This window comes from Pseudopodoces humilis, chromosome 19, assembly GCF_049639895.1.
Source record: "Pseudopodoces humilis isolate 2021_Gansu_Grassland_sample_001 chromosome 19, ASM4963989v1, whole genome shotgun sequence".
Lineage (NCBI taxonomy): Eukaryota > Metazoa > Chordata > Aves > Passeriformes > Paridae > Pseudopodoces > Pseudopodoces humilis.
The window spans coordinates 14,356,852-14,426,930 of NC_142218.1; the positions used below are offsets into that span (position 1 = coordinate 14,356,852).

The 70,079-nt window shown below is 49.9% G+C and overlaps 3 protein-coding genes across 4 annotated transcripts in view; 2 read left to right on the top strand and 1 right to left on the bottom strand.

Annotated features, from left to right (window-relative positions):
* The first annotated feature begins 14,489 nt into the window (after positions 1-14,489).
* LOC102111765 (opsin-5-like) lies at positions 14,490-19,751 on the top strand. Its single transcript, XM_088064737.1, has 5 exons — positions 14,490-14,577; positions 15,903-16,065; positions 16,293-16,420; positions 17,869-18,197; positions 19,200-19,751. The coding sequence occupies exons 1-5, from the start codon at positions 14,490-14,492 to the stop codon at positions 19,749-19,751; spliced, it is 1,260 nt and encodes a 419-aa protein (XP_087920863.1).
* Positions 19,752-21,825: 2,074 nt separating this feature from the next.
* Positions 21,826-41,630, bottom strand: SLC9A8 (solute carrier family 9 member A8). Its single transcript, XM_005524969.3, has 16 exons — positions 41,562-41,630; positions 40,961-41,139; positions 40,570-40,650; positions 36,513-36,571; positions 34,026-34,109; positions 32,997-33,098; positions 32,158-32,192; positions 31,426-31,569; positions 30,051-30,189; positions 28,775-28,880; positions 28,501-28,617; positions 27,691-27,773; positions 26,384-26,495; positions 25,750-25,970; positions 24,528-24,674; positions 21,826-23,324 (listed from the first exon to the last, which is right to left on the bottom strand). The coding sequence occupies exons 1-16, from the start codon at positions 41,567-41,569 to the stop codon at positions 23,193-23,195; spliced, it is 1,749 nt and encodes a 582-aa protein (XP_005525026.1). The 5' UTR covers positions 41,570-41,630; the 3' UTR covers positions 21,826-23,192.
* A 19,370-nt stretch (positions 41,631-61,000) lies between these two features.
* Positions 61,001-70,079, top strand: part of B4GALT5 (beta-1,4-galactosyltransferase 5) — a 32,615-nt gene continuing 23,536 nt past the window's right edge. The window contains exon 1 of one of the 2 annotated variants that reach the window (XM_005524970.3): positions 61,001-61,112. The gene's annotated coding sequence lies outside the window, so the exon portion shown is untranslated. Of the gene's footprint in view, positions 61,113-66,436; positions 66,494-70,079 lie in introns of those variants that run through there. The other variant, XM_088064668.1, reaches the window with a different exon arrangement.

Below are 70,079 nucleotides of genomic sequence, written 5' to 3' on the forward strand. Positions count from 1 at the left end.
CAGCAGGCTGGGGTGGGGTGGCAGCAGCTCTGGGGCTGTGTGGAGCTCCCTCCATGGATCCCAGCCCCGGCTCTCCGTGGCGCTTGCCTGACGAGCTTCCTGAGGGAAGCTGCAGCTCCCAGAAGATGTGTGATGCTGCTGAGGTACATTTTGGCACTTGAATTAGGCCTTCTGGCTCCCTTTACATCCTGCTAGCTCCAGAGCAGGATAATTCCTCAAGTTCCAAACTAGATCAGTCTTTTTGTTTGTTCCTTGTGTTAAAAAGCATGTCGGGTGAATGCTGAAGTGCCTTTTCCACGAGCGTGTTATGATCTGTTGTGGTTACTGGGAGTGCCAGGGACGATTATAAAAATCAGGCTCCAGGTAACTAAAATACTCTTGCAGGAAATCTTGCCTCACTGAGGGCAGTGAGGATTCACTGATTGATTCCTGAGCTGATGGATTTCTGGTGCATATAAAACAAGCCCATGAACTGTGTTACTGTCTGGCATCTCTGACTGCAGACCTCTGAGCTTGTTAGCTGCATCTTTGGCTTTCAACAGAAGCTTAAAGGTTCCATACACAGTAAGTAGTTTAGATTTGATGATTTGAACTGACAGCTCCTTAAAGTTATTTTCTGGAAGATGACTCTGGGTTACAAGCATTTAGTGCACATTGCTAACTATGCTGTAGAATGTTTTCAGGGGAAGAGATTCACCTTTCCAGTATTTGTTTGGAAACAGGAGCTAATCTGAGCTCGGTGATAATTGGTACACTGCCAGAGAGACTGGGAGAAAAGCAGAAGGTGTTCTCTTGATGTACCTGGTTTGGCTGTGAAATCAGAGTGAATTAGGCCTTTTAGTGTGATCATTACCGTGGTATCTCAGCAGCAGCTGGGCTGGGCTGCTGATGTCCCTGTTTATTTGTGAAGGGTGTTGGTGATTCCTTCTGAAAATCACGGAATGTTGTTGTGTTTCTCCAAGATTGTAAGTACTTTTCTTTTTTACACTTGATCATATTCCCCTGGAAAAGGTTTTCTGTAGCTGGTCTTGCCAGTCTGGAAATGCAGGGGCAGGGGATCAGTGAGTGAGTAGGTTTGTGTTTTCCTGCTCCTGCTCTGGAAAACCAACTCGGGGCAGGTGAAAAGGAACAGGGCACAGCACACCTGACAGTGCCGGGGGAAGGCAAAGGGTTAAAGCCCCTGAGAGGGCAGCAGCTCCTTTTCACCCAAATCCTGCAGCACTGCCAAGGAATTGAAGCTCCTGCATGTGAGGAGAACGTGCTGGATGCCCTGCACGCAGGGAGCAGCTGCTGCAGCCCTGGCACCGAGCACACCCTGGGGAGATCCGCGTTTGTTCTGGGGATTTACAGCCCCTGGCTGTTCTGCAGTGTGGGTACCCTGTGAGCAGGGATTTACAGCCCCTGGCTGTTCTGCAGTGTGGGTACCCTGTGAGCAGGGATTTACAGCCCCTGGCTGTTCTGCAGTGTGGGTACCCTGTGAGCAGGGATTTACAGCCCCTGGCTGTTCTGCAGTGTGGGTACCCTGTGAGCAGGGATTTACAGCCCCTGGCTGTTCTGCAGTGTGGGTACCCTGTGAGCAGGGATTTACAGCCCCTGGCTGTTCTGCAGTGTGGGTACCCTGTGAGCAGGGATTTACAGCCCCTGGCTGTTCTGCAGTGTGGGTACCCTGTGAGCAGGGATTTACAGCACACAGCAGTGCCCAGGATGGGACAGTCGTTCCTGATTGTTCCCCTCCTGCTGCTTTCTCAGTGAAACAGGCTCTGGGAGCTGGGGCATTGCCAGGAGCTGTTGCTTTTTTGGCACCAGCTGCTCTGCTGCCCCGACCTCTGGAGAAGGAAGGATCTGCTCCCCTTTGGAGTTTCTGAAGAAGGGCAGCACAGCCTTGCTCAGGCCAGGGGTGCTGCCCGTTGGTTCCCAGACCGCAGGGCAGAGCTGCCCAGGCGTTTTCAGATGCAGGCAGGAGGATTCTGTCCTCTGGCCGTGCTGCCACAGAGGCCCCACAGAGCTTGGGTTGTGTTTCCCCTCCTGGGAACTCGGGGCTGTGGTCGCTGCTGTCGGTGCCTGCTCCCCGTCCTGTCCCTCCTGAGCAGAGGGGCTGCCAAGGTCATCTCGACACCCAGCAGCTTCCTGTGAATGTGGAAAGGCTTTGTGCAGACAAAAGGTGGACAGGTGGAAATGTTCCAGATTAAAATTAAACAACCTGCTCTGAATTTTCTTTCCTTGGCATCAAGAAGAAATTTCTCTTCCAGCATCCAGAGTCTGGGAGGCCCTGAAGTAATTTTGCAGGGACCTTTAGGTTAGAGATTGTTTTAATTATTAATGTTTCTTCTTGATGAGTTCTTTTCTGAGTGCTGCAGATCCTGAGTGTGAGTGATGGCGATTCTGGAGCTTCTGCTCAGGCTGGGCTTTATCATACACAGTTCCTGCTTTGGGAAGAGGATGTGAAACACCTTCTGACTTGGGTAGTAGCTCCCATTTGTTTTTTCTGTCTTATCTGGGCTTCAGATTAATTCTTCACTGTGCAGGTGTCTGCACTGAGACAGTGTCAGGGTTCCTATGGCTGGAAGTGGCGCAGGAGCAGCCCTGGCAACTTGTGTGTGGCAGCTGCTTGTGCTGTTGTGGGTGTGGGGCTGTCATGCTTCCTGCTTTAGAAATCATTCTCATGATAGTCATACTGTTCTGAGATTTTTCATCATCAACCTGCTTTAAAAAAGGAAAAGAAAAATCTACCCACAACTGCTCATCAATTCCTTAGAGAAAAATGCTGCTTTCTCCCAAAGTAAGTAAAATCTGCTCTGTAGCTTTGTGTCAAGATGCCTGAATGTAACTGTCTTACCTGGAATTTTCACAGGCACTCTTCTAAAGCATGGCCAGCTGTGGTGAGCTGCCTTTGCCGAGGGAGCAGTCTCTGTGTAACTCCATCACTGCCCATGTGCAAACCCCAGACACATAAATAAATGAGCTGGTAATGAGAGGACAGAAGAAAAGGAGCAGCCTGTTTACACCTCAGTGCACTTATGGTGACTGGTACATCCCTGGTGACCCTTCCCCCAGGGCAGACTGGGACACAGAGGAGGCCTCCTCTTCCTCCTCTTCCTCTTCTTCCTCCTCTCCCTCCTCCTCCTCCTCCCCTTCCTCCCCTTCCTCCCCTTCCTCCCCTTCCTCCCCTTCCTCCCCTTCCTCGCCTTCCTCCCCTTCCTCCCCTTCCTCCCCTTCCTCCCCTTCCTCCCCTTCCTCCCCTTCCTCCTCTTCCTCCTCTTCCTCCTCTTCCTCCTCTTCCTCCTCTTCCTCCTCTTCCTCCTCTTCCTCCTCTTCCTCCTCTTCCTCCTCTTCCTCCTCTTCCTCCTCCTCCTCCTCCTCCTCCTCCTCCTCCTCCTCTTCCTCCTCCTCCTCCTCCTCCTCCTCCTCCCCTTCCTCCTCCTCCTCCCCTTCCTCCTCCTCCTCCTCCTCCTCCTCCTCCTCCTCCTCCTCCTCCTCTGCTGTGTGCCACCGGGAGCCCATGCAGGAGGGGCTGCACGGATTTGGATGGGCTGGCTCAGTGGCAGAAGCAAAAGGGGACAAGGACAGCACCTGCCCCATCTCCTGTTCCAAGTCTGTGTCTCAGCTCAGGGTCAGCCTCTGTGTCTTGAGGGCTCAGCTCTGTGGAACACCTCCCCAGGATCTCAGCTCCCCTTGGGAAGTGCTGCTGAAGGCTCATTTATGGGTCCTGGGATGTGCACTGAGGGGACAATGTCATTTCCAGCTCTTTTTGCTTTATTCCTGGCCCTAAAACTGCAAATGTCTGTAGCATTGTTTCCCATGGTATTAATTGAGATGTGCTCTCAGAGCTGTTCCCAGGCTGCTTTATATGCTGGCTTTGGGCCACCTCAGCAGAAATCAGTGGGCTGTGTGCATATGTTCTGCTTCTCCTTTTTGGGGGAGAGTGGGGGAGAGGGGCTTCGTTCCCCATGATCTGCCTCTCACTCCTGGAGAAGTAAAACCCCTCTTAGAGCAGCTACTCTTGCCTTTTCTGCTGTGACCAAACTCTCTCACTCTTCAGACCCCAGTGAGGGACGGTTCTGACAGCAGGAACGAGGAGTGTGCCTGGTTTGTGCTCTGCTCTGAGTCCTGTGCAGCAGCCAGGGGTGGCACCCTGGGGCTGGGCACTGTCTGTGGCTGCTTGCTGCAGGGGGACAGAGCACAGTGACACTGGCGCCCACTCCTTGGTGTCCAGTGGAGAATTTCAGCCTGAGAACACAAAAGCTCTTCACGTAAATCAGTGACAGAATTGAGACTCAGAATGGGTGGCTGCTGGAGGCTCCAAGAGCATGTTTGGTCTGTGTGTGGTCCTTGTCCTACCAGGGAGAGCTTTGCATCTTCAGAGATCAAACTTGAAAGGCTCAGTCTCAGAAATCCCTCTTTTTCCTTTCTTTCCTCCTGCATTTCAGTATTCAGGTAGAGAAGCACTGAGTCATCTGAAATGTGTTCTCTCCTCTGTGGATCGTGGCTGGGCTCTGGGAAGAGTCTTCCAAACCTCCCTTCACTTGGACTCTTCTGGGACTTCTGCTTCCTTCAGGAATCAAAGTCTGATTCACTTTCCATTGTGACTTGTAAAGTCTTGGACTACTTAGAGGCATATCAAAAATTAAAATAATCTCTTTTGACAGCATCGAAGCCTGTGGTGTTTGAATCTTTGATAGGAAGATTTCTCCTGGAGAATAGCTCATTTTTAATGCTGTGAAATAGAGCATGATAACTGTGCTGCTGTCTGTACTACAGTGAGCATTATGTGCTGCTTAATAAAATGATGCTCCTGTCCAGGAGCTTTCTTTCCTAATGAAAGAAGGTGCAGTATTCAGATGATGGTAACTCACACCAAAAACTTTTTGCACAAATTCGTCTTTAGTGTAGATTTTCTTCCTGCAGCTGGAGTTAAATTCTGTCTCCCTGGTTTCTCTCCTGGTCTCTTAAAATACAACCTGTTAAATGTTGCAATGGTCCCAGATACCTCTGGGACCTGTCTGTCCTTGCTCTGCAGGGAGTGTGCAGTACGAGAAGCTGAGGAAGAATTGTTGAGATGCACTGAAACACTGTGAGGTCTATAAACAAGATTTGAGGGAAAGAAAGATGGGAGACCCTGGGAAGCAACACCCATCTGCGAAGTGCAAAACAGAATTTTGCCTCCAAGACCTCTGTCTGCTAGGCAGGACCAAACAGATGTTCCTGCTGTAGTACAAACCCAGGTGTAATCCCTGTATTTGCCTCCTGGCTGCTCCTGGATCTCAGGGCAGGTTGCAGGCATCTTCTGGTACGTTTCAGTGCATGATGTAAAAATAATTTTTCCCCCTTCATTGCATTTCCTGCTTTTCAACAGGCTCAAAGCCTGTTGGCAAAATGACTTTTACTGAGCACAAGCAGGATGCTCACATGTCTTTGGAGTGAATGTGGATTTGACACTGATTTGATTCTGCTTTTCCTGCCTGAAGCTTATCACTCAGGCTCTCGAGTGAAGGACATTATTTTCCTCAGTGGAATATTTTCCATATGACTAAATAATGGCCAGGGGCTGTGATTTTTGTGTCAGTGCTTGGCACTGTGGGTTTCTGCTCAGAAATCAGATGGACATGTGAGAAGTAGTCCTAAAAACAAGCACTGCGTTGTTCAGAGTGACAGGGCAAAATGAACTGATGGGGTATTTTTATTTCCACGGCACTTAGAATTTGTCTTTTTTTCCCCAACAAAGCTTGAAGTCACAAGCCCTTTCAGGCCGTGGGGCTGAGCAGGGCTGACGTTGCCTGCAGAGGATCCTGGAAGTTAAGGGTTAAACTCCGGCCAGCTGGACTTCAGGATCCAGGCAGCATTCAAAGCAGAGCGGACAGGTGGGATGTGAGAAGCCAGATATGCAGGCACTGGGAATTGTGGGTGGCACTGAAACGCCAAATACACGAACAGAAATACGTGTATTTAATACATATCTCCATTACAGTCACAAGCACAAATTGTGAGGGGGGAAGTGCATCTCCAGAGCAACATATGTGTTACCCCATGCCTCCAGCTAAGTATACAAGCATGGGAATAGTGTCTATTTAACATAAAGCTGAAAGTTTGGTGTACAGATGGTAGGAAGTTGGGTAACAGCATGTGTAGCTTGGATCTGTCCTATGGGAATGCCACCACCCAGCATTGTTCCTCACTAAATGTCACCCTTCAGATCTGTCCCTGACCCACTTGCAAAGATGCTGAGCTCTTCAGTGCAGGAGTGCTCAGGAAATTATGTGTGTGTGACCTCAGCTGGGCTAGGTGAGAATCTAGTGACGATGAAATCAGATGAGAACACAAAGCAGTGGGAGGAAAATAGGTTGATAGAAGCAGCCTAAATCTTGTCAGACAAATGTGGGGTTTCTCCCCTCCCTCTAAGGTCAGGCACAGGAAGCGATGGACGCAGGCACTGTGAGTCACTTGAGAGTGAGGCACAACAGACTGATGGGCTGGATTAGCAGGTACAAAATGTGCCTGGGAGCTACTAAAGGAGGAAATGTGACTGCTGTGCCCAAAAACTCACTGTGTGCAGATTTCAGAGCTGTGCACAGACAGGTAATGAGCAGAACCTCCTACCACACTGTGTGAAATAAATACTATTAATGCTGTTTGCAGGTGGGGAACAGAGGCCTGGGGAGGTTCATGATTCACAAAAAGCAAGTGCAATAGAACTGAAGTAATGCTTTCCAGATTAGTTTCATTAGGGTGATGTGCTGTGACTGCTTTGGTGCCCCCTGCTCCAGCCAAATAACCAGAGGGTTATTTGTGTGAGGGGAGCAGAAGGAGTTACAGACAACCTCACTCTGCACCCAGGCAATTTTTTTCAGAATCTTCCTCTGTGCCTATTTATGGTGATCATTTTTGTCTTAATGAATTTGACCAAGTCCATCTTTCAATCTGCTGTGATTGAGGTCAAATGTCAGGAGCATGCTTTTAGGGAAATATTTTTACCTTCATTGATTGTGTTGAGCTCTGTCTGTTCTAAAGCTTAGGACACTGTCTGCTTTATGAATGCAGTTGAAATCCGAGCTTCGAGCCTTTGCTGTCTGTTTGCTGTCTAGAATTAAATGTTGTTTGTGGTCTGAGTGGAAGCCAAGAGTGGTACTGTGCTGCTTTATCTGCAGCTGCCTGGCTTGGAGACCTCTCAAACTGATCTTCACAATTTTTCTGCCAATGGGGACAATAAGACTTTGCTAAGATGCCCTGCTCAGGCAGGCAGTGGAGCTGGGAAGTGCCTGACAGAGTCTCTGCTGTGTTTAGCCCCTTGGGCACACCCCAGCCACGTGAGCAGGGTCCAAAGCCCCCCTTCAGTTGCACTCTGTGTTTGCTCAGCACAGACCTTGACTTGGGCTGCAGCACAGGAACAGTCTGTGAGCAGGTGGGTGATAGTTTAGGATGGCTTGTTTGGTCTCACACGGCCTTTTCTGCCCATACAAAGTGTGACAGAGGAGAGAATCCTCCCAGGGCTCCCACCTCAAGTCTCTCCATCAGTGCTGAGGGGCTTGGGCTGCAGCTGTGCTGTCAGCCATGCGCAAAGAATATCAAACAAGGCAGAAGTGAATCCTTACAAAGATGCTGGGCAGGATTCCCCCCTTGGTTCTGACTCTGGAATGACTGGCCAAGTGAGTGAGCACATCAGACCTTCCTGGCCCACATGTGGCTGTTTGGTGCTGCCCCTCTTGCTCAAAGCAGAGCTGTCTGGGAGGGCTGTCCCCTCCCCACACTCTGGAGACAGCGTTTGCGTGTGGCACTGTGCCTCTTGCTGCCTGCACATCTGCTCAGGGCTGGGCACAGCTGTTTGGACACTTCTCTGGGTCATCAATCCAGATGAGGATGGAGGCAGCTTCCTCCCAGTGGTGTCTGTGCTCCCTTGTCCCAGGGACTAATGTTCCATTTGGCTGAAGGATGAGGCTCCTTTCAGCCCCTGGGCAAGGCTGGATGCAGCAGCACAGCTGCTCTGAGCTCCTGTGCCCTCCCTGTGCTGGCAGAGGGACCCTGCCGTGGGGCTGGGCTGTCTCTGGTCACCCTCACAGTCACTATTGTGTCCCCTTTTGTGCAGGGCTGTGGATTTCCATCTCCTGCTGATGTGCTGGAGTGTCCTGCCAGGTGCTTGCTCTGGCTCCTCGTGCTGCTCCTCCTGTTCCCAGCTCCAATTCCTCCTCTCCAATTCCTCTGCTGCTCACCTGCTTGGGGGATGATGGAAGGGACACAGGTCTGAAACACCTTGAAGGGCAAGGCTGCCCCAGAGTCTCCACCTTCCCTGGCCAGCACAAAGCGATTATTCCAGCCTTTCTCTTTCATGAATTGTTTTGATAATGTGATTTTTTGAGCACAATATCCTTAGAGATGTTTTGCCCTGGATCCCTGCCCCCTGTCACTTTAGTTTTGCCTCTCCTAGCTTGATTATTGAGGGCATGGCAATGGTACTGCAATTGATTATTGCAGTGCATGGTGCTTTATTCCTCAGGAACAAACCAGGGATGCAAGAGAGAGAAGTATTCCCATCCTCTTTGTGGGAAGGAGACTGAGCACCGTGCTTCCAAATCCCTTCTTTGCCCACGTGTGCTGTCACAGATTGGTGTCACACAGATGACCGTGGTCCCTCAGGCTGCAGCTGAGCTCCCTGCCCGAGCAGGAGCAGTTCTCACGCTGTGTCTGTCCCTGCTCCTCAATGCAGAGCTCAACAGCTCTGCTCTTGCAGTGTCTAGAATGGCTCCATTTCCATTTGTGTGCTGCTGGCTGATTTTGTGGTTAGACTATGATAAATGAAAATTAAGCATTCAGAACAGATCTCTAGCTAGTGATGTTAACATGTTTTGGAAATTTGAGTTATGCCTCATAACACTGGTGCACTTACAAATTCCTGTGATTGGCACCTTCCTGCACAGGGGCAGAGCCACAGGGCAGGAGCTCCAAACCCAGCCAGACTTCAGTGCTTCTCAAAGCCTCCTCTTCTCTCTGGCCCTGCCAGAGTTTGCTGCCAGCATTTCAGTGGGGTGCCCCCAGGAAAGGGTCCTGTGTCTGGTGAGCTGGTGGCTTCTCAAAGGCAGAGGGATATGAGTTTCAGGTTTCTCCCACCATCTGGAGTTCAGAAATTCTAAACCAAGGCTGGGCAAGGACACCACAGGGCACCTCTGACAGGAGCAGCTGGGCTGCACTGCCCCTTCCTCACCTGCTGCACGAGTGATACCAATCCCCAGAGCAGCTAGGGAGCAGGAGAGGCAGCCCAGGCAGAGCAGGAAGGTCTGGCACGTTCACACCTGGGTCTGCATGTGCATCTCATCCCCCTGCCAGCTTCCCCTGGCTGAGGAAAAGTCCAGATACAGTTTTTGAAGAGCCACAGAAATAAACATTTTGTTTATTTCCATTTTCAAGTTCCTTGTAAGGTAAAGAGTCCATATGCTTCATTTCAGAGGTGGAATTTGGAATGCTTGCTCCTAGATCTGGAAGCTGGCATTGTTAAAGAGGATGTTCCAAATGCTGGAAGGAAGGGAGAGCCAAGAAAACAAAATTAGATGCTAGAGGTAACAGACTACACCAGCATCTCTAGGATTCACAGCAAAGGATTGCACTTCAGGTCAGTTTGGTTTCTAGCAGAGAATCTGTTGGCTCATTCCCAGGTCAAAAGGATTCCTTTGAAGACTCTCTGTGCCATAAAAAGCAATGTAGAAAGTGTGGTGGGCCTGGGCTTGAGCACAGCTCTCCATGTGCTTAGGCTTAAGAAGAAAAAGCTGTCCCATGGACTGCCAAGCATGTGGAGTCTGGTTTCCTGCAGATTTCCTGTCCCGTCACCTCCATAACCCCTGGCTCCTCCACGTCTTCTGAGAAAACTCTTGCAGACAAGAAGGGAAAGAGCAAACTGGGGTCTGTCTTCTCCATAGCATCTGCACTCAGCTTCCTCACCTTGTCAGACAGCTCTCCTGTGTCATTCCCCGCTGCACAAACCCAGCAGGAACCAAATCATCTCAAAGAATTCAGTGCCTCCTCCAAAGCTGGGTGAGAATGGCTAATGAAGGAAGCGCTGCTGGGGAGGAGCTGTTGGGAAAACACACACTGAGATGGAGGTTGGTTTCCCAAGGACAACTATGCTAAAGGAATCGTGCAGTGGTGCAAGTGTTCCCACAGAGTTCAGTACCTGTTGGCAGTGCAGGGTGCAGTGGAAAGTGCTGGTGCTCCTGTAGAGCCTGTGACCCCGCTGAGAGCCCCCTGTCCCCTGGGGTGTTACTGGACATCCTCCCTCACATCCCTCCAGGTGAAAGGGAGAAAATGGGACACATTCCCTGGGACATGTTGGGATCTTGGGGTTAACTCTGGCCACGTGGAGAGGCTGCACAATGGGACCTCAGACTTGGCTGAGGCTTTTGCAGTTCTGGAACATGAACAACAATTAACTTTCAGTTTATAGCAATCTCAGTATGTATCTATTTACATAGCTGGTGAGTCCATAAATTATTCTCATGAAGCCTCTTTCACACACGTAGATATATAAGGCTGTTGCTGTGTATTTCTCCGGCTTTGGGTTTCCTTTCTGAAGCAAATTTAGGCACCTGGATCCAAGCTGAGCAGCAGTCCTGGCAGAATTTGGAGCTCTGAAAATTAATATCAGGATTTTTGATATAATTCCCATTTCTTACTGGCAACCAGGGGAAAGCTCTTGGTGTGGAGGATATGAACAAAATTAAGTGATGGCTGTGACTCTTGTTTTGCCAAGTAGAGACAGGTCAAATGCTTTGGGTGGAAAACAAACCCAGCTCTGAGTGGCACCAGACTCTGTGACGATCCTCATGTCCTCGTGTCCAGTGTCACTCTGAGTGTGTCCTTGGAGCAGCTCCGAGCTGGCCACAGCCCTGCCCAGGGCCAGCCGGGTCTGCAGGGCCGGGGGAGCGAGTGACCAGCCCGGGGCACAGGAGAGGGGTGGCCAAGCAGAGCTGAAAGCGAGCCCGGCCATGCTGAGGCTGCGGAGTGCTCAGAGAGCGGCTTTAAAATCCCCTCTCGGTGCCTCTTGATTTCTCTTGCTGTAAAAATCGCGTCTCCAAGGTCGGTTTGTGGGGTGCTGGGTGTGGTGACCGAGCTGAGGGACAGAGAGGGGGGCGGTGGAGGAGGTGTCCCTCGGGCTGGGCAGAGCCCCGGGCAGGGCGGGACAGGGTGAGGGAGGGACCGGGAGGTGAGGGAGGGACAAGGAGGTGCGGACAGGAGAGGGCACCGTGCGGCACGGACAGAGCGGTGCCCAGCGGATGCGACAGGGACAGGACAGGACACGACAGGACAGGACAGGACAGGACAGGACACGACAGGACACGACAGGACAGGACACGACAGGACAGGACAGGACACGACAGGACAGGACAGGACAGGACACGACAGGACAGGACAGGACACGACAGGACAGGACACGACAGGACAGGACAGGACAGGACAGGACAGGACAGGACACGACAGGACAGGACAGGACACGACAGGACAGGACACGACAGGACAGGACACGACACGACACGACAGGACAGGACAGGACAGGACAGGACACGACAGGACAGGACAGGACACGACAGGACAGGACAGGACAGGACAGGACAGGACAGGACAGGACAGGACAGGACAGGACAGGACACGACAGGACAGGACAGGACAGGACACGACAGGACAGGACAGGACACGACACGACACGACACGACAGGACAGGACAGGACAGGACAGGACACGACAGGACAGGACAGGACAGGACAGGACACGACAGGACAGGACAGGACACGACACGACACGACACGACAGGACAGGACAGGACAGAGCCCGTGCGGCGCTGCCAGCTCCGGTCCCTGGCAGGAGCTGTCCGTGCGGGCGGTGCTGAGCCAGGCCCGGAGCGCGGAGCCCGCCCAGCCCCGGTGAGTTCCTGCGGCCGGGAGAGGAGCGGGCGGCGCCGGGGGCTCCTCCGGGAAGGGTGAGGAGCTGCCCGTGGGGGGACACGGTGCCCCGGGTACCCCCGAGCCCGGGTGTGGGCAGGACACGGGTCCCCGCGGGTGTCCCCGGGTGCAGCAGGGCTGGCAGCCCCGAGGGAGGCCCGGGGCTGGGGGGACACTCCCGGGGGCTCGGGGGGCTCGGGGAGGTCCGGGGCTGCCCCGGGCAGCGGCGGGGAGTGTGAGAGGGTGGGGATGTGCTTTGGGGTGCCGGTGGAGTTGAACCCCTCTAAAGGGGGTTTGTGGCAGTCCCGGGTGGGTAACTGAGGCAGAAAGCAGATTTTACTGTCTGCAGCCGGCGGGGATGGGCAGCCCCGCACAGGAGAACTCTGTGATTTCGGGTAGGGGTCCAAGGGCTGCCCATCCTCACAATTCTGTCCGTCTTTCAGATCCTGAACGCTTCTCAGCCCTGTGCTTTTGCTGTTCTGTGACTTTCTAAAGCCTGCACTATTTGCTAGGTAGGCAACAGTGTCTGAGCTTCCCCTGGGCTGGGAATTGCAGAAATTGATTCCTGCCGTTGATTATTGAAAGAGTCTGGAGGTCAGGAGAGTTTCCAGGCTCATCAGGTTTCTTCCTCCTCCCCAAGGCACACTCTGGCTTTGTGGCACGTTTGCTGAAGAAAAGCAGCTGTTCAGGTCTGCAGGAGAAAAGGGCAAAACTGACAATCACAGAAAATGAAATGTATGGTTTTTCATGTAGACAGAGCACGGGTGATCAGGGCAGTCCAGCCAGTGTCCTCCCAGGTGCCAGACACAGACATGGGATGTAGGTTTGGGTTTAGGTTTGATTCTTCCTGTGAGCACAGGAATAAGGGCTGGGATGCAGAATACAAGGGTTTCCTCCTAATGTACCTGTGGCAGCAGCTGCTTGGAAAACTTCATCCCATTTTGAAGTCTGATTAAATTGAGGAGAAAGGAGCTTTCACAGTCTGTCTCTTCTCAGAACAGTGTCTGAGCAATGGAGCTGAAATCAAATTCAGCAGCTCTGTGTGCCCAGAGACTACGTGGCTGAGCAGTTTGATGCTGAAGGCTGCGCTGTGCTGGCTGTACCCCCGAGGACAGTCTGGGCTGAATCCCTCCCAGAGGAGTCACAGATTTAGTCTTGATTGAGCACAGTCATGTGTTTGGAATATTTCTGAGTTGGAAGAAAACTCTTGTAGCTGTTTCTGTCAGAAAAGATTGTGGATGTGTTTGGTGCCTGCACTGATATTTCTGCAGTTTGTGACTCTTCACTAAAGGTGACAGCAGAGAGGAGACCTGTGCAGGCTTCCCCATCACATGCTCACCTGAGGGAGCACCCTGATGGGAGGATCCAACTTATAACTTACTTTTGGACACAAAAGGGATAGCTCTCCATATTTCTATAAAACTGATTTATCACCTGTGTGTCAGTGACATCAGCACAGTGATCAGTGCAAGAGATGCATTTTCATCAGTTCTCTATTAGAATGAGAGATGTGTCCTTTGCAGGCAGCTCAAGCACAATCATAAAAATAGGGTTTGTCCTAAGTAATATGTCAGAAATAGAAATTCTTCTCCTGTGATTATTGGTCCTTTTTGCCAGCTTTGCCAGATCTCACAGGACACTTGCAGCTCCCCTGATGTATTGCAGGATGGAGACCTGCCAGGGATCTGAAGGAAATCAAATCCCACAGGTTTTGCCAGTTCTCTCCTTTGCTGCATGTGTGCTGAGGTGCAGGAACAATTCCTTCCAGACTGTTTATGCTGGGCCTTGCCCTTTCCCATCACCAGTGCAGCTGTGTGACCACAGTCCCTTCTTCTTCCCTGTGCTCTGAATACACAGATGCTTTGCTAGAACCTCTTGGAGAGGTGATGTACATGTGCTATGTTCAGCTTGGTCACTTCCAAGGGCTCCTCAGGAAGGTCAAATATGGACTAGGGGAGAACTGTGCATTATGAGAAATACAGGAATGATTCTCTCAGCTCTAAATGAAGGTTGTTTCAAATTAGTTTAATGAAGAACATTGTTCTCATGTCCAGAGTCACTTGGTCTGTACAGGAAGATATAAATCACTCATCCCTGAACACAGACACTCTGAAAAGCACAGGAGAGTAAAGATCATTTCCACTGGGCTGTGAAGCATTGAGCATCCAGGGTGTTCTGTGGAGGAGATGAAATCACTTCCACCATGGCTCTGTGTCCTCCTGGCACCCATCACCCCTGGGAGCTGCCAGTCCCGGGGGTGTCCTGGGCTGCTCTGAGCAGCCAGCCCCTGTGTCCAGACACGCAGAGTGCTTCATGTCCAAATGTCACACCAGGCCAGGACCTGCCAAGACAATCGAGATGCAAAGGCTCATCAGTGAAATCCGTGGCTGAAGGAATGCTGATCAAGTGGGAGGATCAGCCTGATCCCATCCCAGGCCGCTCGGTGCCACGGGCAGCAGACTCAGAGGTCACTGGCCAGGAAGGTGTCACTGTGTCCTCTGGGGAACTGAAGGAGCTGGGCACTCCTCATTAGCCAGAATTCCCTCTCACTTCCATGTGTATCTTGTTTTACAGATGGGGAATGAGTCCAACACCTCAGTGTTCACCTCCACCTTATCGGAGAGAGAAGACCTGATTTTTGGCACTCTCTATTTAGTCTTTGGTAAGGAAAGATGGCCAGTTGATCCTGTGTTCCTGCCCAGCTGCCTGCCAGAAACAGTCAGGCCTTTTCAGTCACTGATGCTTCCAGAAGTGTCCAGTTATTAGCAGAATAATCAAACTTTCCCTTCCCATGTTACTCAAAAGTATGATCTGGTGACTGCACTCCGCCTCAGGTGAATTGCAAGTGTCTGTTATGGTTTTAAATATTTGGAAGGTTTAATACCTGTGAGGAATGTGCTGTAACTCTTACCACAGCCACCTGAGGTGAGACAGGCAAGGGCTCTGTTGGTACCACCAGCTTCAGGTCCATTGGAGGGGGTTTGGAGCTGGCCCTTGACTTCAGCAGGAGTTGGTAAAGCTAATAAAGTGTACTTAGCACAGATGTGAGACTCACTCTGTGGGAAAAATGCCTTGTGAGGCTGGGAAAAAGGATAAACATCTCAATACTCTGCTAAAAAGGATGAACATCTCAGTACTCTGCTCTCCAGTGACTCCAAAGCCTCCAAAGCTCTGGACTTGGGAGTCCTGTTCCTGAGGAGAACCTTAGTGTTGGCCATTCAGTGGTGTTGGAAGCTGGTTCTTGCCATGGGATTTAATTTGCAGCCTAATCCATTAGGGAGGAACTCTTATCCTGCCCAGCCTGCCTTGAGAGCAGCAAAGATTCCCTTTCTGAGGACACTGAAACCTCTTTTCCATGAAATCACTATTATGTAATGAAAAAGAGAAAGCCCTTGTTATAAAGCTTTAATCACCACTGTTGATTTAAACACACTAATAGCAAACTAAGAGCCTTCTTTTGTTTAGTCTGCATTTTCCTTGATCTTCATAATGCCTTTATTCTTGTTTATTTTGTTACCCTGATAAGGGACAGTGCAGACTCACAGGAGTGACACTGCCAGGAAGAGATGACGAAGGCCAAGGGGCCCAGCTCCCTGGCCTCACATCAGAGGAGCAGTTGCACAAAGCTCATGTTATTTATTTAGCTGGGAGGAAGTGTCCCCTTGCTCCTTCCAGCTGCAACAAGTGACTTTGGCCAGGTCCCGCACCCGTTGTGGTCTCATCCCACCTCTGCCCTCCTACCGAACGCCTCTGTGGGATCTCAGGAAGGGGAAGGGATCTGATCCAATGTAAAGTAGCTCCAGATGTGCTCACAGAGCTCTGTGGGTCCCGTGGGCTCTCCTGCTCAGCCCACCCCAGAGAGTGAAGCCTGGAGCCCTCTCCACCCTCTGTAGACTTCTGCAGTGTTTCCTTCCAAACATCTCAAGATGCTCCTGCTTCCTTTCCTGGCTCTGTCACACACAGGACCATTCTCTGCCTCCTCCACAGGCATCATGTCCTTGTCTGGGAACTCCCTGCTGCTGCTGGTGGCCCATCAGAAGAGGTCCCTGCTGAAACCTGCCGAGTTCTTCATCGTCAACCTGGCCATCAGTGACCTGAGCATGACGGTGACGCTCTTCCCCTTGGCCACCTCCTCCTTCTTTGCACACAGGTACCCGTGGGAGCGGCTCTGCACCGGCCCAGTTTGCAAACTGGGAACCAGGAGATCCCTGGCAGTGCAGAGGGCCTCGGGGCTCAGCCTGGGGACCTGTGCAGCCCGTTGGAACCTCCCCACAGGTGCTGCAGGAGTGGCACCGGCGCTGGGAGATGCCCAAAGGGGAGAAGCGTGCGGGGCAGGGTTGCAGCCCCCGGCAGGCTCAGCTGCCGCTCTCCTTGCAGGTGGCTCTTCGAGCAGGCCCTGTGCACCCTCTACGCGTTCTGCGGGGTTCTGTTCGGGCTGGGCAGCCTGGGCAGCCTGGCGGTGCTCAGCGCCGTGTGCTGCCTGAAGATCTGCTTCCCGGCATATGGTAGGTGCTGGGCGCCTTATCTGATCCTCGCTCACACCCAGCTCTGGTAACAGAGTCCTTTTCCTTTTAATCAGCCAGATCCACCTCTTCAGGGAAAGCTTTGCCCCCGGGCGACCTATTCCCAGCCGGTATTTAGAGTCACAGAATCGCAGAAACAAGTTTAGGCTGGAAAACGTCTTTAAGACCATTGAGTTCAGCTGTTACCACAGCACTTCCAAGCCCAGCACTAAACCATGTCCCCAAGTGCCACATCTGTGTGCCTGTGGCACAGCAGATTGCAGCTTTTTGAATGTCCACACACAGATTTGAGCTTAGACTCGAGCAGACAGCAGCTGGGAAGCCACAAGCTCTGGCAGAGCAACGAGACCTGCTTTCCTTGGTCCCTGGTGGGAGAGCCATAGGCTAAATGTATTTAATTCACTGAAATAATTAATACAGGAGGGCTGGGTTTGCAGCTCAAGTCTGTAGCCCTGTTTTCCCCTGCATGTCCTCCACAGAGCTAGGGTGAATGATTGCACTGCAGAGAGCACCTGAGGAAGTGAGGGAACCCAGGGATGTTCCTTACACAGCTCCTTCTCCAATTCAGAGTTCTTCATTTCCTCAGCTCAGCTGCTAATCCCCTCTCTAGCATTTATCTTCAGAATAGACTTTGCATGAAAGACCAAAACCAGAAACAAAACGGGAAATCACACGTATCAGTTTGGTTTGCAGACCAGCACCCCAGGGTCCCTCCCACCCCCCTGTCCTGTGGCTCTCTGCCCATGTGCTCCGAGCCAGCGGCTGCTGCCAGCCACCAGCGTGTCCCCAGCGGCTGTCAGTGCCTCAAGGACAATGCTGGAGCAGAGGCACCTTGGCTATGTGCCAGCACAATAGCTCAGGAGGTGGCCAGAAAGGTGGGAGGAAAGATAAAGGTGTAGGTTGGCTGTGGAAAGGCAGCCCAGGTGACGGTGGCTTTTCCCTGCACAGCCTCTGTTCTTGATCAGCCAGTGCTTGGCAGCCTGACACTTGGGGCTTATCTACAGCCCAGCCCATCTTCTGTGAGGAAATGCAGAATCAAATTGTGCTTTTAGTTGCTTAGTTTCAAAGCAAAATGTTGCTTGTATGTATGTCTGAAGATTTAGCACTTTACGGTGAGCCTTAGAAGATCAGAGAGTTTGAGATTTGATGGGGGTTGGGACAAAAGCGAAAACAAAACGTCTCCCCCAGAGCTTCACTCTTAAGGAAGGTCCTTGAAGGGATGGGGTGGCCTTGAGGAGCCGCTGCAGCCGGCGCAGTGACCGCACGAGCTCCCAGCGGTGCCCGGAGCCCCAAGGAAGGGGCTGACCCTGCGGCCGGGGCTGACCCCGGTGCTTGTCCTGGCTGCTGTGCCAGGCCTGGGGGCGGCTCAGGGTGTGATTCCCTCTCCCCCTGCCCCGGGAGCCCCCCTGAGCGCGGTCCCCCCGCCGCAGGGAGCAGGTTCTCACGGAGGCACGCCGTGGGGCTGCTGCTGGCTGTCTGGGCCTACGCCCTGGCCTTCGCCACCGCGCCCCTGGCCCGCTGGGGCGGCTACGGCCCCGAGCCCTACGGCACAGCCTGCTGCATCACCTGGGAGGCCTCCAGCAGGGAGGCCACGCTCTACATCCTCGCCCTCTTCATCTTCTGCTACCTCCTGCCCTGCCTGCTCATCCTGCTGTCCTACGCGCTGATCATGTGGACGGTCTGGGTGTCACAGAGAGCTCTGCGGCAGCACACGGCGCCCCGGCGCAGCGCCCGCGGCGGGCACGGCCTGCTCCTCAAGGTATGGGCACGGCCTGCTCCTCAAGGTATGGGCACGGCCTGCTCCTCAAGGTATGGGCACGGCCTGCTCCTCAAGGTATGGGCACGGCCTGCTCCTCAAGGTATGGGCACGGCCTGCTCCTCAAGGTATGGGCACGGCCTGCTCCTCAAGGTATGGGGGCACAGCCTGCTCCTCAAGGTATGGGCATGGCCTGCTCCTCAAGGTACCTGGGCTCAGGGTCTGCTCAAGGTACAGGCTCAGGGGCTGTGGGGTCCTGGGGTGCCCTGCCCAGCCCAGCACCCACGGGCAGGTGAACAGCAGGGCCCCTCCTGCCTGGCGTCTGCTGCTCCTGATGAATCCTCCAGGTGTTTGTGTCAGTGTGGGTAACAACTCATTGCTCCCCATTTAAAGTCATCAGCTGGAGGAGTTTTCATTTTAAATTACATTGGAAAAGATCATAAAGGAGCTTGCATGAGTCATTGTTCCCCAGACTACAAGCTAATACTATAATTTACCAAGGATATGTAAAAAGCCCGGAATAACCTTTAAAAAATACAGCACAAAAGAAAATAGCTTGCAAGCCTGGCTTCAAAGGAAACATCCACATCCAGTCAGGGGAGGGGGACTGAGCACAGACCATTTCCAGGCCTCCCAAGCCACACAGGTTTCTGGAGGGATTTCCAGTGCTGCCAAAAGCTGTTGGGGTCCGATGCTGAGCTGGTCCCAGCCAGGTCACTGGGTCCTTGGTACCCATCTGCCAGAGAAGGCTGAGGCCATTCCTGAGTTTCCCAGGTGGGACAGGGAGTGAGTGGCCTGAAGCAGGACCAGGTCTATGCATGGGCTGTGCCAAGTTGCTACCCTGTTCTCTGACATTCCTGTACAGGTCCTGAAGGCTGAGCAGCTTTCCCTGGGGATGTGAGGGCTGCTCAGGGTCCTGCTGTATGTGGCTGAGTTTGGGGAGGGTGTCAGCATTCCCCAAGTGCTATAGGAGACTCACAGCACTGCTATCTGCTCCTTCTCCAGCTGAGCGTGGCCGTGTGCCTGGGGTTCCTGGCTGCCTGGACCCCCTACGCCGTGGTTGCGCTGTGGGCACTGCTGGGGGACGCCAGCCAGGTGCCAGCGCTGGCCTTCGTGCTCTCGGCCGTCTGTGCCAAGTCCTCGACGCTCTACAACCCGCTGGTGTACCTGCTCTTCAAGCCCAACTTCCACAAGTTCCTCTCCAAGGACAGGGTGCTCCTGCAGGCGCTGCGCACCCTCCCGTGCTGCGGCTGCCGGGGCGCTGCGCTCCAGCCGTTCCCGTCCCCGGGCTTGGGCGGCTGCCCCGGCACTCGCAGATGTGCTGATGCTCTGGAGCGTTTCAGTACCTTCCCTGGGAGCTGCACACCCCCCCGGGGGCCCGGCAGCTCGGCCCAGCCGGGCCCCCTGGCTGTGCTGGCCGGTGGAGCTGCCGGGCAGCCGGGGCTGAGGAGGACGGTGCAGGTGACGGTGCTGCTCACGCCGAGGTGGCCAGGCCCGGGCACTGCCAGCGTGGCGGGGGAAGCCCTGGCCTCGGCCATCGCCAAGGACCTGCTCTGAGCCCGGCCCTGCCCAGCTCTGTCCTACCAGAGCACTGGAACACAAATGCAGCATTCTCTTACCCCCATGCCCGGCGGGTCCCAGATGTTCCACGTGTGAAGTGACGTGAGGATGTAAGACCAACCCCTCTGGTTTGGCTCTTGCAGCTCTGAGCCTGGTGTTTGCACTCCCAAAAACAAGAACAAAAATAGAACCCGGTGCCTGAGATGTGCCCAGGGTACAGCCCAGTCTCTCCTGCAGTTTGCTCTCTGGGCCCTTGGCCTATGTTTTTCCAAACTGGTGCTCTGATGGCCAAGTAGGAAGTTGGAACTTAAAAATTGTGGCTGGCAGGGTGGGCTGGGGGCCATGAGGGACATCTACCTCCAGTACCAGCTCCTGCAACCCCATAGCGTCCTCTTCTCCTGCTGGGGAGTGGGACTGTCCATCACAGCTACCTCACCTGGGATTACAAAGCACCTCCATACAGGTCTGAGGGACTGCTCTCTGTGCCAGCTGTGCCACCCCGCTCTGTCCCCCTGTGTGAAAGTCACCACTGTCCTACAGACAGAAACGGGAGCTTGTCTTTAGGGTGAGCATCCCCCTGGAGAAGGGACTGTGGCTGCAGGGTGGCCCCGGTGCTGGGACAGCAGCTCGTGCCACCTGCACTTCTGCCTGGGCTGCAGCACCCTGCAGGACTGACGGTGGCCTTTGGAGATCAGTGAGGGCAGCACACCCATGGGTACAGCCTGGGACAAAAAGGACAAGAAGCTGCGCCAGAGCCTGGTGCAAAGGCATCCACAGGATAACCCCACCTGGAAAGTTCCCTGTGCCCTCCGGTACACGAGGGGATCATGCAGTATCTCCACTGACCGTTCATCGTGTTCCAGAAGTTGTCATTTCTAAAGTAAACTCACACAAAGCCAGCGTCCGACTCGGTTCAGCTCCGTGTTGGTGGCCACACTCCAGGATGACGGGAACGCATCTGGGGCCAGTGCAGAGCGGGGCTGGGGCCATCCCAGGGCCATCCCAGGGCCATCCCAGGGCCATCCCAGGGCCATCCGGGCCATCCCAGGGCCATCCTGCTGCTGCCCATCGAGAGGAGCCTCCAGAAAGGGACCAGCGGCCGATTTCCCCAAACACGAAGGGCTGCTGCCATCTCCTGGGGGCAGCAGCACCTGGGGCTCTGCAGGCAGCAACCTCTGCCTCAGCTGCTAGGCTGCTTAGCTGAGAACAGGAAGAAATCAAGTGCAGTCTTGCACGGGTTTGCAGATGACACCAAGTTAGGATGGAGGAGCTAGCTTGTGGAAAGAGGGTCAGGGTTTAATATTGGTCTGATAAAATAGGAAATTACCTAAAGTAACTGCCAGGCAAGTAAAAAAATAGTATTTCTTTTCAAAGCATATTAGGTGAAGAACTCCAAACTGAAATGACTGACAGAAAAGCCATTGTATTGATAAATGAATATGAGCACTGGGCACTATGGTAAAAACTTCTTTTGGTTCCAGAATAAGGGAGTTAGCTTTGCTCTCTCAGAATAAACACTTAATCCCAAGTTTTGATAAAGGTAATATTATGTTAAGTTTTAGACTAGTTGGTTTTAAATCCCACAATCCCCAGTGTGTTCACTGGAATCGTTTCTGAGCCATTCCCTCGGCTGCTCCAGCCTCCAGAGGGCGGCAGTGACCAGCTCACCTGGGGCAGGTGCGGCCCCGGAGCCACCGGGAGCACCGGGAACCGCGGGCTCGGGAACAGCAGCAGGACAGGATTGTGACACCCCGGTGTAACAGCAGCTCCAGCACTGAACACCGCAGGAGAAGCTCTCAGGGACCTTCCAGCAGCTCCTGGACATAAAGGCTCAAGGTGAGGAACGCAGTAGGAGTGATGGATTAGTGATGGGTCTAGAAGGGTGACAAAAAGGCCGATTTTCACACAGATCCTCCCACGGACCAAGCAGGCACCGATGGCTTTCACAGCCTGCTCAGCTCCAGCTGTGCGTGTCCCAGCTCTGGGACAAGCAGAGAGGCCCTTCCCACAGGCAGGGAAAGGGCAGCAGGGCACAAGACGAGGTATTTTGAAAAACTGCTTAGACAACAGGTTCAGGAGTCTGAATACATTCTTGAACTTTTATTCTCTCAGTAGGTAAGCAATGGATTAAAAAGCGCAGTAGCAAAACCAGACCAAAACTAAGTCTCACATCTTCAGAAATAAACATGTGCATCTGCATTTCAGATTTGGGTGTTGAACTGTAATTCACATCCTGACAGTGGATATGCAAATGACCAAGGAGGAATTTGGCAGTGGGAGCAAACTGCTGCCTGTTGTCACCATGGCAAATGTGCAACAAACGTTCAGGTGTTGGCAACGCTGAGCAAACACTGGGCCATGGAGGACAAATGCAGAGATACCACAGATTCTGAAACAGTGTAAGCAGAAGAGAAAGAATGGGACAGCTTAATGGAAGCTGTTTGGCACGTCCCAGCAGAGGCTGCTTCAGCCATGTGTAATATTAATCTTTCTGTACCTGGATTAGATTTTATAGGCTCTTTTTCCTCATGTACATGCTGCATTTTCTTCCACTGAAGCTTAAAAATTTCACTGGTGAATTCTGGAGTGTTAGGGACACTTCGTAAATTAGGCAAAACAGAAGCTGCTCTCTCCTAAGATTTGAAGCCAAAGTGCCAGCAAGAAGCAACTGCCAATTACAGAAACCCAACTGCAACTGGCTTTAGCCAAAGAAAAGAAACTACAATTTCAAACGCAGTTCTGTGCTGTCACAGGCCCCCACTTCCCCAAAACCACGCTACAATCAGTACCATGGATTAGATCCCTTAGTATAAAAACAAAAAAATCCCATAAAACAGAAATCAAGAATCTTTTAAGTGACAAAACTACATTTTCAGAGGTGATTCCCTGTGTGTGCAACATCTGCTCTTGTCAAGATATGCATCTTTTCTGGGTTCAAAATGTGCAAATTCCATAAATTATACATTTCTTCCAGTCAGATTCCCTTACTAGTGCTGAAACAAATTCACAGTATAAACTGTCAAGATTCTTCATGCTGTGAATGAATATATTTTTATATATATATATATAAAAGGTAAAGTGCAATTCCTTCTGTTTTGCAGAGCCACCCAAGGGCCCTGTGCTGCAGGGTGTGCTGGCAGCAGGTTTAGGGATGGGAAGAAGCCCCCCCATTAACAATGCCATCATTTCCTGGCAGATGGTTCTGCTTTACAACGGGCTGCCTGGAATTTGCTACGCAGTGAAGTCTGAACAAAAGGTTCTTCCTTCAGCCCATCCAGCGTGTGACCCTTGTGGGTTTCCCTTCCTGAACAGTAACAGCAGAGCTGTGGGTTTCACTAAGCAGGGAGCCCAGGACGTGTCTGCAATGTCAAAGTTCACCCCTGGCCCAGCAGCTGCGGTGCAGTGGGGCTCTGGGCCCCTCGGCGAGGCGCGGGGGGCTCAGCGCGCGCCGGCCCCGCTCTGCTGCAGCAGCTCCTGCTCGTCGTCCTCGGAGCCCGAGGGGCCCTGGCGCACCTCCTCGTACCACTTGTTGGTCAGGGTCTTCATCTGGATGCGCCCGTCGTGCAGGTCCTGCGGCAAAGGCAGAGCACTCTGTCACCTGCTGCAACACCTCTCCTGTGTCGGGGCACAGCAGGGCCACAGCTGCACACATTCCTTAGGAAATAACCCGCTCTCTGAGCATGCACAGCCATCCTGTCTCCCACCAGAAAATACTGATCAGCTGCTCAGTGAGCAATTATCGCTACAGATGGCAGTTTTGGTGCTGGGTGTTTTTACCTGCTCTCTAGACAGTCCTGCTCTGTGTGTCTCAACAATTCCAATCCTGTCTGGAGGGCCTGGCTTTGACTCTCCTCGTGTTCCCAGGGACACTGGGAAGCTTGTGGCCTGCCCTAGTGATTCACATGCTTATTTTTCCAGCCTTTGGTTGCAATCTGGAGGGCAGCCTGTGCTTTTGGTTACCAACTACGAATCAGATGCTTACTTTGGTTTCTTGATTCCTTTCTGGTTTTGCAATAAATGACTTTAGCTTTTGTAGGAAAGTGCTGAAAGCGTACTTTTGAAAAGTACAAAACATGAGGAAAAACAGTACTTTTGAGCCGGCTAGGAAGATGGAATGTGCACTTACACAAAATTACGAACTGCACTGCCAAAATGTTTCCATGGGAAACTTGAAAAACAGTGAATTCTGTGGCTAAGGAGCCTCAGATTTCCAAAGCATGGGAGTGAAAAAGGCACAGTATTTACACCTTGGGGCCACTGAGTGTTAAGTTACTGTCAGGTGGTGTTTTGCATTTACAGCCTCAGAGCCTTGGTCTCTGGAAAGTGAGCAGTCTGGAAAGTGAAGGGTGCAAGGCTGGTGCCTATTTCCAAGACAGAAGCTGCACCCTGCAGCAACATCACAGCTCCAGAAGTCACAGGACCACCAACAGTAAGAGGCAGGAGCTGTGTGTGACAGCTTTAAAAGCTCTACCCGAGTGGCAGCAGCTTTTTCCAGCAGTGACTCCTGATGCCCTTCATGGTTCTCTGCACAATTAAAGGCGAGTTCAGCAAATCCATACACCAAGTTTAAACTGGGGTAGCTCTGAGATGCTCATTTAGTCCAACTTACAGAGCAGCTGTTCATTACAGCTGCTGTCTCTATGCATGAGCAATACACAGATGTCCCACTGTCCCCACACAAGTCCTGTGGCTGCACGATGAGCCCTGGGTGGTACTGAGGACAACAACCAGCTCCAACAGTTTCTCTTCTTCAAGAAAATAAGAAAGACTTACTTCTTGTGTGAGTCTTCTGGTGAAGAAAGGATTCAAATACTCAACATCAAGCCGCATAAAGCCTTTGAGGTTCTGGCGTTTTATGTACTGGGCTTCATATTCCTCCTCTGTGAGCTCTGATAAATGCTCTGACTCTATAGTGTTTCCCTAGAAAAATCACAAATATTGGAATAACCTGAGAGAAGGGGCAGTCATCCCACCACCCTGCCTCAGCCTCTGCTCTGTGGTCTCCCTTATCACAACCAGTTGCCATGCTGGAACAATATGGAAATGATCCCCACCCCAGCCTTACAGGGCTTAGGGCTGTATGTGTTCAGCTTCTGAATCCCAATTAGCTTCCCTTTCCATGGGGAAAGGGAAAAGACCTCAAATGTTCCATGTTTAGTATTGTCACTATTGCTGAGAACAGGTTTCTACCGTGCAGGTTTTCTCTTGTGGACTTTGCAATGCTTTCATCCAGCAAGCACCACTGCTGTCACTGTGCCACTGGAACGAGCCCTGTGGAACACACCCTGTCCCTGCTCTCCTCCTGCACTTCCTTGTGTGGACACTGCAAGGTAATTCTAAAGACTACAGTCAACCTCATGCAAAGTTCTCAAATGTTCTTAAGATCCTCCAGAACAATATCCTGCATATACTCTTCAATGGATTAGAGAAAATCAGGAAAAAATTGTCCTGCAATACTTTTTATTCTCCAGTCTTTTGCACAAGAGGTTCCAGAGTGGCTTTAGCTTTGTCAGATCTCTTGCTTTGCCCGAAATTGCTTTAAAATAAAGTCCAGTCAGAGGGGGGGCTATTGTTACCACCTTCTCATGGCCTTTGAATTTTTCAAAATAATTTCTATCTGCCTTTTATAATTAATTTCCATCTCACATTGTACCATCTACTTTCTCTCTGTATATGCCTCAATCCTCTATCATCTGCTTTATGCTTTTCCAGGGGTTACTTTAATTTATATAGATTGACTTGTAACTGGATTGAATTAAGAGACTATTTCTCCTCCCCTTGTCCAAACAGGTATTTTGTATAAACATTAACCAGACTCTGTCTTTGGGATACTTGAAAATCAGATTGCTTGGCTTTGTCTTCCTACCTTGTATTTTTCTACTGCCTTCATCTTACTTGTTAGTAAAAAATCATGTGCTACTCCTGAAAAATGTTTAAACTGGAAAAAACCCCCACCAAACCCCAGTGATCCTCCAAATGAAAACCCCAAACTAACCATCTTCTCTGTCTTGCTAAGATTGACGTCCTTCTTGTTCCTCTTGCGTGGTTTGGAGTCCTCGATGTCCACGAGCCTGATGAGGGGCATGGTTCCCCCTCCCAGCAGCAGGATGGTGAACAGCACGATGATGATGGTCGTGGTGCCGATGAGCTGCCGCTTCTCCATGGGCTCCAGGCCCAGGTGGAGGCTGAGGGCATAGGGAATGGCACCACGTAATCCTCAGGGGAGAGAACAGGCGTCAAGGGAGAGTCAACCAGCAGCAACACCTGAGCACCCGGATAACTCAACTGCAATTCTCCACCTTCCAAAGGATTTTTACAATCCTATGGCATGCCCATTATCTGTCACTTGGCTACCACCCTAAAACAAGTCAGCATTTCAGACAGCATTGCTCAAACTCTGAAGCTGCTGGGCCTAGAGACAAGCAGCCTCTAGGCAGAAAAGGGCTCACCAGAGCAAAGTCCTCCAGCACAAAGGGGAACGAGAACATTTCTCTGCACTTGGGTTTCAGAATAGTGCAAATGTTGAGTTTTGCTCAATTAATGGAAAACCAGTTTGTCCTAGAGTGGGCCACACAATGAAAGAGATCAAACATTTTTTCTGGTTCTCAGTATTTTGAGCTTTAACTTACCACTAAACCACATGATAAACATCATTTTGGGAGTGATTTTATGATCACGGAAGAAGTTGAGTAGGTAGGAAAGTGGGAAAATATTCACTGCTCTACCAAACAGAACCAGCACCTGAAAAACAGAAATAAAAACAAAAGACCATTTGATGTGTTACATCCACAGGGGCCCAGCTGCAGCTGGTTTTACAGGGGAAGGTGAATATGTTCTTTTTGGCCACAGGCAGGTGTGCTGCTCCATGAACAGAGAGAAACCCCGCAGCACAGGGCACTGTGGAATTTTACTCCTGAAACATTTTGTCTGCTTAACTGAAACTAAATCAGACCTGTCACTGATGGGGACCAGGCTGCTTTACTTATAATAAATAAATGGAACCCAGGAGGCATTCCAGGGAGACCAAGAATTACTTTGTGTAGAAGTGCTCCTCAGCTCAGTCATTCCCTTGGCGCAGCAGCCAAGAGGCAATAAGGTATTTCTATTGTCTCCCTGTGGCCCACTTGCTCAGAAAGGCCAGGAGCCAAACAAATAGCATGTCAGCCTGTTTCTCAACACTTCCCTGGGTACAGCTATAAAACATACCCCACACTGAAGCAACACTTTGAGAGCGGAAAAGAAGAAAAAGGGGACTATTGATTTAATGGCAAACAATTAACAAACACAGTGAAAACTTTAACTCAGAAAAAGGCAAGGTTTTCTCAGAGCATTGTTTTTAAGCTCCACTCCAAACAGACCTTGATAAGGTAAATATCCTAGAATTAGTCAGCAGGATCCTTGAAGGGCTGTGATGTTTTCCTTTATGAATCACACCAAAATTACACAATTTGCATTATGCCTGAGAGGGCAGTGCTACACAGAAGGAAGTGTCACACCTTAGATGTGTATTAGATAGGGAAGTTGTGTGTGCAGGCAGAGCAGTTCCCTGTGCTGATATCCCTGTCTGGGGAAGCTGTAGGTAACAATCCTTCCCTTGAGCCGTGCACTGAATGGGCCAGTGTGCATTGCTGCACACAACTGGAAATGGATCCTCACTGCCCTCTGCAAAGGGGAACATGCTTTTCATGCTGATATTAAACCATTACAATGGCAACAGATGGAGGCAAGCCCCACGTGAAACATAATGCAGAGTCATGGCATTAAGGCACACTGAAATGGGTTTAAAGACAAGGAATTAGGAAAGGAGTCAGAGATTTTTTTTATAGAAACTATGAATGGTTACAGTTATTCTAAAATCTTTTAACTGTAAGGTGTTTCCCCCTTCCCCAATACCAAAAATGCATCTAAAAAGATATGGAAGAAAGTAAATACCTACTATGCACCAGATGACAAAGGACATTTCAAACTTGTGAGGAAAACTAAAAATTGACAGGCCAAGAAATGCAAAAACACACGTTTCTGAAAAAGAGAAATCACATCTTAAATAAACAATTCCAGAAAACTTTTTCTACTCCTGTTATTAATCACTAGATACAGTATATAAAATGGGATTTCCTGACCAAACCCTGGACAACTGCTGGTGCTCACTTTGCAGCAAAGCCACTCCCTGATCACACTGCATCCTCCTGCAAACAATACAGAATTCATTCATGGCAACTCCCAGAAATCAGGGACATGTCTGTAATGCAGGAACATGTAATTTCTTCAAAGGTTTGGTTTGGAAAAGGAACTGGAAAGGCACTAGCACTCTGAGCTGCTTGTACCACTACTTCCAAAAACCTCCATGTGTGAAGTTACTGTTTTCTGCAAGTAGCTTTTTATATTAAAAAAAAAATAAATTAAAAAAATATATCACTCAATCCCCATCTCCTAGAACTAAAAACAGACCAGAGGAACACACGAGACAGAGACTCTATTTGGACATCAATCTTATGGCAAATCTTAGCAGGAGCCTGTAGGATGAGAGAGAGATTTACTGCATATTTTATCCACTGTGGCAGGAAAGGTGACTTCTGAGTGCCTTCCAGCCTCCACTCTTGGAAATCCTTCTCTTAAAGACAAACACCATTGACACACAAATGCCTGGATGCAAATTCACACCTCTGGTGCTCCCAACACAATCACCTTTCCATGCAAATGACATTTTGAACTATTCACACTAGGTTTAACAGCAGGCAGCACCTACCACACATGAAAGCAACAGTTCTGAGTGTCTGCTGCATCAGGATCTGTGTCACTGGGGACAGGTTGTGGTGTGTGTAGTGAGACATCACAATGCCAGAGAACAGGATTGCCATGATACCTGTGGGCAAGAACGTGCCAGTCAACAGAAGAATCTGCAAGGATTTACTGCTGAGACCCTCCAGAGTAATCTTCTCACAAGGCAAGACCTGTTTCTACAGCAATATAAATATTTTAAGATATCAAACAGTGTGGTCAGAACTCATTTTGCTACTCACCTGAGAGTGAGATCCCTTCTGCAAGTCCATAAGGAAGGTAAGCAAAGATAATCATCATCCCAAATTCTAGGGAAGGTGTCTTCCTTAAATCAATGTGCTTTAGTACGTACACACGAAAATGTTATGGAAAAAGTAAATTAAAAAAGAAATCAAAGGAATATTTTGATGTGTTCATTCCATTCCAAAACAATGTTTATGCCTCATGTACTTCTCTACTGAATAGCCAATAAAATCTACATATGGGCCTTCAACTCAAGTATGGGAGGATTAGTAATTTCCTATGTGAGGAATATTTCTTATGGAAACATTTCTACTGCAGAAGTCTGTCAGAAGACAGAGCTAGAGACAAAAAAAGATCTCTTATTGATGTGCCTCTACAATACTGATAACAACAGGTAAATCAAATACTTTTGAGGCACAAGGGCAAATAAGCTGCTTTTCTCTTTGACTTAGTATAATTTGGATATGAGTCAAAGAAGTGTTGAACATCTCTCTCTTTTGTTGTGATGTATGGAATCATTTCAAAGTTTATTGAATTAGGCTGATGAACCAAAAGGGGAAATATGTCTGTGTTTAATCCAACATTCTATCCCTGTTGTTTACAAAGGAAGTGTTTGGCTGTGTGTCCCAGCTGACATGAGGAACTGCTGCACAGCTCAGAGCTCACACAGTGAACTTAGAGCTAGCATTAAACAAACCCAAAAAGCAACAAAAGTGGCTACAGCAAACAGCCTTCCTGATCTCAGCAGAGCAGCAGGAGCTTTTTAGGCTGTTTAGCAACCAAATCATAGAATGGACAAGGAAAACCACAACCCAGGGTAAATCCAAACAGAAGAGTGTCTGCATTCAGCTGCCTGCACATGATCCACAGGGACAAACGAGCTGGGCTGACTCAAAGGCCCTCGGGAAAAGCAGCTTTTTTTTCTTTTTAATTAATTGTTTTATGTATGTAAAAAAGAAGCCATATGCTTGTTAAAATGGATTGGTATTGAAATGGAATTAATAAATTTTGAATTTACAAAACAATTACCATATCTTATAACACTCCAATGCACATAAGCTATTATACAACATTTCAGACCTTAATTATGTTCATAAAAATTTGATGCCACTTTTAATACACATCCATGCACACTAAGATAAAACCAAAATAATGTCTAATAAGAAATATCCTCCAAGAAATGCTGGAGAAGATGAGAAGAAAAAAAAAAAATACTAGAATGTTGCAGTTCACCAATGTATATATGTATATATCACCAAAATTAATAAAGGATATTAATGCAGAAATAAGACCAGTAAGTGTGCCAAGTGCTGCAGAGCCAAAGAACATCTTGAGAAAGTATCCCAGTGCCTGTAGAAAGGTTTGCCATCCACTTACATCTGACATATTTTCCCTTGTCAAACCTTCTGCTGTGCTAGATACAATTAAAAGAGAAATAAGAAGAAATGGTTATACATTCTAAGCCTGGATCCAAAAATATCAAACATCTTTTGAGCATAACAACAAAAAAGACTCACATTTCTTTGTTGCTACCACTCTTAAAAGGCTTTTACTGTGATATATATATAACAAGAGGAATGTCAAAAGACGTTAAATCAAGCCTTGGTGTAATCCCCAAAGGGAAACCTAATTCTGCTAAAAATCCAGCACTGCTCCTCTGAAGAATCCCAGAATGGCGTAAATAGGCTATGGTGATGCCCAGTATTTCAAAACAATGTTCAAACTTTGAAAAGGAAAAGAAAACACATTTTACAGTGGTAAAAACTCATGTGATCCTCTGAGAAGAACAAATGAACAGGAAGAACCCTCATCAAATATTTAGGTGTGGATGAGAGACAAGAAGGTCACTGAAGGAAAACAAAGCAGCTCTTAAGAGGAAAGGGGAGAAACCTCTTTGAATTTCAGGAGTATATTTCATGGAAATTCTGTGTAAAGAACACACAGATTCTATGAAGTGTTTCTCTTGGCTGCTTTTAGCCTTCAGCATCTCCCCCAAAAGCACCACAACTGTAATAAAATAAATTAATTGATTAGAAAGTTGTTTGATTTCACTACCTGCTTGTTATAGCTGTTCCTTCTATACATTCACAGTCACACCCATTGGCTTCAGCAATAACACGAAGATATATCTATCTGTTTTCCACTCTTTCAGCCCCAAAGAACTGTCATAGGCAATAGAGAAGGATGTTGGATGTTCCCCTTTGCCATGGCAGCCCCAACACAACACAACCCCATTGCCTGATGCTGCTGTATTCCTCCCCAGCCACTGTGGGACCCTGGGCACGAGCCAATGGCACAGAGACAGAGCAGCTCTGGGAAGGTGAACATTTCTGTGCCTGACAGGTGACATGTGGGGCTCCTGCTGTCAGGACCCTCAGATGGAAAAAGAGCTGATAATGAATGGAATTAGAAAGCAATCAATTAGGTCAGTGAGATAAGGCACTGAGGCAGGGGTAATGAGGCAACCATTTACTGTCTTCTGCCTATGCACTGCATGCTATGGATTGCTTTTTACACAGAAGCACCACACAAGATTCAGCTTTACACCTGAAATATACCATTTGTTCCAAAAGAAGATGGAAGAATTACTGTATATCTGAAAAACTAACAGAAAACTATGTAGCTACTGTTTCCATAAAGATGCACTTACTTGGTCAGGACAATTGAAACTGCATCATTGAGAATGCTTTCTCCAAAAACCAACATGTTAAGCACAGGATCCACGTTAAGGGCATTGAAAATGGCAATAGTAGCCACAGGGTCAACTGCAGATATTAAAGAGCCGAATGCAAAACTGGGAGAACACAAAAGAGGAAACTAGATGAAAGAAAAATACCAACTGGTAACTTACATGAACAACAGTAACAAAGCCCATTTGAGTTACAGTTTCTACACAGTGATAAGCTGTAATATCTTTCCAGTCCTATGAACTGGGCCACTTGCCAAGTTCTTGAAAACTCTACATTATTGCTACTGAAAAAAATTATTGTGTCTTTTAAAAGAAGATTTGCACGAAGAAGTTATACCCTTATGACATACATTAAAAATACTAACTAATCAAAGTTTACAAATCTTAAAAGTTCGGTTAAAATACTGTCTAAAATATTTGGTTAAAATATCTATCTAAAGAAATCACTGAGCACAGAACAGAATGGACTAGAATGCAATAGAATGGAATATAATACAATACTATTGGTAAATAAGGGTGTAATAAATAGGGTATAGGAATGTTCCATCTATTTCTTAGTTTCATACACAATGCTGAACCTCAGCAATCTAAACACTAACCAAAAGAGGTGGCCAAGTGCAGTGCATTTCCCACCTGCAGCTATCCTGAAGGAAGATTCATTTCATATCCTACACCATCTCCCCAAGAGCTTACCTGTCTGTCATGTTGAGTTTATAAATTACATCAGCCTGAAAGAATAGGTAGAACATAATCACAATCAACTGTGGTGTTCTGCTGCTCTTAAAAACCAAACTATTTGTCAAACCCCGAGTTCATTATTAAGAAAAATTCATAGCAGTGATGTTATCCAGTTTAACACTGCCCTCCAACAGTAATCTACTGCCACAATTCTGGTCACCCAAGATCAGGAAACTAGAGCAGTCAGGTGAGCAGAATAACCAAGACATTCAAAGGAAGGGAAATCTGAGTGGGAAAGAGGAAAATATAGACTGCTTGGCCTATCAGAATGAAGTCTGTGAGAAAAGATAAATATCTTTATCTATATGCAATCAATGGCAAACACCAAACCACAGAAACAAAAAAAAAAAAAAATTAAAAATTAATATTGTAGAGCATAAGTTGGCTGTAGAGAACACAGGTTTTGGAACAGTCTTCCAACAGGAAGATTGTGGAAGTTAGAAAAAAGTAAAATTCAAGTCTTAATTGCTTTTCCCACAGAACATGCTGTGTTGTGGAGTCACAGAGTGGCTCAGGTTGGAAGGGACCCCTGAGATCAACTGCTCCAGAGGGCCCTTGGAGCACGTTCCCTGGGATCGTGTCCAGACAGCTTTTGAGTACTTCCAGGGAAGGAGACTCCACGGCCTCTCCAGCAATATCCATGGAAAGGGCTGTATAACACTGCCTTTGTGAGAGCAGAGAAATGGACTTCGTGACCCAGGAATTCACTTGCACTCTATTTGTCTGCTCTTGAAAAATGGACTTTCAAATAACAAGGCAGATAAACTTAAATGCTTCAAAGCAGTAAGTCTTACCCGGCCCAGGAAATAGATTCCTCCACCTACAATGAAAGCTGATATTGCAGTGCCAAATACTGAGAACAGAATGATGGAACCAATGTTCTGAAAAAAATTACCCTGGAACATAGTAATAAAATAAGTAAATTAGTAAAAATGGCCCATGGGAAAACTCATGTTTGGGTTTGCATTTAATTAGATTCTAATTCACAAAGGGGTTTCTGATTATAAAGGCTCAGTTTGGTTCCAGAACACACATCTACACCACCTGCCTAGAGAGACTGCAGCTCTCTTGAGGACAATAGCAATTCCTCTGATTCCCAGGACTGATTCCCAGTCTGGCACCATGACAAGAACCCAATCCTCAGGCAAACAGCTGGGTATTCACCAGCACTGTGACATATTCCCCACCTGACAAAGTGTAAGTTACCCCTCTGCTGGAGACAGGCCATGTGAAAAAGCCTTGTACACTTCCCAGCTGCTGGTCCATTGCTTGTGATTTTGTATGAAAAGGTCTCCAGTGCTGGTACCAGCTCCTGGTATCACCTTGGCCACTGTTCCCTCCCACTCCTGCAGCACAGCTGGAGCAGAGGGGCTGCACAAGGGAGCACCAAACCCCCTGGGCCAGGACACGAGCTGTGAGAAATGTCCGTGGAAACAGGGGCCCCCAGGCAAGGGTCAGAACCTCACACACATTTTCTTTAGCTGTGGAGTGACTCCACCTTTCCCACTTCTGATCTTACACCTTCCCACTTGTCCTCCTTCACAGCAGCCCTTGTACAGCTCTGGTGATGTAAGCAACCTCTCCAGCCAAGGAAAACCTTGTCTGTGCTGTACCAAACACCTTGCCAGCACTCAGTTATCAGCAACAAGCTCCACTCCCTGCACTCTGGGTTGAAGAGGTTTAAATTTTGCACTCCCAATTCCCTAATGATTAATAAAATGGAATTTAATGCAATTATCCTAAGCTTCATGAAGATAATTAAAAGCAGAATCTATTCCAAACAAAACCTCAACATCCAAAATGAGTGTCTGGAAGGGACTGACCTTGTGCAGTGAATATCCAGACTCAAATATAATAGGTGGAAGCAAAAGCAGAAAAAACATATTTGGACGAAACATTTCTTCTTCCTGAAAAAAAAAAAAAAATTAAAAAAAATCCTAATTTCAGGGATACCATTGAAATACTACTGAAATAACATCAAATCTTCCAAAAGAAAAACAATTAAAAAATAGTGATGGAAAATGAAAAATCTTTTTCCCATCTTATCACAAAGTAGAAGACTGAAGAACAGTAAATTATTCCAGGGCTGCTACTTCTATCGTTCTTTTTCAACTCTAGGAGTAACTTATTTTAAATTATTGTCTCCCAAAAAGCTGCAAAAGAAAACACGTTATTTATGGTAAAGAAAAAACCTTCCTGTTTCCACAAAAAGTATTCCTACTTCATCTGTGAGTCTGGAAATCTGTAAGGACTGCCTAGGAACAATGACCTCTTGGTCAGAATAGAACTGGTTAATGGGGCCAAGCAGTTTCACTGGGAAACTCATCCCCTGACAAGAAAATCACCTCCTCAGCCCAGTGGCCCTGCAGGTGACCAGGCTCAGGTGACACCTGAGGGGCCTGAGGCTGGATTCTTCTCAGCAAATGTAATTTCTGCCTGAATTGAAGGATACTATTCTGCTGGTTCCTTTTTGCCATCACAGTGTTATAAATGGAAGCCACCATGAGGTAAGGTGCTATTTTTTGTGTCCTCAGTCTTTGTCACTTATGTCATCCCCTGCCTAACACTGCTCATGCCGTACCCCCAGCCTGGCACCCTGGTTTTTCTGCTGGAAGAGTAGGCACAGCAGGGAAATGAATCCCAGCTGAGGGGGCCAATCTCTTTACCCAGCTGTTTACTCCCTCCTGGCCCCCAGCACCGAACAGGTTGGAGTTGTCACCTCCCAAACACCGATTAACTTGTTTAAACCCAGGGTAAACAGCTGATGGACTGTTCTGCTCTAACACCAGAGGTACTCATCACTTTAAAGTCTCATTCCTGCCTGTACCAGTGATAATCATCTTAAAGGATTTGGGGGGCTTAGAAAACAACACTCATCCTTTAGACTGAAATGCTCCAGCCCATGACTGCACGCACAATGCTGTGAATCACGGCTGACACTGCCTGCTCCTGTCACACAGCAACTGCACCAGAACAAAACCCACAGATCTGAGTCACTGCACTTGTTCAAAGCCCCTGAAACCAGAGCTGGACAAGGAAGTGAGAACAATGGAAAGGAAGGACTGTGTTTGTGCTGCATGGAAGCAGAGGAAAATAAAACATGAGGACTCTGACTATCAGCTGTGCTACCAGCAAGCACAAGGTCTTAGAGGTGATCTTGAATGAACATTTAATAAAGCATGATCACTAGAAATTACATAGCAAAGTTTTCAGGGCAGGGATATGATCCAAGATTTGCTTTGTACAGGGATATAGCCTGCTGTTAAATATTTCATTTTTTTAATCGTGTCAGATAAACAAAAGGTATTCTGTAAAATTAGAACCATTTATAACCATGTAATAAAGTCTATAATTATTGATTAGAAAATTTCACATCTAAAATTACGACAGCCTATGTTAAAACCTAAGCTTTATTACAGTGAAAGAAACTCAGATAAGCAAATAATAATGTGATATCTGTGGCATTTCACCTTGGCTGACAACATGAGCAAGCACAGCTCCCCAGTGCCTCCCAAGCTGTGACCAACACTTCCCAGAAAACCCCCATGAAATTCATCAGCTGTGATCAGTATTTCCCATGTTTACAGAATAAGTGCTCAGAGCATGAAGCTTTCATTTTCCTTCTTACATACATGATCTTACTCAGATTATTTTATTTAATCCATAAGAAACTAATTTAAAATGCTGATGTGGCCGTTTAACTGATTTTCAATTTTAAGTGAAATCCAGTTGACAAAAATCATGAATGAAAAGGCACTAACTACTGCAGCCCCCACTGTTTCTAGTGACTTCATACATAAAAATGAAATATTACAATACAACTGTTGAGCTATGTAATTGTTTAAACAAGTGTACACAGAACCAGTGTAGTTAGCTGACAAAAAAAGAAGTATAATATTTAGTTCAAAAGCTACATCAGATTGAAAAATCTATAAAAGTGCAAGCTAGGATTAAAATTCACTACTCAGACCAAGATGTTCAGCTGGCTGATATAAATCCTGTTCAGAACTGGCAATTCAAATCACCGTGACTTCAATCAGTTCACTGATATAATAAATTGCTCAGTGCTGTGAAACAAAATCACAGTTTAAATGCCTCAAGATTTTAAATTAAAGCAGGAATAGTGAAGAATTTGCTGCTTTGATAATGCTTATAAAAAGCAGGAGGAAAAATCCTTGCTTCACTGTAGACTTCAGCTCTTGAAGAAACTTCTGCCAGGATGTGCTCTCTAAAACATCAAATATTACAAAGACTTTTTCATAAGATTCAGGGAGTTTTCTACAATTAAGAATTAATTGTTACAACTATACCTTCCAGTTGGCCAGCTTTTGAGCCTCTATGATTTTTATAAAAGCTCCCATAAGGATACCTAGGAGAGAATAAGAAAACATTCTGAAATAGCCACAAAACAACTCACTGTTTATCACCTCTCCAAACTGTTCAAAGTGAAAACAAGGCAAAACATAGAGCAGCAAGTCTTTCATTCCTAAATCATGAAAACACTGAGTGGTTTTGGGTTTTGTACCCAGTTTCCAATACATTACATAACTGCAGTTTCCCTGCACAACAGATTGTCTCTTGGGATATCCCAACTCCAAACAGACCTACTGAGAGTGTGATGCTCACTGGTTCAGAAAGATAACAGGCTTAACTACTCAAAAACACTTCTCATCTGAGCTGCACTCAAATGAAATTCCACCTTTCTTGCTGAAGAATCAGGAAGTTCAGTTAGGCATCTGTGCTTCATGTCACTTCAATATTATCTGCAGTTAAAGCAGCTTAAATTAAATCAGTCTTCTCCACAGAAGTGAATTTTGTTTGAATGAAATCACAGCACTTTCTGGCAATGAGAAAGGCAACAAATACTGATCAGGGTGGAGATCCTGTCAGAACTATTTTCCAAATGAATTACACTCTGTTTAAGTCATGTAGAAATAATGTGAATACAGAAGAATTTTACCAAGGCTGCTGCAAACTCGGTGGTTAAAGGTTATTGTACTCTTTCCTCCCATACATCTTCAAACATAAAGACATAAAACTGTAACAAGATTTCTTCTGGAAGTCATGAAGATGACTCATGAACTGTCACTAATTGTTTTCAAGTAGTTATAGGGAACTTATCTTTAGCCAGATTTCAGATCTGTGTTTCTGCATAGCTGTGTTTTATTATTTACAGAATAGAGACTTCACAGTCAAACACTGGGACATAGAAGTCAAACACTCCAGATGAAAGGTACAGAGTGTCTGAGAAGCTTTAAGCATGCTTTCCCATAACTCATGTTGAGTGTGCTTTCCTGTAACTCATGAGACCTCCTCTCATGCTGTAGCTAACAAAAGAGTCTCACAAACAGAATCACATGGATTACTGCTGATGGATGTGTCACACACACAAAGCCATGAGGCCTAAGCCTTCTTTTATACAAAAATCTGTGAAGACATCGGTCCCAGAGGGTAGAAATAATTGTTCCATGAAATGGTTTCTATGGAAAGGAAGAGGAAAACATAAATGAAGGAACATCAAATGTCTGCTGTTCCTTGCAGATACAGCCACTCATATGCCACATACATTTACTCTTCCTTTATTACTAAATGAATGAACACAGGTTTTGATCAGCTGTTTCTACTAAATCAGGCAGGTCAGTTTTGTCAAAGGGCTAATTAGAAGGGTAAATCTGTAACAGTTAATCTATACCTCATTTTTTTGAAAATTTTATAGGCATTTTCTTATTGCAACCAACCTTTATTTTTCCTGAGAATACATTAAAACTCAGTACCAAATCAAAGAGAAAAAACATTTCTGGCAACCATTTTTACCAAAAAAATTCCAGCAACTTATATGGATGCGGATCAAAGTCCAGCCTCAGAGAATGCACTCCCATCCTGTCCACCAGGAGAGACACACCCTCTAGAAACCATAAACCAGAAGCTTCCAGGCAGCTTAGACAATGGGAGGAAAAACACTTGTGAAAATCATCTCTCCCTTCTCTGCTGCCACTTTTATTAGCCTTCAATAACTTCCTGAGAGCATTTACTTAATTTACAAGTCAAAATAGGACACGCCTCACTGGCAAAACTGGATACTTGAAACTCAGTAGTGCTCTTGCAGCTGTGCAGAGCACGGCCAGGACCAGAGGGTCAGTGAGCAGCACTGAGCTGGCAACTCCAGCAATGACACAGGTGCTGAGTGCTTTGAATATGACTGAGCCTATCAACTAACTCCATAAGGCTGAAATGACACAGGACATCTGTAACCTGGGCTGCTCCTGGGTATAACACCCTGTTGACTCCCAGGAATTGCATCTGCTGGTATCGCTGGGGGGATAGACTGCTGTGGTTCACCCCAAAACCCAACTGAGCATGTTCCTGCACGGCCTCTGAACAGAAGAGATGCAGCACTGCTCCTTCTGACCACACTGAGTAGCAGCAACAGCCCCAGCAAGAAGCTTTCCTGTTTCTTGAACAGGATTTTGTTGGGGCTCACAGGAACACAGCACACAGTAATACCAAACCCAACAGCTAAAACCCTTCTCCTGCAGCTGAGATGCCAATAACAAGAAACAGAAAGAGGAGAATGCCTCTGCTGCTCTGCACAGCTCAGCAGGAACAGGGACACAAGCTGGCCCAACACCTCTGCTCTGCACTGCCCAGAATACATAAAATGACAGCAAAGAAAATCCAAAACTATGCCAGTAAGAGAAATCACTATACTGCTGCATTTTATATTGGGGATTTTGTTTAAATTTAGATTAGCTATTTAACAGCCACAGTACCTAACCTGATTTGAAGCCAAATCGACACCCTGTACTTGGGTTTTTGTGTACAAAGGGGAAGGACACTGAAGGGAGAGTAACGTCCTTTTGGCACCTTTCAGGACACTGGGAGATACACTCAAAGACATCTCACCTGTCCACAGCAATAATGTAAGGAGGGAGGGAAAGAGGAGTGAACCAAGCGCTGGATGGTTTCTGTGAGGATGATAAAGTGAGTCAGGATGAGCTGCAGCAGGCAGCCTGATCAGAGTCAGGTACAGAACCAAAAATGCACAAAAGTCTGATGGATGATGCTTCTATAAAGATGAGGGGTGTGAGCCACACCCAGCACTGGGACAGGATCCTCACCCACCTGTTTGTTTTTCTGTTGAACAGAAATACTGAAACTCACGTAGGGCCTTGTTAGTGAACGCTGCTTGAAGCTCCAAAACCGACTATGTGAGAAACATGATGTGGTCTCCAGCACATACAGTTATCTACAAATCCAGGGAGTCACACTGCTGGAAAATATGCTTCTCTTTCTGCCAAGTAACAGCTATAAGCTTTTTCTAACCTAGCACCCAAGATACAAGAAGATCCCTGTTTTCCAGGAAGCATAAGTTACTGACAAGCACCAGAAAGCTCACTTGCTCCAACTGAGAAACTGTGTAAAATTCTAGTTAAGAAATACGAGAGAAGATACCACCCTAGCCCACAATAAAAATATCTACCTTCTCAACCAGTAATATGGTCCTTTGAGCTGCCTCAGGATTATAACTAAACATCTTTGTCTTGTTGTATTTTTAGAACAACTGTCAGTGAAATCATCACCAGCAAGAGAAGCAAAAATATCACTGAATCTTGCAGACAAGTCACAGCTGAAAAACTGGTGCTGGGAACACTCAGACCAGGTTCCTTAAACATCAGACAGCATGCAGAGAAAACATTGAATGTATTTGGCCTGATTTGCTCCTCATTTACACATTTATAAATGTATAAATGTCCCCATACACATTTATAAGTCAGGAGCATACAAATAAATTAAATTACCCTGACATAAAACTATAGGCTCAGGAATACTCCAAATTTAATCCAAATTAAGTACACACTCTATCTTCATGCAGGGTGACACTTTTATAGCTCAAGCCATGGGAAGAGCTCTTGTCATGGTACTGCTGGGATAGTTAAGCAGCTGGCAGTCCAGGTGAGTTTTCAGGACAGCTGCAGTCCCCAGCTATATAAAATCCCACACTCAGACATAATTTTGCCAACACCAATATAAACACGTGCAGCACCTTGAAGGGAAGGCTGGAGCCTCATCACCAGGGAGTGTTGCACATCTCGTCCTACTCTGAGGATGCAATCTACAGGAAGATGCCAAAGTACTCAGGCAGTGACATCCCTATAGGTGTCATTCTCCTGGGCCAGTCTCTGCATGCATGCTCATTTCTTTACTCCTTCAATCAATTTAACTCTATGAATTGTTTTCTTCACTGCATCCAGTTTGCTGCATCTTTCTAGTGATGGCTAACACACAATAGAGCATTATCTCCAGTGCATACTACTGACAGTCCCTGGATTAACACAAATCCAAGATAAAAATGTCATGGTTACTCACCTAAGGAAACAACAGCCACGCTCTCTGGTAAAAAATGAAGCCGGTATTCTATCAGTAAATGCACCAATATGATGCAAATAGCTGTGAAGGGAAAAAAATGGAGATTTGGGAGTGTTGGAAAAGAATACAGTATACTTTAAGGTAGTATTTTTAAAAAACACAAGCAAATTTCTAATGATTTAGTAGACTTCACTTTGGCAATAAACCAAGAAGCACCAGTGTAAGCAGTAGCTCTCATCACCATAATTGTTAAATCCCTGTGCCTATGCAAAATCCCACTTCACAGAGAGAACCAGAGGAGAAATAAACCACTATGATTTTGAGTCGGTCTATGTCCTCACACACAGACTACAGTTAACAGAGATTAACAGATTTTCAGTTCATCATTCACCTATAACAAGAAGACTAAAAAAAATCGTCATGCCACTAGACTGTTCCTCTTGCTGTGCCTGGACTCCAGTCTGAACGGGGAGGATGGGTTTGGGAGGTGTAGGTGCCACCAGCTTGGTCGTAGCAGCCAGCATAGCGTGGAGGGTGGCATTGATGACTTCATGGCTGGCATTTGCAGACCTGTTAGGATAACACAGTGTGTGATTATACTGGATGGGAGCAGCTCAATAAAGCCCATTACAGATAGGCACACATCAACCAGCCACCAGATCATACTGAACTCGTTACGGCTGTGTTTTAGAAGCGGTCTCCGATGAGGCAAAGATTCACGTTCAGGACAATGCTGTGCTGCCTCACGCACCGCAGCCCCATCAGAGCTCCCGGCACGCAGGGGAGCCTGACACAGAGGGCGTGACACCGGGCCGGGCACAGCACGCACGCCGCTGTCCCGGCCCCGCCGCTGTCCCGGCCCCGCCGCTGTCCCGGCCCCGCCGGTGTCACAACCCCGCCGCTGTCCCGGCCCCGCCGGTGTCACAACCCCGCCGGTGTCCCGGCCCCGCCGCTGTCACAGCCCCGGGCCGCCCCCGCCGCCCCGCACTCACTCCGCCATCTTGCCGGGCTCGCGCTCCCACAGAGCCCCGCGCGCCGCCGCTTCCGGCGCTGGGGCGGGCACGTCCGGCCGCGGGCGCGTGCCACCGCCGCGTCACGTGACAGCCGGGCACGTCACGGTCCCCGCGTGCGCGCCGGGGCGGCGGGGGCTGGGGCGCCCCCTGTCGGTGGGGGCAGCGACTGCAGAGCCGCCATCACTCCTGTCCCCTCAGCCAACATCACTCCTGTCCCCTCAGCCAACATCATTCCTGTCCCCTCAGCCACCATCACTCCTGTCCCCACAGCCAACATCACTCCTGTCCCCTCAGCCAACATCATTCCTGTCCCCTCAGCCAACGTCATTCCTGTCCCCTCAGCCAACGTCATTCCTGTCCCCTCAGCCAACATCACTCCTGTCCCCTCAGCCAACATCACTCCTGTCCCCTCAGCCAACATCATTCCTGTCCCCTCAGCCACCATCACTCCTGTCCCCACAGCCAACATCACTCCTGTCCCCTCAGCCAACATCACTCCTGTCCCCTCAGCCAACATCACTCCTGTCCCCTCAGCCAACATCATTCCTGTCCCCTCAGCCAACATCATTCCTGTCCCCTCAGCCAACGTCATTCCTGTCCCCTCAGCCAACATCACTCCTGTCCCCTCAGCCAACATCACTCCTGTCCCCTCAGCCAACGTCATTCCTGTCCCCTCAGCCAACATCACTCCTGTCCCCTCAGCCAACATCACTCCTGTCCCCTCAGCCAACATCACTCCTGTCCCCTCAGCCAACATCACTCCTGTCCCCTCAGCCAACATCATTCCTGTCCCCTCAGCCAACATCACTCCTGTCCCCAGAGCCACCACTGCTCCCTGTCCCCACAGCCACCATCACTGCTGTCCCCAGAGCCACCACTGAGGTGACAGTGGCACGGGCTTGTTCGGGAGGTTGCTCTGGACTCCGGTGACACACACACCTCTGAAGTGTGCTGCAGTGTCACGCCAGGCCTGCTCTGCAGTGCCTGAAGGCAGCGAGTGGCTCCTGCCATCCAAACCAGCCATGCTCACCTGCGGCTGTCAGAACCCTTCCCGCTGCTGAGCTGACCTGTGCCAGGGCACGGCTGCCCCATGGCTCACACTGCCCAGCCACAGCCTGGCCTTACAGCCACAACAAAGCACCACCTGAGTCCCACTCAGCTGAACCAGAAGGCCACTGCCTCAAAACCGGCATAAAAATGCACTCGAATGAAAATATAAGTGAGTAATTAATTAGTGATTTTATTCAGCAAATTAAAGTAAAGTTTAGACCAGTTTTATCTGGTCTAAGTTTAAATGCCCTCCTGGCCCAGGTTCCTGCTGGGGTTGGGTCTCTAAACTTTCCTGTGCATCCTGGAAAATGAGGCTAATTAGCACATTTCAGCTTACAAAGCCAGTTGAGGATATCCATCCATCCATCCATCCATCCATCCATCCATCCATCCATCCATCATCCATCCATCCATCCATCCATCCATCCATCCATCCATCCATCCATCCATCATCCATCCATCCATCCATCCATCATCCATCATCCATCCATCCATCCATCCATCCATCATCCATCCATCCATCCATCCATCCATCATCCATCCATCATCCATCCATCCATCCATCATCCATCCATCATCCATCATTCATCCATCATCCATCCATCATCCATCCATCCATCCATCCATCCATCATCCATCTATCATCCATCATCCATCCATCCATCCATCCATCCATCATCCATCCATCCATCCATCCATCCATCATCCATCCATCATCCATCCATCCATCCATCATCCATCCATCCATCCATCCATCATCCATCCATCCATCATCCATCCATCCATCCATCATCCATCCATCCATCCATCCATCATCCATCCATCCATCCATCCATCCATCCATCCATCCATCATCCATCCATCCATCCATCATCCATCCATCCATCATCCATCCATCATCCATCATCCATCATCCATCTATCATCCATCCATCCAGTGCAAGTTTGAGATTCTGGGCTGACAGGCACGTGGGACAGTGTGTAACAGCATCACATGCATTTCTGTTCATTTCTGGTTTGACTAGCTCAGCAAATAAAAGGGGAGTTGTACAAACACACTTATTGATTTGAATATCTCAGATTGTTTTAACGGCACTCTGAAATGCCAGCTGTGAACTTAATCAAATGAAATTTCAGATTTATGACACAGACACCGATACTCATTTACATAAAAGTGAAAGCCATCTGAATAGGTATGAACATGCCTCAATTTTAAAAACCAGTGACTAGGACAGCAGCTGTTTTTCTGCGGCAAGGCAGAGCTGGAGAACGTCTGTTTTCATGTTGACAGACTGAACCTACACCTCCTTTGCTCATCTGATGTGGTTTTGTGGTGACCTACTTAGATAGTCTTACCACAGTTATGACCAAGGGTTTTTTCCACACTGGCTGATTTCAGACAATCTGCAGTTTGCTATTCCCCATCTGCTTTAACTCATTCTCTGCATCCCAGTAGCATTTGGGACAGAATGCATGGCTTGAGCTGAGGCACAGCTCATGGGGTGACCCAGAGCTCGCAGGTGAAAAATGAGTGAAAATGAGTGAAAAATGAGACTGGCACTTTGCAAAGTGGTGCAAGCTGAAGTCCAGAGTGATGTGCACATCTTCCTCCACTTGGAAAAGGCAGGACTGCAGGCCTCCAATACATCAGAAACTCAGGCACTTCTGCTTTTTGATCTCAGTTTTCATGATATACTGGAGCAGAGATTTTTGAACAACACTTCATCCATAAATAACAAAGCTTGATCCAGAGTGAGATGCACTTAAACTGATGAAACACAGGAAATTTCCTTGTGAATACTGCCTTCCTTTTTTCTGTGAAAACTAAAATTCAGAGTTTGCCAAGGATGGCTGGAAGTAGCTGGTCATTAAAAGGTGAATCATCAGTGTTTCCCTTGAGAATGCCTCTAAGAAGAAACCAGTCTTCTGCAAACTTGCATGTTTTTAGGTCACAATAACTTTTGGAGTTTTTCTTTGTTTTTCTGGGAAGCACAGTGAAAAAGACAGAAGTTATATTGAAAGGGATTGAGGGAGAGTGGGTGGGATTATGGCAGAGAAGGACAGTGGGGGCCATGTGCCTCTCTCCCCCATGCAGCACGGCTCGTGTTCTGGGTCACAGGACAGGAAGAAGCAGCCCAGTCATCTTTAGCAGGTCCTTATCCTGTCCTCCTAGAAATCAGAGAAAAATATCATTCAAAGCACCTCTGGAGAGCTCCAGTCCATCCTCTGTTCGCAGCAAGTCCAGCTTCACGGTCAGAGGAGGTTGCTCAGGGTCTTGTCCAGAGAAATTTTGAAAATCTCTAAGGATGAAACATCCTGGCTCCATGGATGGGGCATGGATGGAGCTGCTCAGGGAGACCTGTCCTCATGCTGCACCACTCTCAGGGTGAAGAACTCTTTCTGTTGTGCAGCTGGAAGTCCCCTTGTTGCACTTCATAGCTGGTGCCATGGCAGGCATCTGCTCCTCCCCCCTTACTGCTGTGCCCACACTGATCTGAGGCAGGAGTAACTGTGTCCATTCTTGGTGGTTTAAAATCCAGTCAGACAGTGGTGGAAGAACCATGGCAGCTGTGCTGTCCAGGGAAAAGGGCATGGCTGGAGTCCTGGCTGATCTTCACCAGTGGCAAAGGGCTCCTGCCTTTGTCACCAGAGCAATGTTCAGTGCTCTACCGGGCTGGCGGAGAACAAGGAAAATCTTAAAACTCTCTTTCTTAGTCACTTGAGTTGTGTTTGGCATAATGAGCAGGTCATCTGCCCTAAGAAAGATGGCCAGAAATTGTACTGGTTTGCTTTTTCTTTGCTATTTCTTTGCTTTTGTTTTTTTTTTGGGTTTTTTTTGGTTTTGGCCTTGGCTTCAGCCTCATTTTTTTGGGTTGTTTTAGTTTCTTGAATCTTTTAACTGGTGTTGAAAGCTCCACACTTGTTTTGTTTTACTGGCCTTTTAGCTGTCATGTGCTTTTAATCATGAGGGACTGGTGCAGAAAAGGGATGAGTACAGATGTAACTCTTCAGGATGTGACTGACCTTGTCCTCACTGTGCCTGCTGGCTCTGGCCAAAGGAAAGCCACAGATGGGGTTTGGGAGCCATGGGAAGGATTCAGGAAGGGATGTGGAAGGGAGAAGATTTAGCCAGGAAAGTAGAGGCCTGGCAACATAAACACAAATGCAGGACTGAACCTCACAAAGGCCAGGATCTGAAGGGAAGGGAAAAAAAAAAACAGGAAAAGGGAAAAAGGTAGATGGAGAACAAGGGCCCCAGGGAGCCCTGCCCTGCTGGAGGGGGGAGCATCAGAGCAGTTGAAGGCAACAGGGGCTGCTGGGTCAGGCTGATGTGTGAGAATAGGAAATTGCAGTGACCAGCACGGAGCAGTTGGTGAGCTACTCTGAGCTGTCTTCTTTCCACTGAGTTGCTGCACACACACGCTCAGCACAGCACACTCTGGGTGAAGCAACCACAGGTGATACCAAATTATAACGTCCCAAATGTTCTGTGCGAAGAGATGGTGATTTTCATGTCTCATCACTGACTCATCAGCAGGAAATAGCACTGCTTGTTTGACCTGCTGTTGCCAGTGAGAAGGGGCCAGTCCGTGTTACTGCCACTGAGGTAACCAAGCCAAGCACCACGGTGCGCTTGGTGTTTCAAGGACTTGGTCACAAGGAAAGTAACAATTTGGCAGGAGGCTGTTCAGGCTGCTTCTCACTTGTGGTTTTCTGATGCACAGCTACTGAGCATCTGTTGATTAATGCATGCACTGGATGTTGCTTTTAATAGATCACAGGAATTTCACAGTTGTTTAAGCTCATCCAAGATGATGTGGCTGTAGGTAACACAGTGTTTAGTTTTAATTCTTAAATTATGCAGAGCAGCCTAAATAGATAGCTGTGTAGAACACTGAGGGCAGGCACAGATGCCTTAGTGACCGGCTGTAACCTTGTGCTGGAAGTGTTGGGGAAGGTGATAATTTACAGCCCAGGACTTTGTCCTTACTTAGGAGTGGAGTCTGTCAGCTCTAAAGACTAAGGGCATGCCAGATTTACTCTAGGGAGTTGGTTTAGCTCTTATGACAGTCCTTGGCCTTGAAGACGTGGGTTTGCCTTTTAGATTATCTATGAACATGGTGATCTCAGGCATGTTGGAGTCACCCTTAAGTCAATTCTCTCTGAAACAGAGTGCTGAACTTCCTTCTGCAGTGGGGTGCAGTGACAGAGGAAGGAGGCTGCCAGATGTAGGGAAGGTGGAAGTGCTTCAACTAGATTTACTGTAGAACTGTACTACGAGTGTTTAAATACATCAGTTCCCTTCCAAGCTTGGATTCATAATAAAGATAAAATATTTCCTGGGTTATGGAGAGGGATTCAGCTCTAAACTCACCTGAAGCCAGATCCTGACTCTGGCATGGAATATAGTATAGGCCAAAATCCAAAAGGAGACAGTATTTTCAAAGACAAAATCAGCAATATTGAGAACACCAAGATCAGCAGTGGCCTTGAAATGGCCATATCTGTGTGCTGCATGTGAGGAGGGAGTGCCTATGGCTATGGCACCACAGTACCGACAAGGCAGTTACTGCTTACAAAAGACCTGCCTTTTGGGGCTTCAGCATCCCCCAGGACTGGCCCCACTGCAGCTGCTGAAGATCTTGGCAGGCTGGGATGTGAGTGCTGGAGAGCTGCAATGGCCTGAGAACCACCTCTGTGCAAATGGATCATCTCTCACTCCCCTTTCAGCCTGAGGCTGAAAGAGAGAGCTAGCAGTACTTTCACAGGGCAGATGACTGATCTTTGTTATTAAACTCAGGACATTTCTTTATTATACAGGTGAAGATTCAGCTGCCGCTAAGGGGCCAGGGAAAGCATCAGTGTGTGATTTGTGTTACTGCTTTGGGATAGATGTAAAAGATCCTTTTAGGCTGACTGAAGAAATGCTGAAAATACTTTTAGACCCTTGACTGTACGGAGTTGTTTTTTCCATTTCTTAATGTGCCTTAGCTTGTATAACATTTTATTCTCTTGTTCTCTAGCTATGTGCAGTAGGCATGTGCCTGGGTGCATATATATACACAGACTTGCATGTATAAACATAAATAAATACATGGGCAGGCAAATTCCAGGCACTGGTTCTCAACAGATAATGTCTCTCCTGTTGCTTTGTTATCTGTTGTTTGAAACTATTGGATGCTTGGTTTGTTTGCTTTTCATGGCATGTTTAGTCTGGTTTTGACATGCTCAATCTGGAGTTTATCCAGGAGGAAGCAGTGAGAGTGGGAATCACACTGTGTGGCTGCAGCCAGTGCCCAGCAAGATGTGCTGCTGTAGCCAGGCACCAAAGGTTGTGATTCACCTGAAATGCAAAGGGGAACAGCCCTTGGAAACAGGGACCCAAAGGGCATTCGAGGGAGTGTCCCCAAGGACACTGCCACCTCACCTGCTGGCACTGCTGGCTGAGCAGCTGAATGCACAGGCTGGGGACACTGAACTCCTCCCTTGCCTTGGGTGGGCCGGGGGTGAAGAGAACCTTGCTGAGGAGTGATGCCAACTTCTCCAGGCCTGATTGCTTTCCAGGGGAATGCAGCTCTCCTCACCCCAACCTCACGTCTTCGTTTTTGGCAGCAGAGATTTGTTCATGCTGGCTTGTGCCCTGCCACACGTCAATTGCTCTGCCAGGACTGTCCCCATGCACAGAGCTCCTGGTTTACCAACAGACAGGCTCTGCTGGCTGCGTGCTTCAGACACTGACAGGTACAGCCAGGAGGTGCTACCCCAGAGACAGGACATAGAGGAATTTTCCTCTCTCGTTTTTTGTTTTAAACACTGAATTTTTTTGACTGTGAACTCAGGCATTTCATGAATTTCGGAGCTGGTGCTGTGCCGTGAGTCACCGAGTCCCCTCTCCCAGCAGTGTGTGATGGGCCTTCTGTCTCACAACGTGACTCTCTCAGCACAAATGGGCTATGTTTAGTGACAGGCTTCGGCAGGAGGCAGTTGCTGTTTTACAAATGCCTAAACTGAGGCACAGAGAGGCTGGAGAAACGGGCCCAGAACAGACAACAAGTCAACGGGTGAGCTGGGAAACATCTCACAAGGTCCTTTCCACCTGCTTTCTGACCAACACTCTGAGACCCAGACACTGGGGAAACCCGCTCCCACTTTTTTACCTCAGTCTCCCAGGGAAGAGGTTTTGGTTTGTTTGCAGGCACAGATGGCTCTCACTAACACCACTTACTTATCTGCCCATTCTGCACCCTGCAGACAACCAGGCAGACGGGGCAGCTCCACGCTCGTGTCTCCTGCCCATCCCAGGGACACAGCCACCCTGCCAGGCCAGGGGCTCCTGCAGGCCCCACATCTCCTTCCCAGCAGTGGCCAAGGGCTTCTGCACACTCACAACATGAGATACGGGAAGGCAGTGATGACTAAGTAACATCCTTTTCCATTTCTTCCTGAATGTCTTCTTCAAGCCAATCTACTTTCTTTTTCAAAGGGCTGTTCAATGCTTCATTTCAAACCAGCATTGCAAGTCTGAGCCTCCCACATCCCGCCCCAGGTATGGTTTCTGGAGTGTATTTATGTATTTGGTGCATGTGTATCCCAGAATTTGATGGCACATTGCATGTGTGTGTAGGGGAATGACAGGGAAAGAAGGCAACAGCAGTAGAAAGCATAATTTATAAATTAAGAAAAAAATAATATAATAATGAAGAATGGAACAATCAATTATGGCCAGGCCAGAAACAGAATTTAAATAACCAACTGCCTTCCTTTCCCATACCCAAAACCAGTAGGGGCTGTAAGGAGACATCTCAGGAGGCAAGGAGCAGGGTAAAGGCTTTTGGCTCCCAAAAGCCTCTTCAGCTACTCCTCAGTATATAAAAATCATGGAAACTTCTGGTACCTGCAGCTTCCTCTGGCAGCCAGTCCCCACTGGACTGTGAGGACAGGCACCTCCTGTTCTGTTCTGGACCTGGTTGTCACCAGATTCCTTGGACACGTGCCCACGTGCTGTGGGGAGCCGTGAGTGCTGTGTCCACGTTTGCCCTCGGTGGGCAGCGGCAGCAGCTCCCCGGGCAGGAGCCATTCATCACCCGGGAGGTGAAACCCCAGGACCCTCTGCAGAGAGCCTGGGCTTGCCTGAGCCCTGCCTTCCTTCCTGCACTGCCTGCCCTCTGCTCAGGGTTTGTTTAAATGCTGAATACCTATTTGTTAAGGGCAGGGTTCCGTATTCTCTGGATTACATTCTTGTTGGTCTATAAATTAAAAGTTCTTCCTCTTTCCTTATTACAGACTATCCTGAAAGCCCTTCTGTCAACGGGAATTAACAAATCTTTGTGACAACTCAGATAAACAGAGTGTTTGGTTAGCTGGATTACATTTACTGGTGCCAGCTGCAAATGAGTCCAAGTATCTGTTGTACTGCTGAGGTGCATCTGCTGTGACATGTCTACAAACAAACGGCAATGGGAAAAGAGAGCAACTGTACAAACAACTGCATTTCTCGCTCACGGCAGTAGCCTGGAGCCGCTGGGCACTCCCGGGACTTGTCACCTCTCGCTCACACGAGCATCTTGCTCTCAAGCTGCCTCCAAAATTGGCAGCTCCTGCGGGAGGAAATGCAGGACCCTTCCGAGAAGGATGCCTGTCTTCTCTGCCCTTTTCCAGAAATGGGCTGGCCTGGCAAAGGGACACAGGGAGGCACAGGGGTGGCACTCCAAGTCTGTGCACACATTCTCCCCTGCTGGCCTCCCTGGCCTCCAGCCCGCCCTGCTCAGTAGCCCTGCTGCCCCTCTGCCCCCTGCATTTAGCACATTGCTGGGAATACAAGCAGGAGGACCTAGAATTTTTGGGAGGCTCCATTACCTTGTCCATGGTGCCTCTGCTGGGAGAAAGAAATTTCACAGCTGAAATGATATAACTGTTCTGTTCAGTACCCAGCAAAGGCAGAGCAGAGAGAAAAAGAATCACCTGAACGTTCTGCTCGGAGTGGTGCACCACACTCTCCTCTCCTTCCTGTCAGAGGCTGCTGCTGATGGGTTTTATGGGCGTTCTCTGAAGTAAAAGAAGTAAAAGAATGTTCTGCTTCTGTTATCTCTGCAATCCCTCATCAGGACAGCAATTGTTTTGTTGGTAAAACACAGCTCCCGTTCACACCTACTTCACAAATCACTTTTGACACACAACATGCAGGATCCATAGGACACAGAGCAGCATCCCCTCCCAGGGCCCTGTGGCCTGTCTTGCCCTGGATAGAGAGCAGGGCTCCTGCATCCTGAAGCATACATAAACGGACAAATGCAGATTTTAGAGAGGTAAAGTTGAAAAGCAACAATAAGTAAGATTTCATGCCACCTGAGCGATAACTATCTCATAGGAAGAAGGAGATATATTATGAAAGAAAAAGACAATGGAAGGAAAGCTATTTAGTTGTGGTGGGCTGGTAAATATCCAGCCAGCTGCTCGCTCCCCTCTAGTCAGATGGGGGAGAAGATCAGAAGGACAAAAGTGAGAAAAAAGGAGAATGTTTTAAAGGCAGTTTAGTAAGTGAAGCAAAGCTGTGAGCAAGAAAGCAAGATAAGGAATTCAGTCACCACTTTGTATCAGCAGGGAGGTGTTGGGCCATTCCTAGGGAAACTCATAAATGTTACTTGGGAAGACAAACACCATAACCTTGGACATGTCTCTTTCCTCATCCTGTCCCTGAGCTTTTATTGCTGAGCTCGATGTCCTGTGGTGTGGAATATCCTTTTGGTTGCTCAGGGTCAGCTGCGTGTCCCCCTGTCTCTCACCTCTGCAGCCTCCTGGCTACGGGGGGAGAGTGTGGGAAAGAAAAGGTCCTGATGCTGTGCCAGCCCTGCTGGAGAGTGGGTAAAGCACTGGGGGGTTACCAGTGTTGGTTCAGCCAGAACTACAAACCACAGCACCTGATCAGTGCTGCTGAATAAACTCCACTCCTCCCAGGCAGACCCAGTCTGGCAGTGCTGGAGGAGGAGAGTCTGGTGAGAAAAGAGCAAAAGCCAAGGGCAAGGGAATTATTTCTTTCCTTGGCAAGGCCATTTTCCTTGGATACTTCTCTCTCTCCAGGAAGAGCTCAGCTCTACCAGCCTCCTTTCAGCCCTGCAATGGCTCTTTAGATAGACCCAGCTGCTCCCTCTCTCTGCCACATCCCTCCAGCCACGGCAGACAGACTGAAGTGGGTGCATTGCCCATTCCTGTGCTGCTGCTGCCCATGGCTGTCCCTGCCTGTGGGGTAAGATGGAGCTGTAACCAGCAGCTCCCCCTGCTCTCCAAAGGCCACGTCTTCCCTGATACTCCAATTCATTTCAGGTCTGAAAAAAGCTTGCATAGTCTCAAAGTTTCTACTGGGATATATAACATCACATCCCTCTCTCCCAGCAAAGCAGCGATGGCTCAAAGTGACCCATGCTATTCTAAACCCAGAAATCTGCAGCACCAGGGAAAAACATTAACAAAAAGCTGTTTAGTTTAAAATACCCTTACAAACTAAACAGCTTAAATCCAGGTTGTGTACAATGAACTGCACACTGTAAAAAAATCTTTTTCTTGGTTTGTCTGAGAAAAATATGCTGATGGCAAGGCCAAGCCTGGTTTGTTGTTGTAACTAGGCACTGTTCTTAGCAAACTGCTGCTAGCCTCAGTCAGCCATGGTGAATAACTAATGGAGGTTGCATAAGAAGAGAAACTCTGTGAACCTGGCTGAAACCAGCTGGTCATGCAGGGAGCTCCTCTCACCCTGGTGAATCATGGGGTGGTGATTGTTTGGGGACACAGCAGCTGGGGCCAGCAGACCCATTAGGTGACCTTTGGCCACCTCTGTATCACAGGCCAGTATTATCCTCTGTGAAACCCTGCTATGAGCCCCACAGCTTGTATTTCAGGATGTGTGGCTGACACTTAAATTCCATGAAATTACACTGCTCTAATTGTGTGACAGCAAGGCATAAAAAAACTCTATCACTTCCACTTTTGCTCTTACAAAATTCAGCCTGACTTTCAATTGGAATATTTCACGCTGCAGTTATGTTACGTGGCTACCCAGGTTGCTCATAAGAAGCAAGTGTGAGCCTTGGTGTCCTGGACAAATTCCAGTTTAGATGATCCTATCCTGCTTTGCCTCAGCTTCCCACCATTGCTGTACTAGCCTTTTCTGCCCTGCCCCAAGGCTCAGGGCTGCTGTGCTCTGTCAGCTGCAGACCCTGCTGTGGGCTTGGGTGGAGGTTCTGAGGTTCCCAGAGGAAATAGCAGAGCAGGGTCAGCCTGACTGTGGATTGCAGCCCCTGTTCCTGTTCCGATGGCACAAGCAACCCTGTCACACTGGATCCACGGTGTCCCTTGGGAAATGTTCTGCCTCTTTCAGAGCCCACCTTGACATAGCTTTCCTGTGGGGGAACAGAACTGCTGCAGTCCTGTGTGGGGACCGGGGCTGGTGCCTTTCTTTATGGCTTTCCTGGGTAGATGGTTTGTGCGGGCTCAGCAAATCCACCCTGCTGGAAAGGTGCTGAGCCACACACAGCTGCACAGCACCTCCACAATAAACCTGATGCTTCCAGAAGGTGTTGGTCTTGCAGCACATGGACTATGTGGCAGACAGAAAAACATTGTTCCTCCTGACTTTACTGTGTGGCAGCACAGCTGGGGCTGCTGAAGAGCGCTGCGGGCCAGCCTGCACAACCCTGGCTCTCTCTTCTCCCCAAGCACAACATCTCAGCTGAAAAAGAGCAAGTGCCTGGGGAAAGGCAGGCAGGCAGCAAGCCTGTCCTCAGGGATTGATGCAGTTGTGAAATAAGTTGTTTCCAGATGCCTCACAATCTCTTGCAGTGAGGGCATTAAATCAATACCTATTTCACTCCTGTAAGCAGGGTCCTGCTTGTGTCAATAGCTGATACTTGACAGCATTAAGTAATTACAAAAATGAACTGCCCTGCAGAGTGAGATATTCCATGGAGTGAAGATCTGTTTAGACCAGATTGTTGTGACTGGGTATGATTGTTGTAGCTGGGTAACCTGCGAGGCCACTCGAGAGACACTTTGCCCTTGAATTCTGGAGCAAGAAGGACAAGAGATTTGTGCATGGCCTTGTGTGAAGATCACTGGAGCGATGTTTCTGGTGAGTGTTTTCTGGAATCAGTGCTGAGAAGACAGACTGAGCAGTGGTGTGGGTGCAGCATGGTGCAGGTGTGTGCCCTGCCCTTGCTGGCAGCTCAGTGGCCTTGTATTGTTGAAATCATCAATTTGCTTTCTTTTGGTCAGCAAGTCAAGGTGATGGCAAGGAGCAGGCAGTGCTCAGTGCTGTCAGCATCGAGCCTGCGGGCCAGGGGCAGGCTGTGTGTAGAGCTTGCAGCCCTGGATTCAGAGAGCTGCTGCTTTGGCTGTTTCAGATAATGCCACATTCAAACCCTCAGATTCCCTTTCTGCTCCATGCTGGGGAATTTCTGGTTGTTAATTTTGCAGAGGCACCCAACAAAGCTGAGTAATGCAAGGAAGCAGCCTCAGACTGCCTGAGCATGGAGGAAGTTACACATTTGGCATTTGAGAAAATGTATGCAAATAGCTTTTCCAAGGCATTCTCATCACCATCCACGTTTAAAGCAATTAAACCTCCCTCAGAGCGACACTTCCGTGCAATAAACATTATACAGCACCTCACCAGTCTCCGGCACAGCCAAATAAATAATTGAAGACAATGATTCTGAGCCCTGAACTGTTCTCCAGATGAGGAATAAATCAGCTGCAGCAGCAAGAGCAGCAGCTGTTTTTAGAGTTGGTGAAGGTCTCTTTAGCTTGACTTCACCTTCCCTGCTCACAGTCATGTTCGCTTCTGCAAAGATTTGAGAGTCAGATATTTATAAAGGACAGCAGGAGTCCCACAGCAAACAGGATCAGAATCAAGCACGACAGGAAATCATTAGGATTTCCTCAGAATAAAATAAATATAGTAAAGGTGCAAATGCTCCTTCGGGGAAAAGTGAGAGCACGTGGGACAAACAGTGCTAGTGCCAAAAGCAGGCAGGAATTAAGGCCAGCAGAGAGGGAACCCAAAAGGGCAGTGGTGCTGGTTCCAGCAGATCTCTCGATGGCTGAGCCACTCACTGAGCCTTGATTCAGCACCTGCCCAGCCCCTGCAGAGGTCAGAGACTTCCAGCAGGTGTGTGAGGGGGTGCCTGGTGCAGCCCAACACTCCGGGTGTCCCACAGCAGCGCAGGGACGGTGATGGCAAAGGTGGGGAGCAGCAGCAGGAGCCCCCGGGGCTGCGGGAGCTGTGCGGGCACGGCCGGCAGGGACATGGGGACACGGGGACATGGGGACACGGGGACACGGGGACATGGGGACACGGGGACACGGGGACATGGGGACACGGGGACATGGGGACACAGGGACACGGGGACATAGGGACACAGGGACACAGGGATACAGGGACACAGGGACACGGGGACATGGCGACACGGGGACATGGGGACACGGGGACACGGGGACACAGGGACACGGGGACACGGGGACACGGGGACATAGGGACACGGGGACACGGGGACACGGGGACACGGGGACACGGGGACACGGGGACACAGGGACACGGGGACACGGGGACATAGGGACACAGGGACACAGGGACACGGGGACACAGGGACACAGGGACAGCTTCCCAGCCCCGGCTCCTTGAGCCGACACGTCCCACACGGGACCTGGAAACAAACGCCCGAGCTCCCTTTGGCCGGGAGAGGCAAGGCAAACTCCCCTCCCTCATCTGACCAAGGTGAGCTGGCATCACTCTGTGCCGTGCTCGCTGCATTCTGAGCGACTCATCCAAAACCACAGCCCGACCTCGCTACAAATGTAAGAGAAATGAAAGGCTGCCCGTGTTTTAAGGAAGTCCTACAAGCCCTTTCCTTGTACATCAAAGGGCAATGAGTACAGGGGCAGCGCCTGGGTGGTCAAGAGGTTCATCTCTTTGCCTTTCTAAGTAAATATTTTATTCCAGTTACTTAAAATCCAAGTTGAGAAGGGGAATGAGGTGGCTAGAAGGCTTCATACTTTATTCCAGTAACATATCTAAATATATTAACAGGATTAATTATGATTTTGTGTGTGACTGAAAGTGCAAGGAGGTATCTTTGCACTTTGTATGGTCACCTGAGCAGCTTGCCACTGGTCAGCAATTAAGTGGGAATGGTTCAGAGCCCCTCTGCAGTAGCTATTGACAGCAGAAGAATTTATATTCTGCATTTGAACCGTGGTACTTAATGTGACCGTGGAAAGTTCTTATTCACCATACAACTGTTTTCCCCTTTTGGGAATCCAATTAAGCTATTGGCCTTTGAGAGTTAATTTTGCATTATGTAATTATGAGTTAATAGAAAGCAATTTCCTCTGAAATGTTCTTTTGTTCCTGGTTGTCCTTGTCCCCAGATTTCTGGAAAGCAGTTGTATTTCTACATGATGTGAAGCCATGAATTCAGGTAGCTTAAAGAGAGGCAGAATTTCACCCCACGGTCTTGGCTCCGCTGCTACTTTTGAAATCCAGCTGTGTGCCTGAATAATGCAGATGTTTTTCCATCCCTGTCACCTGGCAGGAGTTAGGCAGGGTTTCACCTCTTCCTCCATTGCCTTTTCATCTGGTTATGCCTGAAGTCCTTGCAGACCAGGGAAGAGCAGCATTCTTCCATCTGATCCACAAACAAGGCTGGCCCCAGTGGAGAGCTTTCTGGCATTCTCCTCTTGACCTCCAGATGTACTGGAAATAGCCTGTTTATTTTCTGACTCTTAGACAGTTTGGGCTGTTTGGCAATAGTTTACCCCAGCCATTGTCATAGCCCTTTGTGAGGGACTTTTTAAAGCAGTATTTTAAAATACGGATAAATTACTTGCGTTGAATTACAAAATAATTTCATCTCATCAGCTGAAATTTTCTTCCTTGGGAAGTTTTGGGAAGTACAGCCTGCTGTATTCCCTGGACTGAGTGTTTAGATCTCAAAGGCATTTTACGAGTTTTTGCACAAGTCTGCTCTTTGACTGGATCAGATGATCAACCTTCAGAGGTGGGCTGATGAACAAAATCATTTGAATCTCTGCAATGTGCCATGAGAAGAAACATTTTAGCCTATTTCTCTGATTTCTCTGATGAGAGCTGCCTTCCAAGTGAACGTGGAGCTTTGCAAAATCGTTTCTGTGGATGTTGCCTCCTTTTGGGAGCTGTGACACATCTCTTGACTCCGGCAGAATGAGTCATCCCTATGGTTAGGCACGTGTACAGATGCTGCTAAGATCAGAGCCTTAATAGACTTGCTAGAAAGTGTAGTGGGTGGCATAATCTGGCAACTGGTCTACAGCACTCCTGGGTGCAAGGAGCATCTTGTGGCCTTCAGTGGAGTTTTCCCATTTTAACAAACAAATACCTGCTTTTGGTTTCCTCTGTGTTCCTGCCGACACCAATGTGAGATGAAATGGCTGCATCCGTGGGTGGCAGTGGTCTGATACCCAGGGGAAAATGCCAGGGCCGCTTAGGTGTGCTCTTATTGCCAAATTAAGTACACACCCTGTTGTGTCTTTCTGAAAACCTGCTGCATCAATAATTATGTCTCTGATCTGGCTCATAGCATATGCTGTTGTGTATTTATTGCATATGCTGGGGCTGTGGGTGTACATGTAAAAAACATTTACATTCCTACTGTGCATGCATCCCCTGCGTCCTGCTCCGGGATGACACTGTGCTGCCAAGACACATTTAGTGAAACACAGAGCGAGCACATTGCTACTGCAAGGCTGAGAGCTGGTCAGCATCCAGTGCACCCCAAGTTTCTGTCTGTCTCTGGGAGACACAGCTCAGGTTCCCACTTCCCTCACAAAGCACCTGGCAGCAGGAGCTCCAGGGAAGAGTTCAAGCAAGCTGCGTTGCTGGGCTGCTGGAGGGCGACACAGTGTGACACTGACTGCCCTCACCTTTATAAATGGAGCCCCAAACCTCCCCAGACCTCCCCAGACCACCCCAAACCTCCCAAAACCTCCCCAAACCTCCCCAGACCACGCATGGTGCAACAGTGTCCGTTCCCTCCCTCCGAGCCCTCGGAACTGCTCTCCCTCCAGATACAAAATGTCTTTTGTGTGCAGACGCGCTCCAAGGGCGCAGCTACATCTTCTCGGAGTGTAGGTGCACTGGCAGGACCTGTCCCTGCGTTCCTGCTCATGGCCACGCACCAATAGATCTTGCCTTCCCCCCGAGGCTGTTGGCAAAGCCGCTCACTCAAACCCTCCTTAAAGCGTCTCAGGCCCCATCGACTGGTTAAACTCTGCACAAAGTGGGACTTTGCTGCTCCCCACAGCTGGCAGGGCTGCAGTGGTGGCTGCAGGCTGCAGTGGGGCAGAGCCAGGGCTCCCTGGGCACGAGTGACCATTGCACTCCCGGCCACAGCCCCACCTGGCAGTGCCCCTGCCCCAAGTCCTAACCCGGCCCGTGGAATGGTCCCAGACTGAAACCTCTCGTCCCGTTTCATGTCGTTGTTTTTTACTGGCAAAGGATCACAAGTGGGAGGATGGCTTTGACCGATGCTCCCAATCCCTTAGCTGGGGTGCAGTGGAGAGGCAGGGAAGGACGAGAGGGGAAGAGACAAAGCAAGAGAAAAGGGTCAAAGTGAAGTGGATTGACTGGAGCCCTGGGGAGAGAGGGAGTTGGGAGGTGAGTCAGAGTGGGGCAGGCATGTCCCAGTGTGGCTCCAAGGCTTCCCTGACTTCATTTGTCTGTGACAGTCCCCACTGCGGCAGCCCAGGCCTGGGAGCGAGTTTCTGGGTGGCTCCTCCAGCAATGTCATTGCTAATTAAATATGTTCTAAAGGTTAGATCATTGGTTGCGACGACGTCTCACCTTTGACCATGTCTGCATCAAACAAATCATAAACCAAGCAAGAAATCTTCTTGCATTTCCTCGCCCAAGGCATCCTTTTAGGAGTTGGCTAAACGCTGTTTTGTGAACAGCAAATCCAGCCGCCACTTGGCCATGCAGTTCTGCTGCAGTACTGTGGACTAGCAGAAGTTAAGAGGGCTCAGGATTTAATTTATTTCAATGAAGGTGGTGATGGAGTAGCAGTCGTGGAAAACAAGAACAAGTACCAGTTTCCTTATTCCTGAAGTTAATGCAGCTCATGCAGCCTCTCCAGGCAAATCCCTGGTTTCCTCCTCAGCATCCTTCCATGCCTTGGCACATGAAGAAAATGAATGCCTTACCTTTTAATGAGAGATTTCTACTTTTCTGCTAAACTCCTCTCTTTTTTAACTTTATATCCTTGCTCCAGTGAGACTCTGTATCTACGAGAAGTTTGCCTGTGTCCCTTTTGCTGAACATGGGAACTGTTTTCTCTATTTGCCCCTCCTGCACCCAGGCTGGAAGGGGGACTAGTCCTTGCAGGGGTTACGGTGACGCACAGCCATACCTGGAGAATCCTTTATCCCAGAGATCCTTTATCCCATATCCCATTTTATCCCAGTGCCAGGCTGGCACGGGGCTGGTGCAGGGCACTGCCCAGCCCACAGCCCCGCTGGCACCGTGCTCTGGGCTCAGCAGTTTGGGCTGAGCATGCCTCGCTCCCTGCCTGGGAGACTCATCCCTGGGACCCGTGTCGGGAGGGACATACAGGGCATGTCCTGGCAGATGGCCTGTCCCCATCTCCTGTCCCACAGCCCATCATTCCTGGGAGTGCTGCTGCCTTTGCTGCCCACCCTGGGCGGTGGCAGCTGGCCATGTCTGGCCCACAGCCTCCCTTCCTGCCTGGAGCCTGGGCTTCCTCAGCATTATCTGTTGCTGAAATAGGAATTATCTCTCCTTCCAGCCTCCCCCGAGCAAAGTCTGCAATCATAAACGAGGCACAAACCAGTCCTCTCTGGGCTGGGCTGGGCCCCATCTGCTTTGCAGCAACTTCCGGCTCCCTCGATAAAGACGGTGTTTCTGGTCTCTCGTATTTTAATTTTCAGCCATCTCCACATCTCCTTCCAACTCCTCCTACAGACGTGAGGGGAGCTGCCCACAAATGTGTGCAAAACTACTTAATTACCGTGTAACCGACTGGGCTGCCGGTTGCTGGTCGTGCTCATTATTGCCCTGACCGTGATGACTTTGCCCCTTCTTCCCTTCCACCCATCTGTGTCCATCACCTCCCCTCTGGTTCCGTCTTCTCCCGCACGATGTCTGGGGCACCCAGCACTCGCTCCGACAGACCCCTGATGCTCGCTGGGCCGGGGCAGGGGCTGAGCCCTTGTTCTCCTGGGGCTGGGTGTCCCAGGGGCACGGCTGGGTGTCCCAGAGGCACGGCTGGGTGTCCCAGGGGCACGGCTGGGTGTCCCAGAGGCACGGCTGGGTGTCCCAGAGGCACGGCTGGGTGTCCCTGGACCACGGCTGTGTGTCCCAGGGGCACGGCTGTGTGTCCCAGGGGCACGGCTGGGTGTCCCAGAGGCACGGCTGGGTGTCCCTGGACCACGGCTGTGTGTCCCAGAGGCACGGCTGGGTGTCCCAGAGGCACGGCTGTGTGTCCCTGGACCACGGCTGTGTGTCCCAGAGGCACGGCTGGGTGTCCCTGGACCACGGCTGTGTGTCCCAGGGGCACGGCTGGGTGTCCCTGGACCACGGCTGTGTGTCCCAGGGGCACGGCTGTGTGTCCCAGGGGCACGGCTGGGTGTCCCAGAGGCACGGCTGGGTGTCCCTGGACCACGGCTGTGTGTCCCAGGGGCACGGCTGTGTGTCCCAGGGGCACGGCTGTGTGTCCCAGGGGCACGGCTGTGTGTCCCAGGGGCACGGCTGTGTGTCCCAGGGGCACGGCTGTGTGTCCCAGGGGCACGGCTGGGTGTCCCCAGCCATTGATGAACGTCCCGGGGCCACGGCTGGGTGTCCTGGGCTCACGGCCGGCTTCCCTTGGGCCACGGCCGGCTGTCCTCAGCCACTTCTGCGTGTCTTGGGGCCGCTGTCGGGCGTCCCTTGACGGCTGCCGGGCATCCCGGGCCATTGCGGTCTGTGGCGGGGGCCCAGAGCCATTGCCGAGCGTCCCGGAGCTACCGCCGCCTATCCCGGGAGCACCGGCGGCACCGCAGGAACCGAGGCCGGCGGGCCCGAGGTCGGCGCCCGTGAACCGGGACCACCGGCGGTGCGCGGGGCGGCGTCAGCCGAGGAGCCGGCGGTGCTGCGGGGGCTCGGGCCCGCCCCGCCGCCCGCCCCGCTCCCCGCCCCGCCGCGGCACATTCATGCGGCGGCGCTGGGCGCGGGCGGCGGCTCGGAGCGGCCCCGGCGCGGCGCCTCCCGCCGGGCCTCGGCGCATGTGAGCGGCGGCCGAGCGGCAGCAGGGCGGCGGCGGCGCCGCATCGGCCATGCGGTGGCCCCGCGGCCCCCGCGGCGCCTGGCGGCTGCTGCCCCGGCGCTCGCTGCTGGCCGCGCTCTTCCTCTTCTCGCTCTCCTCCTCCTTCCTCTACTTCGTCTATGTGGCGCCGGGCATCGGTAAGCGGCGGGCCGGGGCCCGGGGCGGGGGAGCACGGGCAGGGGCGCGGACGCACCGTCTGCCGCTGGAAACGCTGAGTAATCCGCGCCCGGCCGGCCCGGGGGCCGCGGCATCCCCGGCGAGGGGCGGCCCGGGCCCGGCGTCCCCGGCTCCGCGGTGCCCGGGGCTGGGCAGCGCGTCCTCACCTCCCGGCGCGGCCGCGGGAGGAGGCGGCGCTGCCCCCGGAGCCCCTCGGGGCGGCTGCGGCTCCCCGGGGCTGCGGGAGGTGCCGGCCGCGCTCCCCGCGGGGCCGAGCGGGGACAGCCAGCCCGCTCCTGCCTGCTGCCCGGCCCGGAGTTTGTTTTGAAGTACTGGAGTGTTGTCCAAGTGCTTGTGATCCGAACGTGCTCCCTGGCGGAAATCCTACTCTGATTGTCAAGTGGGAAGATGAGAAGTGTGTATTTTAGAAGGAGAGTGTACTCGATTCTATGTTCCTTGTCATAGCTGCATGGGGAGCTGGAGGAGCCGTGTGTCAATATGGCCAGCACCCGGTGCTGGTGGGGCTGTCTGTCCATCTCCTTTGAGACACGGGCAGACTCGTGCCCGGAAAGCATCTGCTCTCTTCATGCGGTGTATCTCATTTCTGCAAGGAGCCAAGGCTCGTGGTTTGGCCTTCAACCAAACTTTGGCAACAATTTATTTCTATAGAAACAGCCCTTTCCAAAGGAATAGGGACTTTCTCCTTGAAATGTCATTGGTGTCGCTCATGCCATTCCTATCTTGGACACCCCAAGGAGGTCTCTGTGTGCTTTCAAGGTGACTTCTGTGGGTTTTTATTTACAAATGATGTCCCGTGGCTGCCTCTGGGCTTTGGGAGCCTTTCCCAGGGCTGAGAAGGGGTTGGCTGGTGTATGAAGCTCTGCTCGTGTCCTGGGCACATCCTAAGTGAGGTTGTGCGTGCCGAGCCTCGCCGTGGTGCCCAGGGCTCTGCTGTCCCAGTGAGCAGGTCCCCAAGCTGCTGGCCACGGCCCCACAGGCTGCTGGGGGCTGCTGAGCCCCCTCTGGCCTCTGTTGGAGGACGGTTTCACACGGGTGGTAACGGGAGGTGCAGCCTGGCCCGTCCTGTTCACGGGGTGTGGGGCCCATAGCTCTGCATCCAGGGCATCCTGCGGCCCTTTGCGGGCACAGGGAATGGCGTGGATGTGGATGAGCTTCCCAGGACCCAGGTGGAAGTGCACTTCAAGAAGGAAATTTCTCTTGTAAGGATGGTTTTGTTCCTTTTTTTAGAGTATTCTGATTAATTTTGTGTTACTTCTGCATGGTCACCAGTCTTAGAGATGATGCAGGGTATAAATATGTTTAAGACTAGTTCTGTGCCAAGAGGCCCTTCCCTGTGTGGACCTCAGATAACACGGTCACGTCCTACCCAATGTTCCTGCTATCTGTGATGCCCAAAGAGGAGGCAGGGAAGTGTTGGTGGTCCCTGACCCCACCCGACCATGGATGGCAGTAATGTTATGAGTCATCTTCTCATCAGGTGACAGAAGATGTGCTTCCTTTTTTTAATTTTATTTCCTTCCTTTTTCAGCCAAAAATGTTTCATCATGAAAACCCAGCCCAGTATTCCTGGGATGCCTGGGCTAATCCTCTCAGCACTTGGAGGGAGTTTGTTCTCAGGCTGCAGTAGTGAGTGGAAGCTTGGGAGAAGAGCGAGTGATGTAGGACATGGGCAGAGCTGGGGCCTTGAAGAAATCGACCATGTGTGGGTGATGGAGAGATGCTGTCAGCAGAGAGTTCTGGGGCATTTGTCCTGCCTGTTGCCACCTCAGTGCGTGGAGCGGGGCTGGGCTGCTTTTCCGTGGCCACGGAAGGGCCTGGGGACATCTCTGTCCTGAGACCATCCCTCCTAGGGCAAGCCGGGGAAATGGCTGAAGGAGGACTTGGAGTTCATTGGCTAAACCATGGGCAAGGAAGTGATAAATCCATTCCTTGATTTATCTCAATTAAAAAGAAAAAAAATCCAAATTAATGGGACCTGAAGCTGCAAGTGAGCTTGAACCAGCTGAAGCCTAGAGGGGCTTTTGTCTGCCTGGTGCCACAGGCTGGAGCCAGCCTGCCCTGCCTGGGCAGCATCAGCCCCTCTGGGCTGGGAATGGCCCTGTGGCAGGATGGCATCCCCATGGCAGGGTGTGCTGTCACCATGGCTGGGAGCCTGTCCCCAAGCGCTGTGTTTGTGGGGGAAGATCTCATCGGCACTGCCAGCCGTGTTGTGTTCAGGCAGTTGTGCGCCAGTGCCAGGAGAAAACTGGGACAGTTGCACTTCTGGGTGCTGTCTCAGCGCATTGGTGTGGCATGCTCGTCTGCTGGAAAAGCTGGATAACTGCTCCTGGTGCCCTTTGGAGATGGGGAAGGGGAGCCCAGCCTGGGTTCTGAGTTGCCTGCCCTGTGCTGGCCTGCTCCCTGATTGACCGTGGTGTTTGGCTCCTCACAGCCCAGGTAACCCAGCAGTCTGCTCCAGATGGAAATGCAGGAAGAAATTCCTGTTTACTGTCAGCAAATAGCCATGCTTGGCTCCTGCAGCAAGTCCAGGGCTTTTGGGCCTTACATTTGTGTCATGCCCGGACTTACATGATGGCCAAGGCAGCTTCTCATTTCTGTTCTTCACCAAGGTTTCCTCCTACAGAACTGAAATGTTTTTGTGGCCTCAGGTTTGTGCAGAGCGATCCAAAGTAAACAGCCAGCGCCGCTTCCTTCCCAGCTCCTGCATCCGACAGCCGCGTGTCCTCCGCACACGGCACCGTGCCGGTGTCACCCCTGGGCTGCCCTGGGAGGTGAGCTCCAGCGAGCCGGCCGTGGCACAGATGCTGCCAGCTCTCCTTGTCCTCCCCGCTGCTCCCGGCGCCCGCTGGCTCCCGGCCGGGTGACTGTGTGGGTCTGTCTCATGGTGGCCATTGTGAGCGGGATGAGGTGGCCGATTGTTCTGCGGGCAGGGGCCGAGGCACGGCGGGGCTGCGGTGGCTGCAGGCTCCAGGAGCCGCTCTCGTGTCCGCACGGGCCCCGCCGCGGGCAGCAGGTGAGTGGGGCTGCTCCTGCGTGGGGAGCTCGCTTGTGCTCACTGCTGTGCTCTGGGGCCGTGGGGCTGGGGGCGGGCTGGGCTTTCACTGCACAAACTCACACCGACCTAGTCCTGGAAAAAACACAGCTTGGCACTGGGCAAACAGTTTTTGTCCTGTTACGGAGGTCGGGGCTGCCTGGACAGGTTACTTTGCAGGGCTTGTTCTTGGCACTGAGGCTCTTGCCCTCTTGGGACAGCTGCCCTTTGTGCCTCTTGCCTTCCCTAGATGGGATGTTGAGAAATGGGATTGCCAGAGTCGCTCTGTCCGTGCCCAGACCCCAGTGCTGGAGCAATGATGATGTGGGCACACAAAGAGTGTGCTGACTTGGGGATGGAACACCCCAAGAAGCTCTTTCTGTTTCATCCTATGCTCTGCTTCTGAATCCATCCATGGGATGTGGGGTCATCCCTGCGTGTCCTGTTCTCACATGGTGGTGGCTCATACAGCTTTCCTACAAGTGTCTGGTTTTATTCTCTTTGAACAAGGCCTAGGAAATCAAGAGAATTTCCTCCTGCAGCTGAAAGCTTTTTCAAGTAATGCTTTTTCAAGCTGCAAGTTATTTCATCTTGATACCTCTAACTGCAACAGTGGGAACTTGTCAGACCTTGGACTTGGTCCTGGTGTAGAGGGTGGTTGGGAGGGCTGGCAGGGGCCTTCCCTGGCATTCAGCTAGCAGCTTTTGGCTTTTCCTTTGTTGTCTCGACAGATGTTGGAGCCTCTTTATTTAATTTTATTTTAAATTTTGATTTCTACAGGAGTCGTACTTGGTTGGATCTTATGCAGGAAAATAATGTAGAGAATTTAAATTATTGGGTGAAAGATTGTTACCTGAGAGAGAGAGAGCTGTAATTCAGTCTGGCTTTACTTCCTCCAAACCTATCAGGAATTGCTCCCAACCGGTCATACGGGGCATGAGGTAGCACCACTAGCCCTGAATTACATTTATGGTGCAAGAACTTGATTTTGATAGGCAGGAGTGCTTTGAAACACTGTTGTGTCAGGCTCTGTGTTGGTGACCAGCAGAGCAGTGCTGTGGGGACCAGCAGCTGCCTCAGCACAGCTCGTCTGTCGCTTTTGGAACAATATTGTATCACCAAAGGTGGCTGATCCAGTTTGGTCGTTTAATGCCTCAGCCTGGCAGATCTTAGGACAGAGGAGTTCTAGGGGGGAAAATGGCAAGAGATTTTGCTACTGCCAGCTTGTCCCAGGATGGAGGGACTGTGGGAAGGGGTCGAGTTGCCCGTGGTGGTGAGGGACAGAGGAAGAGTGGTGGCCAAGGTCCCAGGCAGGGGGGTGGCACTGGGGGGACATGGAGCTGGGCTGGTGGGTCTGGCCGAGTCCCCCGTTGTGTGGGGGAGTGGGTGGCTGCTGCTCTGCCTCCTGAGCACTGCTGTGGGGATGGGGGCAGAAGGGACAGGGCAGAGTCTGAGCGAGGGGCAGCACAGCTGGTGCCCAGCCTGTCCAAGCATTACACTGAGCCACGATGGCCTCAGCTTGGCCGGGCAGGGCTGGCTGCAGGTGTCCTTCTGGGTTTGCTGGGTGCCTGGATGCTGTCTGAGCAGGGACACGAGGGGAAGGTGCAGCTTGCAGTAATGAAATGAGGTTTATGCTGTCATAGCCATGGCTTCCATTTCCAGGTCTTCCCCAGGCAGCAGGAGGAGTGTGGTATCTTACAGTGGAACATGGCAGCACTGCCCTCCTTCACCCTCCTCTGCCCGGAAAATCTGCCAAGCAGCATTTCACAAGCTAAGGAAGGAACAGCCTGCTTCCACAGCGTATCCCACAGAGGATACTGCCATCATTGGATCTGGCAGTGATTGGGGGTAGTAGGAAATCCTCAAGTGCTCCGTGATACAAGAACTTGAGCTTGGGATCTCCTGTGCTGCGAGCGGAGGGAGGCTGGTTGCAGCTGTGGGAAGTCGTTCCTTTGGCAGCACCACGTTCTTCCAGCAAAGAGGCTCCTCCAAGGCAGGTGTGGGGTGGGGAGCAGCCCTGTTCCACCCAGCTGCTCCTGTGCATCCAAGATGCCGCTGCTGCAGAGCGTTGGTTGGAGACCACCTCTTGATCAAGGCTAACAAATTACAAGGTTTGAGAGCAGATGAATTGCTGGGTTTTCTTTGCCTGTAAGCACCTGTGCTGTTTGTCAGGCACGTCTGGTTTGGGTTATTTTGCTGATGCCTCACTGGGTGTTGCAACTGCAGAGTATGTGAAGAGTTCATGTTTCATCCGTGTGTCTCTGGAAGCCTGGCTTCTGGGAGCTGACTGGCAGACACAAAAGCTTCCAGGTACTGGTTCATTCCTGCAAATTGAGTGCTTCAGAACTTCAATAATCTGTAGCAGAGCAGATTTTTTTAAAGCAAAACCACTGATGCTGTCAGCCCAGGAGACGTGGTCTTCATGGGTTTGGGAGGCCATGGAAGGCCAGGAGCTCAGCTGCTTCCTGTGGCTGCTGGCTCTGGTGGAGATAAGGGCTCTGACACTGCTGCTTTATTTCCTGAGCTGATCCTCTGCCTCTCTTCCAGGTGGACTCATTAATTGCATTAACTCAGGCAGCATCTGCTCTGCGGGGTATGATGAACCCCCCTGGGGACCAATGCAGGGAATGGAGATGAGCAGTGTGGGGAGCTGTGTGTTTGCACTTGATCCCATTTGAATGCTCTTACAATTGGTGGATTTAAATATCCGGGCACATGGAGTCTTTAGATACTTAATCTTACCTGAAATTCCTGGGGAGCCTCTCAAGGCTGGCAGCAGTGGTGGTGTCCTGGCTGACGTGCTCAGCAGAGCCCTCTGCTCACCCTGTGGCAGCACGGAGGGGTGAGGGGTCTGGAGGAGAAGCTGATCTGCAGCTGTACAGAGCAAGAAAAGCATTCCCTGAACAGCTTTATTTTTAAAACATCATTGTCACAATACAATGTGTGTATTTACTTTGACAAAACCTTTGCTGGGTTATTTTAGTAAAGTTTATTTCCATACAGGCTTTTTCTTCTCCATTGAATTCAGACTGTTCTGGCTGTGGTTTTGGCTGGCAGCAGTTTGAACAGGGATGCTTTAGGGTGGTTAATGTGTGTTTGAAGCTTTTCTAGCACTAGCTCTGAATACCGTGGGGATTAGTCCTCTTTGGAGAGATGGAGGAGAAAATGTATAGTGGACTGTGCTGTTGAAATGCAAGATAAGCCCAAATGAGAAATTTTTCAGGGATGTTGGCGGGTGTGGTTTTTTTGGGGAATGTGGAATAGATAACATGAAAACCACCAGGGCTTTCAGCATTACCCTGGAGCTGCTCTTATTTTGAAAGGAAAGGTGGATTGGAAAGCTGAGGGCGATGTCAGTGCCCGGCAGGAGAAGAGCCCTTGGCCATCCTCATCTTCTGCTTGGAAGGGTCCCAGGGGGGACAGGCACAGCACATGTAGCCCTTGTCCTGCTGGGGAGCGTCCTCGTGGGTGCAGCTCTGGTGTGGAGTACGATGGCCAGGGCCACGGGCTCCTTTTTTCATTATAAAAGGAATTTTCTGGGGCTTGCTGGCCTTGCTAAAGCACAGGAGGGACCTGGGGGGAGGTGTGTTTGGGGATCCACTGTGCTTTGTAGTGACTGTGGGCGTTTTTGATAAAGCCACGAGCTTCAGTGCTCCTTATTTGACACTTTGCTTTCTCAAGGCACGTAAATGTTTCTGCAGGGTGTGAGAAGCTGGGTTAGAGCTGCTGCCTCCCTCCTGGCTGCGCGGGGGAGGCGATGGTCAGCGCTTGCTTGCTGGGGCTTTAGCTGAGAGCGTGTGGTGACAGTGTGTGACTTCCTAAAGGTCATTTTCCTAGCTTCTTGTTTGAGGTGCAAAACCAGTGGGTTCTGCCCTTTTTAGGCTTGTAGTTGTATGTGGCATCCGTGGCACAAACATTTGTGGCACGAACCTCCCTAGAGCCCTTGTCCTGAGTGGGGCTTTCATCCTGGGGCCCCTCTGGAGATGCTGTTGGGGCTGGCCAGCCCCCCTTGCAGCACAGGGGACCCAGGCTGTGTCTGTGTCTGTCCCCCAGCTCTTGTGGGAGGGAAGGGGCTGCTTCCAGGGGATGTGAGCTCAAACAGGACCCTGTTTTTGTCCCGGGGTTTGTGCCTCAGTCTCCCTTGCTGGCTGGGAGCCCGTGCTGTTTCTCTGCTGCGGTGAGCAGGTGTGTGTGATGGTGAGGTGTGTGTGAGACAGCTGCTGTGGAGCTGCTCCCACCCTGAGCCTCCCCAGCCTGAAAGGTGAAGGTTTGGAACTATTTCTGTTTGGGGGATGCCACTGCACACGTAATGGAAGAAAGCAGGTACAGGTAGAACACCCAGTGCACTGCTGTGGGCTGGGCTGTGGTGAGGCAGTTCCACCGGTGTTTGTTTGTGTGTCTAGAGAATTTTATGGCAAAATAATTGTTTGGTTTTACTGAATGCTATTGCCATACAAATTATCAAAGGAGGCTCTTGAAACCTGGTGCTGTGTTAGGCACCTGCCTTGCTTTGGAGAGACCAAGCTGGGCTGAGCTGTGCTCACAGCAGCTCGGGGGGTTCCTTGCACTGACAGGACAGGCTGCTGCAGATCATGGGATGCCTGCACACTCTTGATTGATGGTGTCTCCCCACAGCAGCAGGTTGGGAGCAAGGATTTTGGGTGGGAAGAGGAGAAGACAGCTACATGAATGCTGATGTTTATGAATTGCCTCCAAAAAAACCTGTACAAAGCAGTTGGAATAGAAGAGGAAAGCAAACACTGCAGTGCACCAGGTAGTCAAGTGCAAACAGATATTTTTTCCCTCGCTACCTGGCAGGACAAGGAAGGCATTCCAGTGCCTGCCTCGGTGCCCGCTGTGTCCGCGGGGCTGGCAGGGGCCCTGGGCGCTCCTGGCACGGCTGCTGGCGGCAGCAGGGCAGGGCTGGGCGTGGGGGGAGCTGTGGGATCAGCAGGCGATGCACAGAGCACAGGTAAATAAAAATGAACTGCTGGAGCAGCCGTGTGCCGGGCAGGAAAGGCCAGAGCTGCAGCAGCTGGGAACGAGCACGGGCTGTGCCCAGGGCTGCAGCAGCCGGAGTCGAGGGGCAGCACCGTGAGCTCCTGGCAGCAAACACGGCTGCCCTCGGAGCTGGGGACCCTGGAGGGACACAGGGTGGCCCCCACTCCCGCAGGAATGTGAAATGCTTCCACACATGCAGCTCGCTCTCGTTCTGCAGTCATTTTTTTTTTCCCCCCCTCAGTGTTTTTCCAACTCATGTCTTGCTGCCAGAGTCCATATTAATAATGCATGACTTTTTTTTTATGGTGCTTCCTTCCCGGCGTCCCTTTCAGCTGCTGAGTCAGAGAAGATTGTTATAGCAGCAACCTCTGAAGCGGTGAAATGCCCCTGCAGTGCTCAACTGCTGTCATTTATCATCCCAGCTCCTCTGCGGGCAGCCTGTTCCCTGGCCCGGCTTGGGGGGAGGATCCCTGTGCCAAAAACCTGATTCCTGTTACACCAGCTGATGGCTGGCAAGCTGAGCTCTGCTCAGCCTTCCTGGCTAGTGTTTGCTGAAAACAGATATTGCCTCTGTTGGCTGCCTTCTTTTTTTGTATGAAATCCTGTGAAGTTTTTTCCTGAACTGTCTTAAAACTGTGCTTTGGGATTGCACCCAAGACAATTTTTTTCTTTTTTTCCCTCTTTACTGATTTTTAAATAATTTTTTTCGTCCCTGCATTCCCTTTGAGATCTATACCTGGGCTTTTTAGGGTAGTTGGGATGACAAAAGCCATATAATGTGTTAATGGGGTTAAATTAACTTAAAATCCTTCCAGTAGCTGTTGAGACATGCCTGGCTGCTGCAGGAAGCCTTGGAGCTGCTAATGCAGCATGGAACAGAGATCTGAAGGGCTGC

Excerpts from the sequence above, each read along its gene's own strand:
- LOC102111765 (XM_088064737.1), top strand. The coding sequence starts at position 14,490 with ATGGGGAATGAGTCCAACACCTCAGTGTTCACCTCCACCTTATCGGAG. Across the intron at positions 14,578-15,902 it reads CACTCTCTATTTAGTCTTTG|GCATCATGTCCTTGTCTGGG; the intron begins GTAAGGAAAGAT and ends CCTCCTCCACAG. Across the intron at positions 16,421-17,868 it reads GATCTGCTTCCCGGCATATG|GGAGCAGGTTCTCACGGAGG; the intron begins GTAGGTGCTGGG and ends CCCCCGCCGCAG.
- SLC9A8 (XM_005524969.3), bottom strand. Across the intron at positions 40,651-40,960 it reads TTTTAGTCTTCTTGTTATAG|CTATTTGCATCATATTGGTG; the intron begins GTGAATGATGAA and ends TTCCCTTCACAG. Across the intron at positions 23,325-24,527 it reads CCAGAAGACTCACACAAGAA|GACCTGCACGACGGGCGCAT; the intron begins GTAAGTCTTTCT and ends CCTTTGCCGCAG.